This window comes from Semicossyphus pulcher, unplaced genomic scaffold (genome assembly GCF_022749685.1).
Source record: "Semicossyphus pulcher isolate SPU_LCO1_2020_fin unplaced genomic scaffold, fSemPul1.0.p SCAF_11, whole genome shotgun sequence".
NCBI lineage: Eukaryota > Metazoa > Chordata > Actinopteri > Labriformes > Labridae > Semicossyphus > Semicossyphus pulcher.
In genome coordinates, this window is record NW_027211615.1 from 21209493 (window position 1) to 21281581 (window position 72089).

A 72089-nucleotide genomic window follows, 5' to 3' on the forward strand; every position below is an offset into this window, starting at 1 on the left:
CTTCAAGAGTGAAAGAGAAGGAGACGAATAGGAATTTATGGGAATGCTGGAAGAGGTGCAGTTGAGTTGTGATCCTGCTCCTGAAACTTTTCTTACCATAGACTGTTTAAATAATAGACGTAGCCACCGTGACGTCACCCATTGGTCTCTCGAGTGCATAAATGAAGTTTGGGATGTGGCTGCAACCATGTTGTTTTGCTGGAGCCGGAATAGAGGGTGATGCTGCCGAGGAGCAAGGAGTTGGCAAACACCAAATTATCGAGTCTGTGCCAGGGGCTGATTCATTAGCTGGTGAATGAGCCAGCTTACGCTTGTGTTTCCCAGATAATGATATTTTATGTGGCATGACTGCAGGTGTATATTAACCAGACTAAAGAAGTAGTGGACTTTCACCTGGCGAGCGTGTGGCAGCCGAGTGACACGTACAGGGTGGCTTAAAAGATCCAGTCTTAATGGTGTTTTCTTGGCTTCTGAAGCCAGCCTCAAGTGGACACTTGAGGAACTGCAGTTTGTTGCACTTCAGCATTTGCTTCATTTCTCAACACCGGAGATTGCCGCTTGGTCAAGACCTTCAAGTAACTTCAAGAGTAGCTTTGTCAAAAGCCCTGCCAGTGTGGTTCAGTCTGTTTTATTGGGCTGCCCACAGCAGAGCATCAGTTCCTTGCTTCAGAATTTCACATATTTAAACGTGATTCCTTCAGCAGAGGTGGAAGACATCACATCGGTCAGGATGATGACCACAAATCATCTGCCATTACCTCCCAGGAAGCGTTGGATCATTTCTTTGACATCGTTGAAAGGATCGGTCCAAAACGAAGTCTTTCCAGTTCAGCTTTGTTGTAACGGCTCTTCTGTTTCTGTGGATGATCGTTCCTCCTCAGATGGAACCAGCTCAATATCGCCAACCAATTACATTCGTCTTAAGAGGCTGTAGCCTTGAACAGTACTACCCCCATGTGCTTCACAAAAGACAGGAAGCATCAAAGGCACTGGAGATGAAGGCCTTCCGCACTCTCACCAACACCCAAACTCGCACACAGTCTTGCATAGACTCCCTCTAAGGAAAGCTCTCATGAACACACACAAACACACGTAAATATGTAAAGACATGGAGTGTAGCACATATGCATATTCGCTTTTCTCCCCAGAGACACAGGTAGAAGAAGAAAGCAGCTATGGCGCCTAAAGCGACAAATTGGCTCATATCTGATCCCAGCTCTGTGTCTGCTGATACAAGTCCTGCTCAACAGAGGGGATAACTCCTGCTTTTGTCCAACACAATGGATGAGATAACAAAGAATGAGTCCTTTCTAGACGAACACATCGAGTCACTTACATACAGAAGTAGAAATTGAAGGGCGGTTTAGTTCTGAGAAAATTCCAGTCATCACCTGAGGAGAAAGGAGAACAATTACACTTTCAGCTTCGGTCTGAACTGATTGAGAAAAAAAAATAAATTACCAATAAATTTCATGCATTTTAATGTGAACTACTGATGAAAGCTGTGTGATGAAGCCCGGATCATAACTGTCTTTCATTAGTGAAAATCCTTATTTTTCTGTCTAAGTTGGATTAAAGTTAAAGTAAAAAAACGGGGAAATAAATACATACATATAATATAATACATACTCCCATGGATGTCATCATGATAGACAGAATGCCAATGGTATACGTGCAATGGCAACAATGGCCTATAGCTTGTTGAAGAAGCAAACTGCTGATAGGACAAATGACCTGAGAAATCTGTTGGATTTGGCCCCTCTGAGTGTCAGTGAACCTCCTCCCTGTTGGCAGAAGTCTAAACTCTGCATGAGGAGGGCGGTGAGGGTCTCCCAGGATGGCTTTTGCATTCTGAGTGGCTCTTACCTGATAAACGTGGCCAAGATTATTCAAATTAAAGACGACAATCTTCTGGTTAAGTTTAACAATATTTCCAAGCCTGCTGAGGTCGCCAAAGCAACAGATCATCTCAAAAGTTAAAATGAACTCAATACAAGATGAATAAAATATTTCTATAAGCGATCTGTTGACATTAAAACCCCTCAACTTTCTCAAGAAGAACAGCCTCTGATTGGCCTTTTTGTAGATGGCATCAGTGTTGGTGTCAAAGGTCGGCGTGTCATCAAGGATGGTACCCAAGTATGTAGACTGACTCACTGTCTCTACAGCTGTGCCACTGATGAAAGTCAGAGTTGCGACAGGTGGGTTTCTATGAAAATCACTTAGCACCTCTTAGCTACTCAGGATGTAAATATTTAAAATCAGGTCTCAAGTAAAAAAGAAGGATACATCTTTCTTTAAGCAGTTGGGCACTGTCGTTTTTAGGAAACATTCAATAAATGATTTGTTTGGGAACTATTTTCAGCTGCGGATTAATATACATTTGGAGCCCTGTTAATTTACAATAGAACAGTGTATGTTGAATGACTTAAAGTACAGTGCCCAGTTTCTTTGGTAATGACGCAACATGTCACCCGATGCAATAGACAAGAATAAAATAACTTAATAAAAGGTAACAACTTATTTGTTTCAATCATTAAAGCACTTTACACTGCATGCAACACATTCATACTGAGGGCAGGGTTCAATCATTAACACACTCATACTCATACACACTATCAGCATAACTTTCAGTAGCGAGCTGGAGGAGCCGGGGCATCCAACGGCCAGTCATCCAATTAGTGGACCCCCGTGCTCTAACTCCTGAGCCACTGTTGCCCCAGAATAAAACAGAAAAATAAAATAGGAATTATCGGAGAAGTTAATGTTGCGAAATAAAAACTAATGGAATGAGTCACCTGCAATGATGTTGTGAAAAGAAGCAGAACATTTCACTGTAATGAGTTTTACAGATTGACTGGATTATTTCACAGTTCATGATTATACGATGATTTTTTTTTTTTCAGAATATCAGAATTTAATAAGAGAAAGAGGTGAAATAAGCACGTCTTTTTCTACACAGGTCATATTTGCTAAGAGAATAAATTACTTATTGGTTTCAGTATCACTAGTTTTATCTCCTTAGACTTATTAATATAAGTATATTGTTCTCTGTGTAGAGTCTCCCTTGTGTCTCTTTTTCTTGGACATTTCAATATAAGTTTGGGAAAATATGTGTCTTAACAGAATCTTTCAACATTTTTAAAAATTGACTTTTTAGTCCCATATTTTGTCACTTACCAAAATAAGCCCCACCACATGCTGGGGTCTATCCTGTGGACTAATTCCCGGGGTCAGCCCTACATATGGGTCTGTATGTGAGTGAGTGAGTGAGTGAGTGAGTGACGGTACTTTTACAGCCGTAGAAAGAGTTGCGACATCGCAGTGGCGGATCATGGAGCATATTGGACCTCCACTGGCGCGACTCTCTGTCTTGTCACAGCCCGGCTCAGGGGAGGGACAAGAAGGAGGGGACCACACATTACTTTTAACCAAAGATTTAGTTAACCAAAGATAACTCGAACACTACCAATGTTAAACGTGTTTATCAGTAATATCAGTAATGTCCAGAGTGTTGAATGAGTGTAAATGTAGTGTGAGAAACCAAGGAAACTAAATGAGGAAACAGTCCAACCCAAACAACATATGCCCGGGAAGAGAGAGCGAGACTGGCTGAATCCAGCAGCTTATATAGCTGAGGAGCAGCAGACACAGGTGCAATGATTAGCAGATTGCACTTCCTGGTTTACGTGGCTCTGGATACTTTGTTTGGGGGAGTAGACGGGGCTGCTCATCTGCTGCTTGCCACTGAGAATCCACTGAGCCACCAGGGCAGTGAAAGTATGTAGTACAAGAGGTGGACACGGTGTCACAACCACTTGTAGAATCTGATGCAGTCCACTTTTGTGCACATACATTTCTGTTATAGTACACAGAAATCTTACAAGAACAAAGAAGTTGTGGCTTCCTAATATTCCTGAATCATGTATAAACAAGCTGAGGTGAAAGTTGGGCGGTATAGGAGAGAATAGAGCAAGGATAAGATACAAGAAAGGACAGACAGAAAGAGACAACGTAACCCTGCAAACAGAGACACAAACACATCCTGAAACACTGTGTACTTTTTATTCAGCATTTCTCTCTGGAACAGCTTGTCGATGGAATATTGACTCTCTGAGACATGTGCACTGTACGGTCTTGTGAGCTTTACAATTGTTTATATACAGCTTTATAACCTATTTTCCTGTTACTATGGTTACCCAGTGTTCAGTGGATGTATGTCAACAAGAGAGACCAAGAGAGAGAGATGAACTCGGAGAATGTATTTGCCCAAATTCAATTGAAACTGGTGATTTCGCTGAAATGAAGTAGGATTTTGATTTGCTTTGTTGTTGTCAAGGGAAAAGAAGTAAAAACACATCCATTGTAATGTTCTACATTGTTGAATCTGCCTCTCTGAAAGGTACTGAAACCCTCTGAGATTAAAACTTGGCTTGTGGTTATCATTTCAGTGCAGCATTTGAGCATGAAAACATTTGCTAATAAGCACTGAGCGCAGTAAAGATGCATTCCAGGACGTCGGGGAAATCTAAATGCCGAGTGGCTTTCGCGACACAGCTTCAAGCAGATTGGTCACTCATTGATCTAAATTGGACTGTTAGCTGCACTTTCAGGCAGATATCTGTATATAGATTACGGAACATTGTGTTCTGCATGCTTTTGCTCTCCAAGGACTATATTTCCTGCATACACCAAAGCCTGCTGATACGCATTGCTCTGACTACAAACATACTACAAACAGAAACCAACACATTCTCAAAGTCTGGTCTACATTCTACATTTTAATGTACAATAGAGATCAGTTTTGCAGGCATTTCGTAATAAATCAAAATAAAATTTGGACATCATGAGGGAGCCAGCTGGACAGTGAAGGCATCACCAAAGTTTTTAGAATTCAACCTGAAGGGAGCACGAATGTCAAAATTGTTCAACAATGTTGAAACAAGGCGAAACGTCAGAGGATCACTAAAGACACAAACACATACCCTTGGGGGACCATAAACGTGTGTACCAATGATACACTGGGTTATCTGCTTAGATTGATTACATAGAGGAACTATATCACAAGCTCAAGTGATGAAGGTGACAATAGGCAACAGACATTTTAGTCATAAACTTCTAAATTTTGCAAAGGCTGGATATAGTAACATCATTTTTTCAAGACTACAACTACATGCATGGCTGCCCTTGTGTGTGCATTACATTACAAGCTAGCAAGCGTCTTACAAACTACCAACAGAAAGGGAGCATCCTGCCAGCACCCGACCCGAGGCGTAATCCCGCCTTGAACTGGCAGCGTAAAAAGCCCTTTAGATTCCTCCCTTCATTACACTGGTTGTAATGAAATAGATGAAGCATTTTATTCATTTGTGCAAAAGTGATTATTCTTGGATATACTATAACTTCTTCCTGATAATGAATATCTTTTAGTTGAAGGTTAATCATTTACTGTAATCTGGATTGATCAGTTGTGGAGAAGCAGCAGTTCTCCACTGTTGAAGGATTTTATATAGTGCTCTATTGTTCATATTAGAGGCAAACAATAGTCCATCATGAGAGTTAAAGTCTAGCTGCAAACAAAGATTCTCCATTGGGATCCTCTTTTTGTTTCACAACTTAAATTTTTAATAGAGGCTACTGCCCTGACTCCAGTGAGAATTGCTCTTTTTCTGTCCACCCTCCACAGGGAGGTCAAAGGTCAGGCTGAGTAGAACAACTACCCTGAAGCTTCAGGAGTTGTTGTGATCCACTGTCTTGCTTTTGGGCAACTAAGCATTGTGTAAGCTTGTTGTTCCCAAGAGTTTAAATTAGGGACCTGCTTTAGAAATCTGCTATACGTGTGTGTATATGTGTGTCTACGTGTTTGTGTTCAAATCATTAGAGCCCTAGCCTAATGATGCTGATGAAAAACCAAATCAGAATGAGGTGAAGTGGCCACTTAGAGATTTAGAGGCTGTTGACAAATGGCTGTGACCTTGGCAGAAAACATGGTGATGGTGGAGTCGCCGGTACTGAAGCTGCATCGGTGTCATCACATGAAACAAGAAACAAAACAGGGACACATGAATTTAGGGAAAAAAAAGACAGAGAAAATCTGTAATTAGTGAACAGAGCTGTGTTTACAATATTTCTCCTGCTCATGAATAAACCTTATTTGAATATTCCCAATGTATTTCCATGGAAACAGATCTCATACCCACCAGAACAGTAAGTGATTACATGCTTCAGCCTCTTATATGGATTAATATATTCCATCATGTACTCCTCACAGACTTAGTTTTAGTATGCTTCAGCACATTAATCACTGTGCAAAGGAATATGGAAAGTATTCGAATTATTTTTTCATGCAAATCGAGCCTTGTGTGTCTCAAACTCTGACAGGATATAACTTAAATGAGGTAAATAGGGATTGAATCTTTCCTTTTGCTTCTAGTTGAATTTAAAATAGAATTTCTACCAAAATTTCAAGAAAATCTGCAAATTATATGCAGATTAATGTGCATTTTTACCCATCCACTACCCGAACCGCCAATGCAGAAGAACAGGGCGCAACATGGTAATGTAATTAAAAGAGTGCCAGTCAAACCTCAAACACTGGATAGCAATTTTTAAAACGTGATGGTCACATACTAAAAGTAGGTTAGGACATTTATTTAGTAGTGTTTTGTGTTTTATTTGACAATAAAACTATGCTAAGTGCAATGAAACGTATAAATTAGAAATTAGATTTAAAAAACAAGCCATGAATATGGGGTAGAAAACTGCAGACACTGGTTTAAGCCACACCACCAATATTTCAAATCTTTTGAAGGGGGTGGTATTATTCTAACTTCAAGCTTCATATTTCACTTTGTGATACCTGTGAAGTAGTTTAATTCACAGTTTAAAAAACTCTCACACTGGTGCTCAGTGCAGGCCCTCATACAGCCTCTGCCTGAAATGACTCAGTCGGCTCTGTCCCTTTAAGAAACCCTACCCCTACAAGCCTGCTTTCTTCTGATTGGCCAGCTCTCCGAAAGCCTGCTGAGGCTGCACTTTGCAACGTCACAAAATGCAGTGTGTAGAAAAAACTGTGTGAAACCCGGCGATCACAGCAGCCTGCAGACTGAGCTGAGAAGCCTAGTGATTACTCCAACATACTTTCACCTACAGATTTGAAACTTCTCCCACGTTAAGTCTGGACATTCAACATCGTAACATTATGTCTTGAAATGTGAACCAGCATAATACCCCCTCTTTAAGCATATTCACTATTGTTTCTAACATGCAAGTTGTAAAAATACATACAGCACTTATATGCTGTCTTGTTGAGAGATAGATGAAAAGATTGATAACTCTCATGCCACTAACTCTCAGAGGCTATTAGCCTAGCTAGCATAAAGCCTAAAGGTAGCAATTGGAGCTTGTCTATGGCCAAAGATAAAGTAATAACTCTACCAACACATCTAAAGCTCACCAATTCAATTCAATTCAATTTATTTCTTCTTTGTTGATGTTTTATCATTTTTGAATGAGTGAGCTACCTAGCTTCATTGGAGCTACTCTTTTACACTGCGTGAATGCTAGCGTACGCTCTGCTAGGCTCTAGCTCCATGAACATAAAAGTATGAATTCACACATCTAGCTCTCATCATGAAAACAGTTAGCATACAAAGGTGTTCTTTCAAATAAATTGAGGCTATTTCAAAGTAAATTTGAACCAAATAGTAGAGTGGCTATGTTAACTCACCCCAGCGCAGCATGTTAGCAAAATCCATTACAGGTTAGAGAAATGGTAACCCGACCGCTAATGATAATGCTTTCCTAAATGCTACCCCTCTAAATGTAGCACTTTAGTAGAGAGGATCTGAAAAAAAGTGAACTAGAAGAACATGTACGGTTTAAAAGGAAAAGAGGGTCACTGAGGGCGATAACATTAGAGGAACATGTAGAGGCAAGATGTATCGCTGTGTAAAGCAAATCACATATTCACACCCACACGCGTGCTTGAGAATGCCCAGACTCTCTCACAATTAATGACCTGTTATGGACATTTATGCACAAACATGAATGCACTATGTATGAATGCTGATTCCTCTCATTACCCACTGTTTTTACATTTTATGCAAAAGAATGTTTTCAAAGAACAATCAGTCTAAACAGTTGGCTGAAAGATGCTGCTTAAGATGAGCTGACCCCTATTAAAGTGGAAGCTTTAAAAATGTATTTGAATTAAAGGCCCACAGCCCGATAATCTCCACTGCTTCATGAAACAAGAGCAGAATGGTGAATTAATCGAACATTCATATGCAGTACAGCCGGCTATTAGTAATACTTGGCAACAAAGTCTAGTTCAAAGAAGTAAAAGCAGAATCATTTGATGTATTTAAAAAGGAATGAAGATCTTCAGTAAGAACAAGATTAGAGGCGCATACAGATAAGTGCGGACAAGGAGATCAAAACATCCTTGGGAAGCACGCAGCTTATTTGCGGCAACTTCTACAAAATCAGCCTTTACTTTAACTTAAATGAATTCATAGAGATAAATAACCATCTGCTTGTGCTTTAGTGCTGTGGGAGAGTAAGTCGCCCAGGACAGCTTGTTTGTATATTCACTTTTAAAGAACAAAAAATTAGTTTCAAAGAGGACTTATTTTGCTCCCTTTATCCTCCAGCTTTGAAGAAAAGGTTTTGTGAAACGTGTCATCTTCTTATCAAACTGCACCCCCTCACTTTTTTTAAAAAGTAAAAGATAACTAAAGGCTGAGCCTAAGTTAGCTCAACAGAACAGAGACTGTAGTTTGTTATTATGGACGAATACTGCAGCTAGAATTTATTTCTGTCAAACTTATCATATTATAGCGTAACATGGTGTAATACAAAATAGTTAAGTGCAGTGCATTATAGTTTTGTAAGGTACTCTATGCTGTGCTATACAGTTTAGTATAGACTAAGCCAGTATAGATTAGTATAGTTAAGTACAGAATTCTTTGGCAAACTATTATCTCACATCAGTGCAGGGCAGTGCTGTGCAGCCAGTCAGCAGGGGGCGATAGAGAGGTTTTGGCTTCACTTTTAGGGAGCTGTCATGTCGTCCATCTTTTTATACAGTCTATGATCCAAAGCGACGTACATCTGAGAGTTAATACAACACAAGCGACGATCAAGACAGGAGGGAACGAAGTCAGTAAGTGCCAAAACAGCTTCAAGTGCGACTGGACACTGGAGCAGACAGGCAGTGCAAAGGGTGTTTTTTTGATGTCATCATCATTAATAGCATCAATATCATTAAGGTCAGATGTCATAAAGAGCTGGGTCTTTAGCTTCTTCTTAAAGGTGAAAGGGACTCTGCGGACCGAGTGGAGTTTGGTAGCTCGTTCCACCACCGGGGGACTACAGAGGAGAAGAGTCTAGTTAGCGACTTAGGGCCCTGTTGTGATGGGAGTACCAGGCGCCTTTCATTGGCAGAGCGTAGTGGGCGGGACGGAGTGTAGACCTGGATGAGGGCGTTCAGGTAGGCAGTCATTTTTAAATCAGTACAATTTTGCTGGAAAACAATACATTGAACAATATATTTTTTTAAATCACTGATTTCAGTGTAATAAGCAGGATAACGTACAGTGAACAGGCTATTACTGCAGAAATAAACCCGGGCAGGTTGAGACATATAATGTATTGTATTTCATAATGTGCTATATGGTGGTATAAAATATAAACTGTATAATATGTTGTAATGAATGGAATTGTTTAACATAGCCTCATTCAGTATAGTATAAAGCAGAATTGTCATGGAGGGTTGACCCTGAGTGTGAAAAGAAATCAACTCTATTCCCGTTTTGTCTCAGTGTCCTGCACACGTACATTTCATTGAGCACTCTCGTGGCTTTTAACAGCCGCTTCAGCCCCTTAACAGTTGCTAGGAGAGGAGAAACACACTCCAATCAACACTAATCTTCAAATAATTGCCGGTGAAATATCAATAGTTTGCTTTGTATTATGGATTTGGTCAAGTCCATAAAATCATTCATGATGTGGCTGCAATCAGGGTGTGAGTACACGGTAAACATTCAAGTAGATTATTGCTTTCACTGGTGTATTATGTCCTCAGGTTGTTTGTATAATTTGCTTGTCTCTTTAATGACTATAATAACTCCTCCTTACTTGTAATGGACAAAATCTACTTTATATATAATCTCCAGGCTTCATGCTCTCCATTGCTCAAATACATATGACCTTTCTGCTCAATTTAGTTTACCCAATGTTATTGTACATTGACATTGTTTTCCTTTCTCTTATTCTTGACTTTATTAATGTATAAAACAGGTTCCTTTATAGGATAAAATCTCAAAGCAATATCTTTTCAATATAAAAGCTTTGACTGCTTTCACAAACAGTTGAAAGATTAGATTTATAATAAATACTCCATTTTTAAAGGACTTCCTTGCAGTCTTTTCTTGCTGTTGTCGTCACAAACACTCACGAGCAGCACTTAAAGCTAATGAGCTGCTATTCATGGGAAGGTGGTTCTTATTGCGCAACAATACTTCCAGACAAAGGACACTGAAAGTGACTTCCATTTACCATCAACACATTATGAGGAAATACAATAACAATCAACTTACTTAGCGATTAAAACAGTATTTAAATACTGACAGTTATAATAATCACCATCAGTTGTAACTGTTATGTCAGACTTAAGCTTTTTTGTAAACAACTGTACACATTTTTAAAGTTTGATGTATTATTTCTCCCAATTATGTAGATTATGCAAGAGTCTTCTGTTACAAAGCACTTTCAAATACTGCAATGACATGACATTATAATAACACAATCTGGGCTTCTGCAGAATAAAAAAGAGAACAAATTGTACCTTTTGGCTTTGTGCATCTTTTGTCAAAGTTCTTACCTAATTATTTCCAAACAGGATTCACATTACTCCAAACTTAAGCTAACCACTTGTCATGTTTTTGGTTAAACTTTTAACATTAAGACAACTTCCTAAAGTGTGACCTAGAAAGGCAGCTGCTTTGTTATGGTCGCGGACGCGTCCTCGTGTTGTTAAATTCCCAATCTTACAGAAATAGCTCTTTTGTTGTCCCTGTGATCCTGAATTATTTATCTCGAACCGTCGCTCCGTTTTGACATTTGCTCACATCGTCCCCGGGTAAGCGCAGACAGGAGCATGAATCCCTCATCAGAGCAAAATAAAGGTCAAGTGATATTGATCTCACTATGCAAACGCGCTCTATATTGTCAGGATCAAACCTCCACGGCCGGAATCAGGTCGAACATTTCCAGGCCAGTTCGGGGCTCATTATAAGATTCTGCGCTTATGACGCCTCATACATGCTGCTGGGGAAATAAGCACTGGATTTAAGCAGATCAGGTAAAGTAGACCGCGCATATAGAGTTGAATGGACAGGGGATGTAAGTTCATCCTTTTATCATAGGGAAGCCTGCGGTGCGTAAAACGCGCGCTCAGGGGTGGGGACTTCTTTGGAGAGGCTGGATTGGAGAGCAAAACAGCACGACTCTCTGCATCTACAGGTTGCTCTGCTTCTCTCTGAGCATCTTGGCAACAAAGACATAAGAGATGAACTGTGGGGTCGTTAGCTTTTGGAACGGTACGGACTTGGACTGCACTTGCAAATGCCAAATCCAATACCTGGGACAGCTCGACTAAATTCTGCATGAACAATTTAACTCCACTGCGCAGGACTTTTCCGTCGTGAAAACATCTTGTCAGCGTTTCTTCCGAGGACTGTGCGTTTTACCTGAGAGCACCATGCCACAGGTCCCCCTCTGCTGCTGCACCGCGGTGACAACAGAGACATAATGGCATGTAGGAGCGGCTGCTGCTGCGGCTCCGGACCAATAAACGAGGATAACGCGAGGTTCCTGCTGCTGGCTTTGTTCATCATCGTCTATCTCCTGTGTGGGGCTGCTGTCTTCTCCGCGCTGGAGCAGCCAAAGGAGCGAGAGGCGAAGGAGCGCTGGACGCAGAGGTTCGAGCTTTTCAGCCAGAAGTACAACCTGAGTAAGAAAGACCTGAATAACTTCCTGAGGAACTACGAGGAGGCGAACGTGGCGGGGATCCGCGTGGACACAATCAGACCTCGATGGGACTTCACCGGCGCTTTTTACTTCGTGGGAACTGTGGTGTCAACAATTGGTGAGATGGAGAAAGAGATTTTAAAACACAGGTTCCAGTGCAATATTCCCAGACAGCACGGTCGTCTTAGGGATTCTTTTACTTCCCTATAATGTAACTCAGGAAGTCAAACATAGCGTCTTGAAGAATATGTTTTGCATTGCCACACTACAAGACCAAACTCTCACATATAAGGCCAGTTACTAATCACTTTCTACGTGCAAAAATGACTAAATTTATTTTAACCTCATCTCTGTTTTTTCGGTAGGAAATGATTCGATTTAATGAAACTTTGTCAAATTGCAAATTAAACCTATTTACGAACAAATTCTATGCAAAAATGATCCTATTGCACTATTTGACTTTGCATTAAAGGTGACTCTTGTCTCGGGCTGCAACTCACGATTATTTGCATCTGCCGATTACTTTTACAATTCCTCAAATAAGCGTTTTGCCTATGTCAGAAACTGATGAACTAAGCACACCACAACTTCCCACAACCCTAGTTCACGTTTTAAATCCTTCTTTGTTTGTCAAACAGCAGCCCCAAACCCAAATTTACAATATGAGCAGCAAATCCTCGCAATCAAGAAACTGGAACCTGAAATTGTTTTAAGTTTTGCTTTAAATGCCAAATTGATAAATTAGTTATTAAAACATTTGGCTAATTAATTAATTAACGCTAAATCGTTGCAGCTCTACTCTGGTCCTACTGGCATTACATGCAGTGAGTCAGCATCCACACCTGTAAATAGCACAACTTGAGGAAATTGACAACCCCTTTTACACCTGGTGTTAAAATGCGATCTGTATCCGGATTCGTTATCCGGATGGCAAGCGACCCGGTCTTGCCTGTATTCTTATTAGTCCTGTATGCACGATGAAACCGATCTCTGTTCTCCAGGTCAGAGCAGAGTGAGGATGTAGGTCCAGATGTCAGCACATTGTTCTGATTGAATTTGAAGATCCCAACACAGTGTGAACCCGACTACCTCCAGATCAGAACAGTTGGACAGATCGGACGCATTCTGATCAACAGTGCATTATTATGTGTTTGTGTAGAGATCACACTCTAATACCAGGTGGAGTCAGGTCAAAATTCTGATCATAATCTGTGCAATAATCTTAGTCTTGACTAAGATTAGAACCAATAGGTTCAGCAAAACTAGACTTTAAATAAAGAGCAGAGCAAGATTCGTCCCTGAAGCAGCCTTCTAAGCACTCACTGTACCCATGCCTGAGAGCATTAGAGTGATCTGTGTCAGTGTGGCAGACAGAGTAAAGAAACATGTTATACAAGGTGTCAACAAACCTTTTACTGCATACCTCTGATTCATTCGTGTACACTCCAGTCTTTTCTCACTGCTTTTGTTCTCGTACCTGATAGCTGGTGCGGATCAACACCTTTGATTGGAGCGAGTCGGTTTATGGTGATTGACAGTTTGACAGGCCCTCTGATTAGATGACAAGCCTGGGGCTTTTGCCATCTAAATGAGAGTTACGCTGATCAAGGCCCAGGGTGTATCACTGAATAGCTAATCTCTTTTTCCACCTCAATCAATTTTTATGGTTGATGGATCGTGTCCCAAAATGAGGTGTCCGCTGACAATTTTCAAGATGCCTGTTTCACACAAATTGTGGTACGATCGGGCCGCCCCCCAATTTCCTGCGAGTGCTGAAAAAGACTTCATCACACGTGTCACCAAGCAGCATTCGAGTATCCTCCTGAGAGTATAGCTGCATTTTTGTTCAGTGTGACATGTCATAAGCAACACTTTAAAATGACTTGACATACAGCTCCACGATTACTGACTGTGCTACTACGACCAGGGACTGTTTGATGCCATCACTGATGTAACCTCCTGTAGAGATACTGTGACTGTGTGTAATATAGCACTTCTTACTCTCAATCTGGGAGTCTAAAGTCAACAGAAAAACGTGCAAAAGCAGTCAGTCATTAGGGTTGTCCCTTTTTTGTTTTTTACCCCACAACCCTCCCTCCCCCTGCTGTCTTCTATTAGGTATTTTGAGTATGTATAAATGTCATTGTTTTGCATCCTGAGGGAGAGACCTCTGTGCTTCAGACTTTGGATGAATACATGGAAGAGGGCAATTGAGATGTTCTTGTAATGCATGGTCACAACATATGCACATATAAGGCAAGGCAAGCAGTTCCAAGATTGCGATGTATTTGGAAAATCCATAGTCATTTTGCAACAAGTAGGGAAGTGTGTGCGTCAGAGTTTGGATGATGAAGGAGAATAATAGAGGTGATCATGAAATGCATGGTCAGAACATATGCTGTGCACAAAGAAGTCCTGAGGTAAAGATTTCCATTGACGTAGATACTTCACTGAATAGGAAAGAAATACAAAGTGAGACCGATAATATCGTTTTATCTGACGCTTATTCTTCTTGCTAGAGTTGGATGAGATGATTGTTGCCTCTTTTCTGGTAAAATAAGCTCTCCAGTTGTGAATTGGAAGGGGGTATTTTTACCTTGGTGTGAGAAGTACAAGTTCATTTACCAGCGACAGACAGTGTGAGGTGACTCACAGCTGGAGCTCTTCAACAGCTTGAATTCTCCTAGTTGAACCATAAAAAGTACAAAAGATGAAGAATGCTCAAAATATCTGCTTCTTTGATTGAAAGTCAAACGCACTATTGTTGATCTAAATGATAACTCTGCATCAATTTAAACATTTTAGCGTTAGAACTCAAAACTGTGCGTTCTTACTGGCTTCTTTGGCACAGTAACAGTGGCAAAGGATTATGGGAATTGTAGTATTTACAACAGTCAGCCATGAAAATGACAGAAAATCTGGTTTCCCTGATAATTGAATCCACTGAACAGGGAGAAACAGCTCCTCCCACAACACAGCACTTTAAAGCTACAACAGCAGCCATATAGCTTAGCTTAGCTTAGCTTAGCTTAGCGCTTAGCACAAAGACTGTAGGCAGAGAGAAACATGTATCCTAGCTCAGTACTAAGTAAATCAATGCTGCCATCTAACTAAGCAACACTTTAAAGCTACAACAGCAGCCAGATAGCTTAGCTTGACTTAGCTTAGCACAAAGACTGAGGGCAGAGAGAAACACGTATCCTAACTCAGTACAAAGGTTACAAGATTTCTCTATCAGCACCTCTGACGCTCACTAATGAATGTTACTTGTCTTTGTGCTAAGCTAAGCTAAGCTAACTAGGTACTGGCGAATTTTACAGACAGATATGCAACTAATTTACTAAGCAACAGTCAGCCATGAAAATGACAGAAAATCTGGTTCCCCTGATAATCAAGTAAAATGACTGGCGATAACATAAACCCATGGAATTGTTGCAATCTGTGGGAGTGTCTTGTTTCATTGTTGCGTAACGCTAAGGGTATTGTTTAATGAAAAAACTAATTTGAATACTGAGCATGGAAAAAACAGCTCCCCCCACTACACAACACTTTAAAGCGACAACACCAGCCAGATAGCTTAGCTTGACTTAGCTTAGCACAAAGACTGAAGGCAGAGAGAAACACATATCCTAGTTTAGTGCTAAGGTAATAAGATTTCTCTGTCGGCACCTCTGATGCACACCAAAAAAACTATTTGTCTAAATGTGTTTTGTGTTTTTGAGGTTTCATTAAGAGGAAAAAGTCAGGACTGTGCAGCACAACTCAGCACCCCAATTAACACCCATCATGTTCAAAGCTTTTATGCCAAACAGCAGGTCTGGCACAGATGCCATACTGACACAGTAGCACACTGCTTTCTCTCCTTTCCTTACACTGTGTATTTTATTAACCAGGTCAAATGACTCATCAACATCACATTTAAGCACGCTAAGAAGGAAAGCAAAACACGTCTATAAAACCCAGCTCATTCGGCTTTATGGTCGTGTTTGAAATAAAACTCCGGCCCAATTAGCACCTTGAGAACGACTCTGGATGTGAAGGCAATCAAATCCTCCACAAGAAGCCTGCCTCTGGCGCTGTGGTGTTAGTCATTCTGCACAATATGTTTTTCTAGAAATACAGTAACATTGTTTTTTGTAACGGAAAACAGCTCTTGTATTTTTTGATCGAATTTAACAGAAATCAGTTTATTTCTCCACAAAAATCTCAGTGTTCTGAATGATAACGTTACAGTGCTTGATTGAGCTTTGAGTGTTCAGTGAGGGATGAAAGGGAAACATGAGTGAAATCGGTGCAGTCGAATGAAAGGTCTCTCACTTTGACCCCGTTTACACCTGTCATTAACATGGACCGCTCAATTCACGCCAGGAATTAGAATGTGTCTCCACAAGTGACCGCTTATAAACAGATCTCACCTTTCACTCTATATGCATATAAACATCATTTTCATTATAAAAAAACATAACACTTGCAGCAGAGAGAGGGAGCGAGAGAGGGGGCTCGTGTGGACGAGAGAGAGAGGGAGCTTATGAATATGAACAGAAGAGTCAACCTGATAACCTAAAGCTTCCTTTGATTATGAAGCCTAATGTTAATCTACAGTTCTCTGTTTTATCGGTGAAGTTTATGGAAAACGCTGCAGGCTGAAAAAATGCGCTCTCTCACGTTCCTGTGCAGGGTCATGACCTATTGAAAAAAAAAGAGTCCCTTAGTGAATCAATAAGGGACGCAATTTGTCCTGTAATTTCATGCACACCCCACTCAATGCATACAATTTCACATGCTTGGAATAGCATGGCAAAGTATAATTAGACAGAGCGGATAAGGTGAATATTACTGACGTATTGTCTGTTACACAGTCTCACTGTTGTCCTAGTTACAGAGACGAAGCGGTCCTTCAATGCAGCCTTGAACTATTTAATGTACACACAGCTAAAAGACTCGGGCCTTCTAATGTGTCCTTAAAACAGCATGGGTCCGTTCACACGTGTGCTTAGAGCTGTCCACTTCTGATCACATCACTCGAAGCACACAGGTGTAAACAGGGCCAAATAACAAACTGGCACTTATCCCTCATTCTCATATCAGGCATATGTAAAAGGCATATATATAAATATACAAAAAAGACACCAATGGCCCTGCTCACACCTGTAAATCTTTGAAAGAATTACCAATAAATAGAGATTACAATATAACGTTAGAAAATCTGATTTCACTGACGTACTTAAACTGAAAACACCTGAGCCATTAAAGTGAGTTGAGTGATGAAAAAGGGCGAGAGAGAAAGCGAGAGAGAGAGAGAGAGTGTGTCACTAATGGCAACCCAGTGGATTGATGCTGTTCTTTGAGGATAATGCTCACCCACAAGAATAGATAAGTAATAAGTCATCTTTATTTATTGCTGAGAGGATGCGAGTTTGGTTTCAAAGGTTAGTCAGAGTAGCTGGAGGCAACAGCCACACTCATCTTCTCTACAAACAATCTATTCATTTACTGAGAGCACTGTTTTATTTGTAAGTGTGTGTGAGAGGTACGTCGAGTATTTCTCAAGTGAAGCTATTATGTAAAATAAGTATTTAATACAGACACACTCATGAGTGCTGGAGACAAAAAAAGGGTAATTTAATTCCAGCTACTCCACATAGAGTTCATTTGTCATAGTGCCAGTAAGTCTATTTGTTCTTATTGCATAATGTTCCCGGGTGTATTCCAGGGTTTGGGATGACCACTCCGGCCACCATTGGAGGAAAAGTCTTCCTGATGTTCTACGGCCTCCTCGGCTGCGCGGCGACCATCCTCTTCTTCAACCTCTTTCTGGAGCGGGTCATTACCGTCATCGCCGTCGTCCTCAAGTCCTGTCATGAACGACGCCACAACAAAGCCGTTCTCCCGCAGAACGGCCGTCGGGTCTCTGAGGGAAACAAAGCAGGTGTAGCGGGGGGAAGTGGAGGAGGAAAAGGAGGCGACCTGGCCGGCTGGAAGCCCTCGGTGTACTGCGTCATGCTCATTCTAGGAGTGGCAGCCATCTTGGTTTCCTGCTGTGCCTCGCTCATGTACTCGGCAGCAGAGGGCTGGGGTTACCTGGACTCGCTTTACTTCTGCTTTGTGGCCTTCAGCACCATCGGTTTTGGAGACATGGTGAGCAGCCAACGGGTCGTCTATGAGGGCCACGCAACCACGGCATACCGGCTCGGCAACTTCCTCTTCATCCTGACCGGCGTCTGCTGCATCTACTCCCTCTTCAACGTCATCTCCATCGTCATCAAGCAGGTACTCAACTGGCTGCTGAGGAGGCTGGAGGCCCCTTGCCGCTGCTGCTTCCCCAGAAGGGGTCACCACCCGCACCGGCACCCCCGACGGAACGTGGTGGCCCCGGGTCACCTGCGAGCCCGTAGAGACCCCTCCATCGAGACGGATGCCATCAATGAGAGCGAGACTGACACTGGACGCAGGATGTCTGGGGAGATGATCTCCATGAGGGACTTTCTAGCAGCCAATAAGGTGAGAGCCTCGGGGCTGGAGCAGCTTGTGAGACTTTCCACCTGTCTAATGTAATGACGTGTGTTTGTACATGCAAGATATTCACTTATCTCCAAGAGTAATTAGATTGACTGCTCACATGGGCAGCAGGAAGAACAATTGTTCAATAATCTTGTTTCCCTGAAGTCATCTCTACCGCAGTCATTAACTCCTTCTTTAATCTGTGCTCTTTCATCCCCCTCATCATAAGCTGTATTGAATCTTGAAAGCTCAGTTTCAGCTTTCCTGTACGGCTGTCAATACAGTATTCGTTATGAACCGTGACATACAGGTAATATGATTTACAGCCTGTGCGTACTTCTTGTGATTGAAAACAATGTTAAAGGCTTTAGGGTTAGGGTTAGGGTTATAGAAACAAAAACAATCACATGATATCATTGAGAGTCCCATTAAGCATCCACTTAAATATGAGTGAAAATAAACTGCTCATTCTGCTGTTGGGACCATTTCTCAGGACTGTGTGGGCATGGTCAGTCACATTTTGATTGTCATCTGCTCGGCTCTGCACGCAACAACAGCACATGTGCAGCCCTTAACAGTGTGTTTGGCTTGTCTGAGTCACAATCAGAGGAGGAAGCAGAGGCCCTGCAATCTTGAAATATTAATTTCAATTGGTCACTGAACAGTCCATCCATTTATCCGTTCTCTATACTGCTTATCCTGTTCAGGGTCACGGGGGGGCTGGAGCCTATCCAAGCTGTCATTGGGTGAGAGGCGGGGTTACACCCTGGACTGATCGCCATGTCAATCACACGGCTGACACATAGAGACAGACCAGAATCACCAATTAACCTAACGAGCATGTAGTGCTGGGTGGTATGACTAAAAATCTGAATCACGGTAATACTCTGGTGTTTTCACGGTATATCATGGTTTAATATAGATTTATAGTTGGGGTGGGCGATGTAACCTTAAATGTATATCTATTAATATATATTTTCTTTTTGGCGGTATCGCTATTATATTGCGGTATTACAAAATGAAAAGGTACTCTACTTAAAACATGATTCTAGCTCTGTTTGCTCTATTGTCAATGTAAGGGAACACATCAATGTCAATGTCAATTAACAATTCAGTCTATTTTCTATTCATGTAGCCATAGCGTTAAACAGCACCAGGACGAGGTTCCGCTAATAACGGGGAGCAATTCACTGAAAAGCCGACTCGCGTCTGACTCAATCTTTCGTCGACATCATATATGACGGCTGCAGCGTTGCGCGCATGTTTACAGGCAAGTGACACACACACTCTGCATGCAGAGCGTCAGGTCTCTGTGTGCTCTGCGGAAGAGATGCATGCTGTGATATCAGATGGACTTTTCGTATAGATATGTAATTGTAGATAAGTTATTTGTGTTTATCCCGGTATTGCAAAATCCATGTTGTGGCAGAACGTGACACCGGTGACAGTATGAAACCAGCATACCACCCACCCCTACGAGCATGTCTTTGGATTGTGGGAGGAAATCGGAGTACCCACACATGCATGGGAAGAACATGCAAACTCCACACAGAAAGGCCGCCTTCATCCAGACTGGGACTCGATCTAGAGACCGTCTAGCTGTACCCACTGCAACACCTTGCATCCCTCGCTGTATAGTGAGTCACAAGATGTTCATAGTTATCAGTTTGCAAACACAGAAAACGTTAGCTGTGATGCCCCTATTTGTTCAAAAAGCTGTAATTGCAGTGCTAAACAATGGCTGTGTAGCGTTAGCTCGTAATATATTATACTAGAGCTCCACTCCCCAGGCCAACTCTCAACACCATTAGCCAAACAGAGATAAATGTCCCGCACTGAACTCCAGCAGCCAAAAATGTTTAAATGTGGTCGACCGTCAACAACTGCCACTGTAAGAAATCTTCTGCTGCTGACAACACTGCCGTCGGACCTCGAATATTAACAGGCGAATAGCTGCTATGTGACTTTTACGATGATTGGATTGTAGAATTTATTAAGTAATTTAATTCTAAATATCATCATGCTCAATAAAAACCCAATACCAAGAAAGTTTATTGAAACTTTAGTGTCAACAATTAAATTGGATTGAAACTTAATTCTAATATTTTTTAAATGGAAATGGTAAGCGCTTTTCTAGTCTTGCGACCACTCAAAGCTGCTTTTACACACATTCGCCCTTTCACATACTGAGGGCAAAGGCTGCTACCTAAAGTGCCCAACTGTCAACTAGTACTAATCCCATTCACACACCAATGACCACGACACTGGGAGCAATTTTCGACACGTAGGCTGAGGGAGCTGGGAATCGAACCACCAACCTTCTGATTGAAAACGGCCCACTCTACCACTGTGCCACCGCATGCTTACTATTACGGAAGACCCTAAAAAAAGGCTGTTTTGGATTTGGATTTTTAGTGGCTTTAAAACTTCTTGGTTAATGTCTAAATGGAATGAAAATATGCACAATTAATAATCGTTTAACAGTGGTCACAGATATAGGGCCAACCAGTATAAGCACCAATGACTGTATATATAGATGGACGATGTGTCTCCATCTGCTCCCCTTGTACGAAAGTGATGCCGAAATAGCCCCTGTGATAGGCGCTGCCATCTTCCGATGGTGACGTCATTTGGAGCCAGAGTCTGCGCAGTAGAGAAGTAGCCACTTCTGCTAACCAAAACGCACACTTAACTTACCGAAAAAACAGCAAGGATCTTGCTCGCCGGCATGTTTAACAGCAGAGCAGCTTCTTGTGTTGGTCTGAGGTTAACGTTCACAGGCATGTAAACTTCGATGACTGTAGTGATTGTTTTCCTCCTCTACTCTGCTAATCAGGAAGTAATTGGCTGCAGGAGCCGTATTCGTCAACAGAGCTGTCAATTATCATTTGGACAGCATCAAATAACTGTTAAAAATAAACTTGTCAGATATACTGCAGCCAGTCAGCAGGGGGCGCTTGAAATGTTTTGGCTTCACTTTTAGGGAGCTGTCATGTCGTCCATCTTTTTATAGAGTCCGTGGTATGCACGTGTAAACAGCGGTGTATATTTGCTGCTGTCTTTGAGACTACACTCATATTGTGTGTAAAATTTCTCTGAATACCAATGATGTTACTCATTGCTATCATTCTTCCAACAGCCCTCGCAGCCACTCAAAGGTGTCAATTGTCCATACATCTCCATAACTGCTCCCCTAATTCTCACAGACGAGAGGAAAGAGCGTCGTGTGCCGCTGAATGACAAACCGTGCTCACTCAGCTCAGGATTTTTCTGATCCAAAACAGAATCTGAATTTTCACACCTAATTATCGTTCTGATTAAAGCGCCTGAGGGGTTCGACTGAGAAATGAGACGACTGGATGATGTGATCAAACTGATTTTAAACAGTTAAGCCCCAAACTTTAAAAACATGTATCTAGAGGCTGAATACTAAAACACTGTGAGATATCCACTTGTACTTGTGCAGAGAGAAAGAGAAAGAGATGAAGACCACAATTTCAACAAGTTTGAGTGTTTTTGCTGCACATTTTACATCAGGGACAGCTCAACATCGTGCAAACATGAACTTGTTTTGCAGCCTGTAGCGTTGCGTTGGTGTTACACTATGAAAAAGAGTCTTTGATAGCAGTGACCTCCTCCAAACACTGGCTTATCTTTAGAGATGCAGTCCAGTGTGTGGTCCAAACATGGAAGATGAGGTCAGATGGATCCCTTTACTCAGAAAAATAAAATTCTTCCACTGTTTGGACACTGTGCGGCCACATCTTTGGGTTATTAAAACATGACCTTTCTAAAATTGAAGGTAACTTGAAGCGATTTGAATCTGAATCAGTGTTAATTCATGTGAATCACTTGAGGTTCAGTGAGCAAACATTACACCCAAGAACGCATGTCCTGTTTCACTAATAACAAGACGAGGCCGAAGCCTAGTATGTGGCTTACCACATCAGGTCATTGTGTGTTACAAGGACTGTCCTTAAGAGGCCGAAGACAACGTGTTTGAAAGCAGGTGCGCGCTGCAGATGTAGGTGAGGACAGCGGATGAGCAGTGGAGGAGCAGCCCCGCCTACTCCCCGAACAAAGTATCCAGAGCCGTATAGCAAAATAACCGCCGTATTATCCAAGCAAAGTTGGATATCCGTTTACAGCGTGAAAAACCTTTAAAAGGAGATGAGTGAAGTGGAGGCACTGTCCTTATGAGGCCGATGACAACATGTTTGAAAGCAGGTGCGCGCTGCAGACTTAGGTGAGGACAGCGGATGAGCAGCCCCACCTACTCCCCAAACAAAGTATCCAGAGCCGTATAGACAGAGAGTCGCGTCAGTGGAGGTCCAATATGCTCCATGATCCGCCATTGCGATGTCACATCTCTCTCTCTCTCTATGGCTCTGTAAGTACCGTCACTCACTCACTCACATACAGACCCATGTGTTGGGCACTGCGTCACACCTCTTACCACCTGGTTTTTAGAAAGCACAAGTCAGCTCATTCAAACACGGCAACTCACACAGGAATGTGTGTTAAAGTGTTATAAAAGACTAATCAGTATGCAAATTAATTTAGCTCACTTCAGGTACAGATACAGCCCGTAGGTTATAAGGAACTCAATGAGAACATATTGCAGTTAGGCTGATGATTGATTATCACATCTGTGGGAGGACATACTTTATGATAATGGCTCATTGTTTCAGTTACATGACTATGGTGTTCAGACTGCTGGCACAAATCTGGTTTTGGCAGATTGTGTCAACACTGATTGTAATAATGATAATGATACTTATTATGGGTACTTATTTGTATAGCGCTTTAAACGGTACTCAAAGACACTTTATGTGTTAAAATAATAGCAACGACAGTATAAGAAATAAACAGCGTATAACAATCAAGGTGCAGAAATTACAGTTAAATATGTATATAAAAGAAAACAATTACAACAATAACATAATGAGGGGTCACAGATTAGAAGCAGATTTAAATAGGTGGGTTTTGAGTGCCGTTTTAAAAGAGGAGGTGTTTTGGGAGAGAGTTCAAGAGGAAGGGGGCAGCAATAGAGAAGGCTCTGTCCCCCAAAGTCCGCTGCTTGGATTGTAGAAAGTCTACGCTGGACAAAAAAATCCAAAACACGTGAAACATGATTTTTGCAAAGAAATAGATCTGGAGACACATCTGGAGATAGTTTGGAATTAAATGAATTTGGGTTGTTGGATTTTCTTGTATGAATAGGTTACATAAACATTTACTTCTTTCACTTTAAAGTAATAATCTCGAAGTTTTTCATTTAAATAAATGTCTGTTAAGTCACTATCTATTGCTGAATGAGGTAACACAATGGTTATTGAGCCTATGGCCCACTGATGAAAGCCTTTGTATTTGCAGTGTTACAGACTGGGTGTCTGAGGCAACTTTCTCGGAAAAAAATCACAGTTAGTGACGCGTTTTACATCACCCAGCAGTGGTTGGTCTGCCAGAGAGGGTAGGCGGAGCTAAGCGGCTGCTTTTCTGCTCTCTGCAAGTGTTGCGAGTAAACAGTATTCTACTATGGCTGAACAAACAAAGAAAAGATCGATGACTACAGATACAACTTCAAAAATAAGTGAAAATCCAAAGAAAAAGAAACAGCCCTTCAGCGAGGAAAATCAAGAGTTAGTCGTAACAAAGGGAGCCAAAATCTGAGATGTACATTGCTTTGGACAAAAGCGTCTGCTTAATGAAATTGTAACATTGTAACAACCGTAGACGTATGGTTATCTGGGACGTATGCGCCCGCAATTGCCTTTTGTCGCCAAATAGAACGAAACTGACAACTTCGAGATTATATCTGAGATACAACAAAGTGAAGCAACAAAGCCCCAAATGGCAAAGCATGCTAATTAGCAAGTTAGCTAACATCAGCTTGCAATTTACTGCGCCACGCCTGTGTTAGCATTACTAACCACATAGTTTAAATGGTTTTCTCTGATCCTTATTACAACTGTTATTGTAATAAATATAGTTTTTCTTGTGTACTGTAACTGTCTGAGGCTAAGCAAGGTCTGTTTACAATGTTAACTAGCTTAGTTTAGCGTGTTTGCTAATATGAACAGAACACAAAGTACATGGCTGAATATTTAGCCGGTATTTGGTCTTAAACCATGAAAGCATTGGACAGAGTTTAATGTTGACCTGAAGGTGATACCACACACGACAAATGTCTTCTAACAATCCGTCTAATATCTGTCTCGACATTTCTCTTAAAATTTTAAATGTCAATTTCTCAGTGGCGCCACAGTAAAAGTCAGGGGATCTTATTATCCATCTTGAACTTCATAGAAATCAATGCCTCATGTATTGAGATGTTTCAGATGTCTGCGGTGGACTGATGGAGACACATCCCAGAAGTCATGTCGCGAGCTGGGCTAAAAATACATGTAATTGTTCCTAAAAAACAGGACTACCAATCTGTCGTACACATTCTCTACAGATTGCTTTGTCGAGTTGGTGTGTGGGAGAGTAAATACCTGGTTCTGTCTACCACACTGATTTACTTTTTGTCGTCTTTGTTCACTTAAACCGCCACACAAAAGAAAACACCATATGGGAGCCTTTAATCGCACATGTGATGTCGCTAACACATTGTCTTAATCCTTTCACAGGTTGCACGCACCACTTCCAAACACAGACTGCAAATATTTCCTCATGTGTTTATTTCTTTGTCTCTCTTCCTGCAGGTGAATCTGGCTATTATGCAGAAGCAGCTTTCGGAGATGGCCATCGGGCACCCGCGCCAGTCCAGCTCCAGTTCACATCAGAACGGGTTCTCGGGAGGGGTGGGCGCCCTTGGCATCATGAATAACCGGCTGGCAGAGACCAGCGTGGACAGATAGGGGGCACAGCGTGAATCCTTTTTAAAGGGTACAAAAGGCTGGCAGGGTGAGGCGGGTAAAGACAAATTGACACTGAAGACTGCCTCCCCTGAAAGAGAAAGAAGATCCGGGTGGCGAACAAGACTGAATTCATGAATACATCTTTTCCATCAATGAGCTGACCCCCCCCAGCCAGAACAGACACGAACCCTCGCTGCCCACTTCCCCTGTCAAGAACATGTCTACATGAAAGATGCATGATAGTTTGCTGGAGCATCACATCTGGAGCGCGCTCAGTGTGCTGAAATGTTCCCTGTGAGGAATTCAGTTTCCATGGTGATAAAAAAAAAAAAAAGCCTGCCTAGAGCTCTTGTATCCAAGCCTTAAAGACCTGATGCACTACATGCTACTTTACAGCTAACCGCTTCACTCAACTTCCACTCGTACAAAGTACTTTACAATACCCACTACTGCTCAACCCACATCCAAACTGTGTGTGTCACTAATGAGGAGAAAATAGCTTTAATAAAATGGGTGATTCTTGGTCGTGTGTCTTACAGTAGTTATTACAATACAACTGTGTGTCATGTCGAAGAGGATACACAAAACCCACTGATAATGGCATTTTAACCTTCAATACAGAATCTAATTAGCATACAAACCTGACATTTTATATTATTCAACAACCTCTATCTTTGGTGTTGCTCTATACATCATCACAATAGATACCAGACAAGCCTGCTTCCCCCGAAAATAACCTCATTACAAGCCAGACAAACCGATCTATAGCTGATTTGGTCCTTTTCCGAGTCTTCGATGAAACCTAATCTATGAGGCTGCTGTTTGCTTTGGGCTTTGCTGCACATTATCCAGACGAGACATTTTTGCAGTCTGATAATGTCCGGGCCACTTGGAGATTGGAATCGACGATAAATGCTGTGAAACAAGTCGATGTAGGGTTTATGTTTTTCCTGTCTGGATTCACCGTGCAATAAAGATGATGAGATTTGTTCATAGCACGCCTGTGGAGTGATCGACTCCTGCGATGCCTGTACGAGAAGCTAAGGGGGAGGACAGCAGGTGGACACTATATGAAACAAAGCGAGTGCAGACATTGTTATACATACATCGGAGAGGAAATTACAGGGTGAGAATCCTCCAGGCCTGAGCTGAGCTTTGGTAGATCTCACCTGACATGTGTGTCTTGTTTCCAAGATAACGAGAGCAGCGGTACATTCTCTAGTGTTGCCTCTTTAAAAGACAACCGAGCAAAGGAATGATGTGCAATACTAATGTTCTCTTATTTGTATAGGATTGCATGATTTTTCAGGATGGTGTTCAGTGGTTGTAAGAGTACTATTTGTGTGAGTCATCTGTTGCAAAAGGAGGTGAGATCCAGATGGTATGAATAAAACATATGCAGCGTAAAGAATGGATCTGTATGAAAAGAATGAAACGCAATGCAAGCAACCAAACGGCAATTAATTTAATTATTGGAGCTGTCGCAAGCAATGAAGAGTGTTCTCCACTTGTTGAAGGCAAATGCCATTTTGTTGCCTTTTCAAAACCCAAAAAACAAAAAGTGAGAAGAATGTAATAAACAGTGTCATCTGGTCTTATAAGCCTATAACATTAGCATCTCCGCTTACATGCAGTTGTAACTCCAAGGCCTAGGAGTCAAGTCAAGCCAGTTTTATTTAAAGAGCTAATCTCGATGATTTCAGTGTTGTTCTCTTTGGCGGCACCTTTCGCGATAAACGATAATTGCAGGAGCACACTTCCCAGATATCCAGACAGTGTTGCATGTGTGACGTCCACGGTTGGCTCTGGTTGTAGCTCTTAATTTTCCTCGCTGACTGTCACTTTCCTTTTTAGTGTGCCTTCACATCAAACGCACTGTAAACTTGCGTGAGTTTGACCGCCAAATCAAAAATCGTGTTTAAATAACAGGCGAATATTCGCGTCACTGTCATTCGCGTCGCCGTCATTCGCGATGCCCCCAGACACAAATTTGCGTGTACTCGCGTCATTGCATTTACTTTGTAGCTTTTAGAGCGTCGAGTTTGTTCCTTTTTCTTTGGATTTTCACTTATTTTTGAAGTTGTATCTGTAATCATCCATCTTTTCTTTGTTTATCCAGCCATAGTATATTACTGTTTACTCGCAACACTTGCAGAGAGCGGAAAAGCAGCCGCTTAGCTCCGCCTACCCTCTCTGGCAGACCAACCACTGCTGGGTGATGGAAAACGTTTCACTAACTGGGCACTGCTTGTGATTTTTTCCGCAAAAGTCACCACCGACACTCAGTCTGTAATACTGCAAATGCAAAGGCTTTCATCAGTGGGCCATAGGCTCAATCACCATTGTGTTACCTCATTCAGCGATAGATAGTGACTTAACAGCCCCAAATCACAACCAAAATGATCTCTATAACTTAACTTATAGAGAATGTCAAGATCCTACTGTTTGTGATATTTACAAAAAGCCAACATTTCCATCATGAGCAGGCATTTAGCAGTAGCGTCAAAGGACACATTTTATTTTCACAGGCAAAAACCTCAAGCAGAACCGCTCTAGGTGGACAGCCATCTGCTTTGGAGCACAAAGCTAATGTTAGCATAAACTGACCACATTTGGGAAGCAAAAAACTGGGTATTTACAGTTTGGCAGTTATTTAATCAATAGAATATCCAGTAATTATCAGCAAAATGAAAATTTTTAATATGGTTACCTTTGACCTATAATAAACTATGATGCGGGCCGCCTGACATACTCTCCACTATCTCTTCTCCTACAATCTTTCTCCTCGGAAAAGAGGAGGGAGATACTTTCTTTCTTGCCTTCTCTTCACTTTTTGACCTCTCACCTCTGCGTTCTCCTTGTGAATGTTCCTTTTTTCCCCCCACTGTCACGTCCTTCCTCTCAAGTCTTTAATAATAAATAGTATACTATTAGATAGAATACTTTTATTCAATAAATCCCATGCTTGTCTCCTTTTTGCTTTTAATCTCATAAACACTGTTTGGAAGAATAATAAGGCAGGCTCTGGAATCATATCTTTCTCCTTCTGACTTCTACCTACCTTGGAAAGACATTGTGATGTTGTGGATTCACTTGCTCGTGTGAGTTTTCCACCAGGTAAACAGCTGGTCACCCTGCGTTAGCAGCTCTGTCCTGTGCTTTATTTGATTTGAGGAAGTTCACACTCCAGGAACCCAAACCTTTGCATGCAGCTTTAGCCTTGGTCTTTTAGCATATCATGTTTGAAGCTAGGTTGTATTATCTACACAATTTTCTGCTGTAAACATAAAAAATTCAGAGACAGAGTTTTCAAATATCTCATGGAGCTGACGTTAGCTTGGTTTACTGTTGCTAGCTAGCTGAAATCAATGATCACAAGCTAGCAGTGACAAACCTACCTTTTTTGTCTTTGTCTGAAATCAAGAACTGAAAATTACTTTCAAATTGAGAGGCAAATTTGCCTCCATTGATTGATGCAATCTGGATATGTGGTGCGTAATTGAATATGGAGCGGTGGGTAAATTGCTGCTGCTTTGACTCACCTATTCAAACGATTCTTAAGAGTCTACTTAACTGTTGTACTCTTCCAAGTTCAATGGGTTGTTAGACGCTGAGGACATGAGTTCAAGTCTGCCTCGTCTTTGTGTGTTTAAGTTAACAAATTTAGCAAGTCAGTAAATTAACAGTAGAGAGGGAGAACAAAACTCTGACATAAATAAATCTGTATTTACTGTCATCAAATATCTAAATAATAAATCTCAGCACAGTATCTTGATTCTGGCAGCCTCCGCTCTTTGCTATGGAGACAATCTCAGACAGAAGGTAGATGCACTTGCAGAGACAAGAACACACAATCCCACACTCAAGCACACACACGCAAAATAGCCTAATGCAGAATGAGAGAATATGTCAGAGAAACTGTGCCCACACTGATAATAATAGCTTTGAACAAATGCTTGCGCGTTTCCGTCTGCTAGTGTGTCGGTGCATGCACAGATCCGTGCGTGCGCGTGCTAGAAGTCGGAGAGTGTGACAGAAGCAGACATACAGAGACGCTTTGTTAAAGCTTTTTCTCTGAGTAATGACAACGCCCAGAGAGTTACTGACACCGCTGTGGTGTCCACTGAGATGGAGACTATTTGAAATACCGGCTAATGGAACACCCATGTGGGATTTGACAATGTGGTTGATTCTGCTCCGCTGCAGATGTGGCCTCAGTGTCACCCCACCGCCATGGTTCAGTGGGAATAAACTTAATAGGTGGGTATTTTATTATTATGTTAACAAAAGGTGTAAAAACTCTGTGTACCCGAGTGAGGAAATGATGAATGTTTAACTACACTGTCAGCAATTTTGAGAATTAATAAAAGGGGATGTATTTTCCAAATTGCAACTATGACAATTATTTCTTGGGGGGGAAGGGGTGGTATGATTTATATAACACACATATTTAACAGTATGTTGTATGCAATCCATTGAAGAGCTAACATTAGACAGTTGGTACACAGATACTGAATCAGACCAGAGGGATAAGCTACAAAAATAGTGACAGCCCTCCATAATAAGCTAAATACCTTAATGACTTAATTAGGATGGCTGGCATGCAGTGTTAATTTTGTTAGCATAATTGTTGATTTATCATGTGCATGGGTGTGATGATGAAGGGTAAACAGTCTATTTGAAAACCAAGGCTGTAAGATCCATGTGCCACATGATGCTTGTCAAACAAACGCAATGTGAAGAATGCCTTAGTCACATTATTTTTTACAGGTCTTTTCAATCGTCTTTACGATTGAGCACACAGAGCACACAGGTCAACATTTTGTGCAGAATGAGGATGCTGTCCTGGAAGTGTCCTTCACTCAAGTGTCAACATTTTCTACACAGCTTTAACTGCATTTGTTATTTTGTTCATCTCCGAGACACACCACAAACTAACTTTGTCTTTTTGAAAAGACAGGAATGAGCCGACAGTTTGCTTCTATGCTACCCACCTGATGAATTGTCTACAATGTGCAATAATGTGCAAGTTACCATGACAACGCATGTAATGTGATTTTCCATATAAAATGAGTTTAATAAAGTGCAGGGGAGAGCCTTCATTAAACCAACATACAGTGTGCTATTGTAATGAGATAAGACTGTAACGTGCAGAGGCTAAACTGGAAATCATAGACTTGAAGGTATTTATTGTAAGTTCTATTAGGAATAACCCCTTGAGACGCACCATCTTGTTTTAAAGGGGGTCCTAAACACAAAAGTACAGTACAGACTCATTTAAAACAAACAAAACATAACAACAAGATCATTAAAACTTTATGAATGTGACAAACTAACAGGAGACGAAACAGTAAGAAAATAATAGGAGAAGGAGAGAAAAAAACAATCATACAACGTCAAGTCAGTATGTAGGTGTGTAGGTCAGTGACAGAATAGCAAGTTACATAACAGAAACATAAGAAACTTAAAGAAAGAAAAAGAGTGTTGATTATGGACATGCAGTTGATACTATAAGATGACAGGGCAGTTTTGAGTAAACAGAAAAATACAATACAGATCGAATAACTACAGGTAAATTATTCCAATCAGAGGGAGCTTTGAACAGAAAAGGTATGATGGTATAAATTATACTTTATTGTTGAAAATTGTACCACCATACAGTCCAGTGGAGCAGCAGATTTTGTGTTTTGTATGCAAGTTTCAAACCATTCTTTTTCCTTTTCACTATCCATGATTAAATTAACTAAAAGTGCTTAATCAAAAGTTGCAATTGAATATAATTGAATATATTGCTATGTCAAAATAAAAGGAGGAAAGCACTCTTTTATGGGGGTGCCACAGCGGAATGTTCCAGCGTCAGGACAGTTTTTTTGTAATGCTTTTTGTCCCATCAAGCACCCGTACCCGCTGACGTCAATTCAGAGCGACAACTAACAATGGTAAGTGAGCAAGCAATTTTCTCTTCGGCTCGTATGTTTATTTTTCTAAAACGTATAATTTACAAATAAAACAGTCACCATTTAGCTTGAAACGCTAACATTCGCACTGTAATCTAGATTCAGACAGTTGTATGTGTTGTTTGTTAAGTTAAAGCAGAATTATAAGTAGGTGAAGCCTGCTAGCAGAAGGCTAGCGGCATTAGCTTTTTTCTCCGTTGGCAACAGCGCTATCCTAACTCTAATTAGCAAAGTCATTCATACTTGTAGATTAAGCCTTTTCCTTATTTTGATGATATAATGTTTCTTAGGTGATGCCATTGGTATCACAGAGTATGCCTCTCCATTAATACAAGCTTACGTGTTAAATTTAGCTATCCCGGGAGGTAACGGCGACAAAAGCTAACTTTACTGTACACAGCCAATTAGCTATTTAGGAAAGGGAACTGTCTATAACGGTCAGACTGCACGTGTCGATACGGTTTCTTTTAGATCTTTATTCAGATATGTTTGATGTTATTTTAGGGTCAAAGCCAGAGTGGAGGCCACGGTCCAGGCGGAGGAAAGAAGGATGACAAGGTGAGATGACACAGCTTCTCTTTTGAGTGGCCTCTTAATAAATATCTCGTTCCTGAGTGTTGCTATGAAAGCCTAAATTGCTTACTAGGATGTAGTTCTTGACATTTCTGAATGCGTTTACCACGTGTGATATATTTAAGTTATTTTCTGTGAATTGCTAAAATGTTTTGAATGTTAAGCTCTATTCTTTTCACTATCTGTCTAGTAAGCCACACCAGCCTCTTGATAAACATTTGTCTCCAGCAGATTTTATTTAATCCCAATATGTAAAGTGTAAAATAAGCTTCTGTATTATATATAGTAGTATTTGTATTTGGCTTTTGTTGACTGAAACATTGATGTTTTGTTACATGTTGGAGGGTTTGTATTTAATGTGTTTCTGGGTTTTACCTTTACTCCATGTGTCATGCTGCTTTTTGCCACCTGAAGGATAAGAAAAAGAAGTATGAGCCTCCAATTCCCACCAGAGTTGGCAAGAAAAAGAAGAAGACTAAGGGACCGGATGCTGCCAGCAAACTACCATTGGGTAAGGAACTGTAAAAGGCAAAAGTTGTGAAGTTGTGATGTATCTGTCTTGAAGCCTGATTCAGTTGTTGTCATTTATGTAAACTCTTATTTGAGCTCACCTGAGAAAATGTTTTACATTGAGTTGTCTTGATACCAGTATCAGAAATGCCTCTGATACGCTAAAATCCTCAATTAGGTATCTGCAAGTGTGCCAGTGTTTTCAGCAATCCAATACCATAACTTATTAGCCCTGAATAAAATGTGTTGTTTTACTGAAAATTAATTGATTTCACCAGAAAGCCTGCAGAGCAAGCAGGTTTGTACTGCCACTGTTTAAGATCAGCAAAGATGAACTGAATTAGGCTAACTATTACCAACAACAATGCAGAGCTAGCTGAGAATGTTCGTTAAAACATTTGTCAGAGCTACACTGATGCTTTGGCAGCCACAGTGAAAGTGATCTGCTTGCTTTAAGGTTAGGATTCCTCCATTTTTGGTCATTCCTGAGGTTTTTTACAGGAGCCGTATTATCCGCAGAGATCTCCTCCTCCTCCAAAACAAAACAACCCCGTAATTAAAATCGGAAAACCTTCTGAATAAAACAGCTTCAGTTAAAAAATGAATGTCAGTCAGAGAAATGTGTCAAACAAATCCTCCCCATACTTAATCATTTATTCCTGGATTTATTTATTGATGTTCTTTCTCAGTTCTGACTGACTGTCAAACTAGATAATAAAATAAAGGTCTCTGGCTCTCCTTCGCTGTATGTTTTTGTTTGTTTTGAAAGGGTTCAACCTGAGTGGGCAATACAAAAAAACCAAACCGATAATGTGGCATCCCTAAAAGCTTAGTAGTGAACAGCTGTTAAGTCTTACACTGGTATCAGATCTATACCTGGTATAGGCCCCTTAGAAAATTCAGATATTGCAGTGGGTATCTGAAAGGAAAAAGTGCTATCGGAACATTGTTTTGCAGTTAATCCCTGACATCCCCGGTAGAATGATGTGATATTAATGAAACTCCTTATATAGCAGTATAGAATAAAGAGTGTATGTGCAAGAGATCTGACATTAATAAAGTGGTGAGAAAGCACAATAGTGATGGCCTTTACAATTGTATAAATTTAAATAGAGCTGATGTTTACAAACTTAATTTTATACAAAAGCTTTACATGCGCTTTCCTGTGTTTGCCTTTCAGTCACCCCTCACACTCAGTGCCGTCTGAAGCTGCTAAAACAGGAGCGGATCAAAGACTACCTACTCATGGAGGAGGAGTTCATCAGGAATCAGGAGCAGATGAAGCCTCTGGAGGAGAAACAGGAGGTCAGCCCGTGTTGAAATTTAACCTCACTTGTTGTTGCGCTGCACATTATTTAGATTCTAAACTGTTTCATGTGTTTTTTCGTATTTTACCCCACATTGAAGCTTCTAATACACTTTTGCGAAAAAATAAATAACCCTGTTTTAATCCTTTTTGTACAGGAGGAGAGGTCAAAGGTGGACGACCTGCGCGGGACCCCCATGTCTGTGGGCACTCTGGAGGAAATCATTGATGACAACCACGCCATCGTTTCCACCTCGGTGGGATCAGAGCACTACGTCAGCATACTGTCATTCGTGGATAAAGATCTGCTAGAGCCCGGCTGCTCTGTCCTGCTCAACCACAAGGTAATATTCAGAGAGAACCTTTCTCGATAGGGTTTCTTATTTAACTATGCCACTTAGCAAGCGTCTTACAGTTCTTTGAAACACTCTAATGTGAGTGTTTTTTTTTTTTTTTAATCGAATAAATTCTCACGAATTGTCCTGTTTTTGTGTGTCACTTTTAGGTTCATGCTGTGATCGGGGTGTTGATGGACGACACTGATCCCTTGGTGACAGTGATGAAAGTGGAGAAGGCTCCACAAGAAACCTACGCTGACATTGGAGGACTGGACAATCAGATCCAGGAGATCAAGGTATGACACGAATGCACTTTAACAGAGCCCAAACTGTCATCGTGGACCTGTTATCTGTTTTCAATGATATTACTAAAGAGAGTTGGGAAACTGGGTTAGGAGAGGGGTAATGTGTGTATAGTCTAGTAATTGACTGCTCATTTAACACCTGATGAAAATCATGCCATTAATCTGCCGTCAAAGTTATTCAACACCCAGAATCTCTCCACAAATGTGCCGTTGAACAGTTCCTTTGGTTGCTTGCTCTAGTTAATTTTCTTTACATCAAAGCTAACTGCATTTTCTTTTTGTTTTACACAGGAGTCTGTGGAGTTGCCTCTCACACATCCAGAGTATTATGAAGAGATGGGCATCAAGCCCCCCAAAGGTGTCATCTTATATGGACCACCTGGCACAGGTAGGTGCTTCCAATAAACATTTTACCCTCAGCAGTTTTCAAACTCTGAAACTTTAGCAGGAAATTGTTACTTTTAGGGGCTACATGCCTCGGACCTGTCGGAAAAAAAGCTTGTTACTATGCTTGAAATGTTCTCTGAATGGTTAATGGTTGATAAAGAATAAATTGGCACTATTCTCAGCACTGAACAGTGAAAGGAAATGTTACATTTTGTTTTCCAAATTAGGACGCAATAAATTCGGTTTTATATCAAGGAAATTCTATCTTAAATTATATTTGTCGAGGTCTTAAAAAGCACTGAATTTGATTTTTAAAATGGTGCAAGAACCCCGTTAGCGTCTCTTATCTATGTTGTTGAAAAACAGGAAGGCTGTACAAATGTAAGTAATCAATCCATGCTCTGATCATCTGTAATGACATTATGTAGATATTCTCCCAGCACATGGTACCACATTTTATACACTGACCCTATGCCTTGATTTTCTAGCTCAGTCACATTAGCATTTGGTATTTTTTAAATGAAATCTAGAGATAAAGATGTTGCAGTCCCAGTTTGACATCACTTGCAAATTGCATTTGGCCATTAGGGACCTTTTGTAAAGGGCACAGCGACGGGGAAGGTGACAGACAGTCACTAACCTCCTGCGGCCTCTCGGTACTGCCGCAGATAAAAGTCAGTGTTAGAACTGTTGTAATGAGTTAAAGCAACAAAATAAAACCTTCCCTACAGTTGTATATTTGCTAAGTTAACTCACCTTATTGTGATCTGAATAGTTTCATCAAATCAGTATGACTAGCCACAAGCTGCTGTGATTAATAGACATTTGTCATACCACATTCGAAATAGTAATTCTATAAATGTACAAATCAAAGCTCAACAAGATCTCATTATAAAAGAAGAATGGAGTGCACTTGACTTTAACTTGGCCATAAATTTAATACCATCAATGTGACCTTCAGAGAGCTTTTTTAAGAACCGCACTTTATCACTTACAAATAAAGCAGAAATAAGGTTTCATTTCTTCTTCAAGGCAGCCGGGAAGCATTTTTCAGATTAACTCTTTGTGGATGTAAACGGTCCTATATTTTTTATAATGTTTAAAACACAATGCTCCAGGGCAGCACATTTAGAGTCTGTAACTGCTTTGGATATATTGATACATTTTTCTGTGATAAACCGATCCCACCACTGATTTAGACCTGGCAATATTATTGCCTGCCTCGTTTTATTATCACCATCAATTATTGACACATATTGATATTGCCTGATGATTTCCACTGTTTTGGAAAAAAGTACATAAGACAGTTAAATGAGAGAAAAAGTGTTCCATATATTACTTAACTGTAGGGATGGTATTAATAACTTCTGTCTTAATGTTATGTGCAGAGTAGAGTAAACAAAGGAGATATGATGTCACAACCATGTGTATCTGTGACCTTTTTTAACAGCTCTCAGATGCACCGGACAGTGTGTGAGATTTTTTAGTTCACAAGAGTCCATAAAGTATATGAAATGATAGAACTAGGTGAAAAGTAATAAGAATACCAGGTGAAATGAGACAAAGCTATGAAAGAAAATGTCGTGGGAACCTGCCTTAGCTTTTGAAAATCAAATGGCTGCAGGTCTTTCTTAAAGTGTCAGGAAGTGACATTTTGCTCATAAGCTCATCTTCATTGCTTTTTACTGAAAATGTCTTCAAATGAATACAGCACAGATCATTTAAGTTATGTCTTCTTCACCAGGGTTTAGGCAGCTTGAATGAAACAGTCGTGAAAGAAGTCTTCCCTGTTATGCATCGACAGTGATGACTTCATTATTTTCCTCATGCTAGAGGTGTTCATTAAAATGTGACAAAGTGTGACCGAGCTGTTCTGCATGTTCCAGGTAAGACGCTGCTCGCCAAGGCCGTAGCCAATCAGACCTCAGCCACCTTCCTGCGCGTGGTGGGCTCAGAGCTGATCCAAAAGTACCTGGGAGACGGGCCCAAGCTGGTCCGAGAGCTGTTCAGGGTGGCAGAGGAGCACGCGCCCTCCATCGTCTTCATCGATGAGATCGATGCCATCGGCACAAAGAGGTAAACAGTCGTCAACATGAATCTATTTCACCAAGAATGTGAGAGAAGCGTCAGAGCAGCGATAATGTATCGCCTGCAGTGTGGAGGAGTCGGGAGTGAATGACAACGTGTTGCTTTAGTAAGTGTGACAATTGGCTCTGCCTAAAGATGTAGCTGCTTTATTTTTAATCAATAATTAACAGCACATTAACAGTTACGCTTTATTAACCTTCGTCATCATCGAGCTGAAAGTGTTTCTGCACGAGAAATCTTACGATGATGTCATTCCAGTGGTGATAACACACTTTGCAAGTTTGTATCTCAGGTTCGCCTGATGTAAAGCCACAGATGTAGCTTTTCCTCTTTCATGGAAAAAGATGGCAGATACAGAGAACCAGAACCGGAGGCCACAGACAGTGTGGAACATACAAAATCAAAAGATTTATTTATCGATTTATCATCCCTGTTTCGCAATAACACGGTTAAAATCAAAGATGTTTAAAGTAAAATAAAATGGTTTTCATCTACATAGGTCAAAACCAGAGGCAGAGCATTGCAGCATCCTGTTTGTCGTTTTTTAAAACCTCTTCATGCTCTCCTTGTAGTCCATCAATGGCCACCTTGCAACACACATCCACAGGTGCCTTGCCTTTAATCCGTTATACAGGGGTGTGTCAACCTAAAAAAAACAACAACAAACCATGCATAAGGAACGTTTGTATTGTTCTGATACAGACATAAAAAGTATAGTTTCTCTATTTTACAATTTTCAGTGGATTAATAAAAAGTGTTAAAACTGTGTAAGCATCTTTTTTTTGCATACACTTCTAATGACTTGGAAGCTAGATCCCCTCGCCTTGATGCCTTGTCCTGCACGCTGACCCGCGCCACCACCGCAGTAATATATTTTAACTGCCAGTAATGATCAGATGATGTCTGCAATGTTTCACTCGCCTCTTTAATTCTCCTCCTAACAAACTCGCTTAGAAAAGTAATTGCTTATTTTGATTTTGAAAACATTACACTAGTCGGATGTTACATTAATAAGAAACTGGATGTGCTTAGATGCTAAAGAAACACAAAATATCAAAGCATTGCCTAACCTGTAGCTAAAAAACATAGATGCCGCCACCCCATCGGCGTAAAGCCGTAATTGCAGTTAGAAATGTAAAGTATTGTTCTGAAAAAACATCGTTCTTCATAAAAACATCCGGCTGTATGAAAGTTGACGGAGGCGGCTGCCTCGTAATTTTATATACAGGAAAAACCCTTTATATACTGGCTGTCCTTGACTTTATTTGGACACTCACTCGCAGTATTAGTTTAAGAGCTTGTAGACGTACTTCAGAGTTTTAAGACTGCAGACAACTCAGGTAAAGGTCTGAGTCACAAGAAAACTCCAGGATGGGCTACCGCCATGTCCTCAGAGTCAGGATGTAGGGAGACGTATTGCTAATGGATAAGATAAATGTTTCCTCTGCGTGTGTGTGTTCGAAGGTATGACTCTAACTCTGGCGGTGAGAGGGAGATCCAGAGGACCATGCTGGAGCTGCTCAACCAGCTGGACGGCTTCGACTCGCGGGGAGACGTTAAAGTTATCATGGCCACCAACAGGATAGAAACCCTGGACCCGGCCCTCATCAGACCTGGTCAGTAGAAGTCTGCTTGGGTCTTTTGTAACTAAATATTGATGTTTTTGTCTTTGTCAACTTCTCTTAAGAAAATAGTTCAAGAAAAAGGTGGTTACTTTAAACCAGAAATAAAACCATCATACATACATACTCAACAAGTAGCAAATTATTATTCCCAAAGGAGTGAGTGCTTGAGTTTTTCACTTGATTAAAACATGTTTTTGCTAATTTCAAAAATCTATTAACCACTTGACCTTGGTAGTCATTTTTTATTAATTAAATTAGACTTGCACTGACTGTGCACTCAAACATTTTGTACCAAGCAGCATGATCCATGATCAGATCTGCTCTTTAAATGCTACAAGATAAATAGTGTGAAGTGTAGGAAGAATCATAAGAATCCTCATATGCAAAAGATCGGTGTTTGATCAGCACTCTGTTTACAATCAAATTGTTTTTGAGTTATTGGCAAACAGTAAAACATTTAAGATTGGCAAAGCATTCAGAAGCTATTTACAGCAGCACTCTGCAGGCCGTTCACACCGTCTCTTCTTTTCGTCAACTCAGGGAGAATTGACCGTAAGATTGAGTTTCCTCTGCCGGATGAGAAAACCAAGAGGAGGATCTTCCAGATCCACACCAGCCGCATGACAGTAGCAGATGATGTCACCCTTGATGACCTCATCCTGGCTAAGGACGACCTATCAGGAGCAGACATTAAGGTAAGAGTGAGACTGCCCCTGAGTTTATCTGGACTGGAATGTATCCCTTCATGGTTGTGTCCCAGTGTCCCTTCTTTTGTACAACTTCCTCGCTCCCATCATGTAATAGTATTTTTGGGAGCACACTGCCTTAACATAAGAGTGGATTCAGCAGCATGGTCGGCTCTGTGTCCAATCGAACTGCATCTTTACTCCGTCTGTTTTCTTAATTTGCTCCAGGCTGGTTCTCTGACTCCAGCCGTTTATTGATTGTGTGATGGGTTGGCAGCGAGCCAGTTCACACTATGGCTCAGCAGAAACAGGAAAACGGTATAAAGTTGTCTGAAGGGGAGTCACAGGGGCTATTTCCCCCATTATTGTAGCATCAACGCTTATTTAATTGTGTTATGTCCTCCATCCAAAGTGTTTACTGTACATTTACATCTTTAGCTCTCAGTAACTCAACTCTGCTGCCCTCATGTGGACGCTGACAGAATGACACTTAGAGTGGTTTTCTACCTCTCTGTGATGCTTAAAACGTTACGTTTATTGTAAATGCAATGTCTTAAACATCATCTTCATGATTATATAAATGATGTCAACTGCTAAGGCCAGTATTTAATGACTAATCTTTTGAATGTAAAACACATCTTGTGTAAAATAACACGTCAACAGTTCACTTTATCGTAATGTTTCATGATACTGTATTGTCAAAAACACTTTCTGGAGTAGGTAACATGCAAAGCTACTTTTTTATTGACACACTAGAAACTTGAGATGAATGGAGTTGGAGGTGTGATAAGACGTCTACTACCAGATTATCAGCTGCACTTAACGTAAAATCTGCAGTCTGTTTTGGGGGGTATCGCAGCGGGAAGAAGGTTTTCTATAGCTACTTATGAAATTAAACATGTAAACAAGTTATTTCAACACTATTTCAATTTATTTTCATTTAAAACACACAAATTACAGCCTACCATGCCGACTTTGCAATCTACGTATCCTACGGTAACATCGTTTGTTGTGAGGGTGGCGGCCGCAATGCCGATAATGACAGTGCACGTCCGTGACGAAGCGTTAGCAACAATCAAGTTAGTTTAGGAAAACACAAAACAGCACTGCGGCATGTTGTAAATAAGAGACGCAAAGCGCTTAATGCGGAGACGTAACGTCACCACTTCAATCAGAGTCTGTGTTTATTGCCAAGTAGGTTTACACACACAAGGAATTTGCTAACAACCGGATAGCGCCGCTGTCTGGGTAAAATACTGTTACGCAATAACATACATCTCTGTTATATATACTGGTATATTGATCTCACTGGTATATAGGACACGACCCACTTTTTAGAAAAAAAAAAGGATTAAAAGTGCGTCTTATACACCAAATTTTACGGTATATGCAGATGTCTGTTTGCAGAGATAAATAGAATTCAAAACTGTCGTTAGACAGCAACTGAAGAGTTAAGGGACTGCATTTCAGCTGGTTTTCCATAATACAACCAAAGCCCACTGAAACGCCTGTTGACAATAGTTGCACTACAAAAAGTAACCAAAATGACTCGACACAAACTCTTGTCCCCTGCCTGCAGATTTATCTTTCTTATGCCGATCTCTGTGTGCTGGATTAAGTTTATCCTGTAGGATGAACTGATGTTAGCTTAGATTATGTCTCTTAGAATAAATTTTAAGTTGTTATAATGGAGTGAAAGTAACATCAGAGCGCCAACAGTCTATCTCTTAATACAGCAACAGCAAATAAAGTAATTATAGTGTCTCTGGTTATACCTGCAAATCAGCTGTTTACCTCGCTGTTGTTTTTTCCTTTCCACATGAGTTTCTCGTTCGCCCTGTTAAGCAGGAAGCTAAACACACAGTCGCATTGAATTTCCAAACAAAACAGATCATTGTTACGGCTGCTTCTTGTTCCCGTCACATTACAATGAGCTTCCACAATCATTCTAAAGCCCGTCGACCTCATGTGCATCTCTTCTTTTACAGAAACCTTTGAAAGCTCGTCCCTTGTTATTTATCTGCTCTGCTCTCCCTGTGTCCTCCAGGCCATCTGCACGGAAGCCGGCCTCATGGCTTTGAGGGAGCGCCGCATGAAAGTCACCAACGAGGACTTCAAGAAGTCCAAGGAAAACGTCCTGTACAAGAAGCAGGAGGGCACACCGGAGGGGCTTTACCTCTAACCTTCAAACTTTTACAGATCTCTCACTCTCACCCCCCCCCTCGCCCTTTCTCTATCTATCGCAGTGTGAACGAGAGGAGGCAGCAGATGAGTCGTCTGCCTCCCCAGAGAGAGTTTTGATATATTTTGTGCATGTTATGTCCAGCTTCTCCCACTCTCCTGTTACCGATATGTGTAAAGACAATAAATAAAAGGACAAAAAAGCAGCGGTTCACAATGTGTTTGTTCTCTAAATAAATGGCATTAGTGTGTAAGTCATCTTTTTTTATCCATCTTTATTTGCTGGAGTGTTTTTGCTCGCGGCAGCACCCTCTCAAATCTTGTTTGCACCCAGGCAGCATCTGTTGACGTCTGCTGCTTATTAGATTGCAGTGTATTGAGTTCATTGCTGCTCTGTAATATCTTGAGATAATTAATCACATGAATTATTCAATTAGTTCAGTCTCTGTGTAGCTGCCCTCAGTGTCACAAACGGAATCAATCGTATCAATATGCAAAGTCACGTTTTTTCCTCTCACTCGTGTCCTCCTGGCTCACTTTGTGAAGATGCTACCTGGCATTTAAGGACCTGAGAAGAAAGAAAAAAGGCCTCAAGGAGCTGCCCATCCCCTCCTTTAAAGACGCATTCTCTAATTACTAGAATATGACTCCCACACGCTCGACGAGTGCAGATGCACATAATTAAATCTCAGGGTTACAGAACAACATAAAACATCCTGACTGCAGCATTTTACTCGGACTTTGCCCCCAGGAGCAGCGTGTCATTGCACTAATGCTTCACTCTGAAGTCTTTTAAGAGACTGTTCCTTAGCAATAAAGAAAAGTTAACTTTTAGCATGTTTTGCATTAATGGCGCATGGTGTATTTGGCAGGGGGATGAGTGCACTCTGATTTTATTTAGCTGTCTTCTATTCAGAAATCAGCCTTTGCGTTATTACAGCACAGTTAAGTAAATCCAGCTAAGCTGCCCGCTCTGCAGTCTGACATGGAGGGGAGGGGGGGGGGGGATAGCAGAGTTGATTTAATTCCTCTTGATGTGGAGCCATGTGTAACTCAGTGCTCAGCAGAAAGTGGCCCCATGCAGCAGGCATCGAACCACTTTACAGGGCCATCTCTGGGCTCTTGAGTGAGAACGGAGCTACTGCTGCAGCCCCCCTCCTCGGAAACACTCTCCTTATTAAATCAGTCACGCATTTCAACCGCAGCTCATACATCGCAGCGCATTCAGCAAATGGGAGAAGGAAAAAAAAAACATTTAAATCAAGCGTGGCGTGTCGGGCCAGAGAGGCTGGGAGGGCTACAAGAAAAGGGGTGTGCGTTCTAATGAGGCGTTTGCCCTGTCAGCTCAAGGAAAACTCTGGGTCGGGTTTTGTAAACCGCCCCCGTGAGAGCTCGGATACTGATGGGGGAAGCTACAGCAGGGCTGAACATGGTGTTGGCATTCTCTGAAATGTCACTTCCACATTACTGTTACTTCATGATGTGTACAGATTGTGCTTCTAGATAAAAAGCCTCGTTTTTCAGTTCTCAAACACTTTAAGGGATGAAGGCCTTCCCAAAGAAAATCCTCCTCATATTTGCTTAATAATACGGCCGTGCAATATTTTAGATACACATTTAATGTTGACTTGTACTTGTAATAATATACATACAGAGATAAACTAGGGATCCATGTAATTTAAAGTGTAAAGTAGCTCAGGCCCTCTTTTAATCTGCTGCTCAAAAGGGTTATAAGAGGCTTAAGGTGATAAAACCAAAGTATTGCCATTTCCAAAGCCCAGAAAATGTAGCTACCGGAGAATAAACAATAATGCTCCTTTCCTCAGCAAGTCCTCCTCACCTCCCATCATTGGCTGGTTAAACAGGGCACATCCTCAGTGTGACTGCAGAGTGAAGAAAAATGTGTCTGTGCCTGTGTGAGTGATTTAGAAACGGAGAGACGCAAAGCAGCGAGACAAATGTATGTCTGCTTACGTAATAGCCATTTCTCCTGTTAAACAGGGCAAAACACTGAACAAATTCAGTAAGAAGTCCTGATTAGTTCCAGTAGATTAACACGTGAAAAAGCTCAACTTGAGTTAGAGTTACGTGACCGGACGAGGGGGCCGCAAACAGCCAGGATTCGGACTGAGCTGCAGAGATTTGCTTTGTTGTGCTTAAATGTTCATTAAAGATCTTTAACAAGTTAATATGAAAAATAAACAACAGTTTGTTTGGATCCAAACCAGCAGCACAAAGTGTGACAGCTTGCCTTCCTGGGGTTCATACGATGAGATGATTGATGACATGCATCCTGGTATGCACATTTTCCCCCTGGGGATTAATAAAGTATTTCTGATTCTGACACATAATTATAACGACTTAAAACAGGAAATTAAACACAGCTAGGAACAGTGCCAGTTAGCAGAACTGCAGAGTACAGACTACCATTAAGTATGCTGTCCACACACACATTAAAGAACTATACTCCCTTTGTGTTGTTTTAAAAATAATCTTTCTAAACCCTGAATCAGTCTAAACAACCATGAGTCCAAATATGACTCATTACAAATCACTTAAACTGTTTTTAAAGTAACGTCATCCGGGGATTTTGCGGATAAATAATGCTAAAATATTCGACTGACTGGCTGCACTGTGCCAAACCGTTCTCTTTAAAGCATTGTTTCTGGCCTGTGGGACAGTCATCGCATTATCCATTGTCACTTGTCTAGTTTCAGTGTCGGGGACAGTGATTCAAACAAACCTTTTACAGCCTTGAATATGTATGTGAAACACATTGTGAGGATTTGTCACTCCGTGTAAAGGTTGTCTGTGCTCTGGATCTAAAAAGAAACAAAACAATGAGTAGGGAATATTTTCAGCAACCCACATACTGAACTTACAAGCACATTTGAGTTGAATTGAAGACTTGTAAAGACAGTTGCGCTGTGTAGGGCCCATACCTAGCCTATTATGTCATGCATTTTGTGTGTTCTTATTAATTTTGATGTATCTTCCTTCCGTGTTGCTGCCTGTCAAAAACTGTTCCTGATTCCTACTTTGTCCACTAGGTGGTGCTTTGGTCAGATTACACTGCACACACTCAAACAGGCAGGAGGAGGACTACTGTGTGTGTAGATTATGACAACAGCGATACTATCTGCATTTCCAAATTCTGCGTCGTCATTCTTCCTCGAGTTTAGTGCGTTATATTCAGGAGTTATATATACCTTCGCTTGAGTAAATTAAACAACAAGCTTGTCTCTTCCATTAACTGCAGCCCGGTTTTACACCGTTTAAATAAGTAGGCAGCAGCCCTGCCATGCTTCATTGTTAATTTCACGTTGGCCTACCACACTTTGTAGTAGCCAATAGTAAGTCTGCGCACTTCCCATATCGAGCCTATCAAACATTTACCCCGCACCAATGAAAACCTGTCGCATTTTCCTTCCGTCTCGACCAAACAAATCAAAATTATTATCCACATTAATAACGCTGTGGAAAGACGGCGCTGAACGGTGCTTTGGTTTTTAAGTTTGCTGTATTTATATTTATTATATTTCCATCAAGTGCCACTGCCTGGTGCAATGCAGGTCCCGTGTAGCCAATCAATGAAGCCGACACATGGAGTATAATATTGCAGGTCTGCAGCGGCCAATCAGAAACGCGATCACACACCGGCACAGCAAATTCTCCAGTGTCACCCAGGCTGCTTCCTACACTAGCGGTATCCTTCCGCGGCTGCGAAATAGTTCCCTGTGTGGGGAGATTCTAGCTGTCTTTTTGGAGTAATGACCAGATGGATGGATGGAAGCTTTATAATGCGCCACTCGGGATTTTATATTATTATATGTAAAGTCAAACAATAGATATACTCATTGATATTAACAGGTGTTGTAACCTGCTTCAATTTAAAGGCACAGTCCGCATTTTCTCCAAGCGTAAATTTGGAGAAAAAGGCTTCTCTAGTCTCTGAACTATATTTGTGATACAGTGATTGCCAGGTGCCCAGCCTCTTCCACATCAGTAACTTTAAGTTGTTAATTTTCATTTCACCAAAGGATTACACTTACATTATGAAATCTGGTGAAATCAGGGGGAAATAGTTTGAATTTCACAGATAAGAAAGTCCTTTTGTCTATCAAGATAAGCAAAAATGATACAAATCCAGACAAACAAGTTTGTGGGACTGTGCCCGTTTACATATGAGACTATATTCTTTGCTAGGACAGTGGCAATGGTTAGGAGGAGATCAGCTTGTTTCTGCTTCTTACGTTCATTAGGGTCTTTATGTAAAGAATAATGCCAAAATAACTGTCAGGGCTAAACTTTATTTGTTGCTTTATTGCTCTTGTGTCTTAGATGGCCTAAAGCTTCCCAAGGGAACAACCTAACAAACTCCAAAAATACTGCATCCTGTAAGTTATGTGTCTAGCACACAATGTACAAAACAAAGAAACAGGATTGAATTAAGTGGGGGTAAAATTGCCTCCTTGTGATTTTTATGTAAAACAAAGATCCATGTGAATAAAATGCACAGGAGTACCTAAAAACTTCCATTCAGGGTTTCCTTAAAGGACCCTTACCTTACATGACTTTGGCAATGCTTCCTGTCATGGAGGCCTATAGTTAAGTTAACCTAGCAGTACAACAACATATTAACTGTAGGTGGTTTGACCCTAATGTGTACTCTATATAATCATATGTATGTATCTTTAATGTAACCATTGATGTCATGACAACCTTAATGTACATTTTGAATGTACATGTATTAAGCAATCATTACATTAATAACTACTGCATTCTCAGTCATGTAGTTAAATATGTGTGTAAGGATGCTCTCCTTGCACTGCAGGCGTTTTAGCCCCGGTGATTGGCATGTCTTCTGCTGGAGGCTTGTGCTGCTGCAGCAGCCCTGAATTGAAATAAGGAAGTGAGTGATCAGTGCTAGTGTGGCGGAGGGATACACAGGCAATCCCCATTCTGGCCACGGCCAATATACACACTCCTAACCCGCTAGTGGAACTCCATCTAAGGAACGACCACACTCCTAGTCTGCCTCCACAGACCAACAAGCACACAACCCATCCGACATGGTATGTATTGTCATTCATTCTGCGTAAAGGGGAAAAGGCGTTTTAATTGTAGTTAAGCCCGGTTACTATAAGTGTTAACCTAGTGTAGCTTAATGTGTTTCCGTTCCTGTAGGCTATTTGCTCTTCAGTCATTGATTCCTCTTATGAGCTGTATGCGCAGAGGAGACGGAAAACGCCCGCAAAGCGCATTTGATATGTTGTAGCCAATGCATGGGATACTTTTAAAGCTTATTATGGAGTGTGTTTGTTCGTCTTTGTGGATTTATGTCTGAAATTATGTTCACCTTCAAAATGGGACCGTATTTCCTCGTAACTGCGCAATTCATACAGTTTTATTGGCTATTTGGCTGTATGGGGTCAAGTAGCTTAATCACGGCTGCATAGTGCAGATCAAATTAATTTTTGGACTTAATATAGTGGTATCGCAATAACTTACAAGCTATTCTGGGTCATTACAGCATAATTCTGCAGCCATAAATGCATTAGGGTAGATTTTACAATCCGCCTTTGGAGCGCAGGCGTGTTGGGAAGCCTGCCTCCCGTTATAAGAGGAGGTATACTCTGATATTATACCATCATAGTTAACGTTTTCAAGACATGTTAGAGAAATAGTCATCCTCCATTACCTGTGAGTGCTATTCACACGCTTTACAATGTTACTTTGAACGCGGTGAACCCGAGAATGACGCTCCCCTGGTTATGAGGAAAAGGAGCTGCTGCGTTTGGCTTCCCCTTTTTCTACGTTGCACCATCTTGCCGCTCGAGTCGAGCCGTGCCTTGATGGGGAATGACACAGTTGTATCTCGTCAGTGTTCCGCAACGGAAACGGACCATATTCTGTAATTGCAAGGTTATAAAGCTTTGTATCGCCTGGTCTTCACCGGGAGAGAGAGAGAAAAAAAAAAGGATATCAGACGCAGTTCCGCCTTCACTGCAGGCCCTGAGGGTTTATCTTAGGCTGTGTGTTATCTATTTGTGTTATGTCGGCTGATTTGGTTGCCTCTTTGCAAATTTTCGATGTTATGCAAATGTGGCACCCATATGAGTTGTCCAAGAAGCTCTGCCTGGCACTGGCCACCAAAAAACATCAACAGCTCCGAAGTTAAGTCGACTTTTTTTCAAACCAACAAATTACCAAATGTAATTTTTCAGCACTAGCATGCCTCCCTGCAGCTTGAATGTTTTTTAAAAAGAAATCACAACGCTGCTAGAGGCCGTAGTGACTTGCAAAATATATTGACGTGCGACTACAACGCCTTTGTAACCAATTTCACCAGATGTTGGAGACGCACACTAAAGCACACACTGACATCTGCAGCCGGCTAATGAAACAGAGCCCCTCCACTGGCTGCGTCAAGTAAGGGGAAGTCACAAAGTGGAAATGATCTGGACGTAGAAAAGAGGCCTTCAAGCTATTCCATTGATTATCCAGCTTGATAGTTCATTAATGGCTGTAGAGCTGTAGACCTCTTATCCCCCCCTCTGCTGTGATCAAATATCCCATATATGGTATCGAGCTGCAATGCAGTTTCACGTTGCAACGCGGCGCCGTAATTGGAGTGTAAAGCAGAATTGTTGTGGAGTTAGCCTGCGTATCAGCGTCTCTGAAAAGTTGAATCCACAGGCGTAAGCCCCTTGTCCGCATCAATATGCCCGCTGAAGTGGAAACAGCCTCCCCCATTGAGGTGGAAGTATCGAATAAGTAGTGGAACCATGCTAGGGCCCTATCCTGTTCCTGTTACGCTCTTGTTTGCTGATGCATGTTTAGTAACTCGAAGGACATCTGATCCGCTATGATGAATAATTTATATGCTTGGCGGCAACACCTAGCCATGTCCCATGTTCCCAATGTCTAGGAGCGATAAAGTGCTCACTGTGGTGCGGAGGAGTGCCCAGCCACCTACCACCACCAGGCCATATGGTGGACCGGCCTTGTCCGCGGGGTGTATGGAGGCTGGTGTTGTTTACACCCACCCTCTCTCCCTCCTCCCCTCCAGACACAGCCCGGCCCCGAGGCCTCACTGTCTTTTGTCCGGCCTGAAAGAGAAGAGGCGTTCAGCGCTCTGTGGAGCTCAGTGCTCCTATAGAAAGGGAGTGTGTGTGTCACACTGACTCTTTGTGTTTGTGCTTGGGTTAGGGTGAATGGAAGTGTGTATGTGAGAGCTTGTGTGTGTCACACCCATCTGTCAGAGTGACAGCTGGTTTTGCACCTTTTACTGGGTGAATATAGAGAAGCTGCGTTAGGAAATGTTAAAGCATTTCGCGGTGAGTAATCAGCAAGTTGAAACCTGCGTACAGCGTTTCTAAAGAAGAAGAAAATTGCTGGTTAATGGTCTTAATAGCATTTTGCATCCCCTTTCATCTTTCATGTGAACAAGAAAGGATGCAGCGTGTTTGTTTGAGGCTGATTCCACGTTGGCCCAGTGAACTGTCTCCTGTCCCCCACAGTTCTGTTTGGAGAGCATTGCTGGGGCTGGCTGCCCAGGCAACAGTGGGGGTGGTTGACCCACTCGTGCCAACGAACACCCCCCCAAACACTGACACACTCCTATTCCTCTACAAGCTGTTATTGAGACAGGAAGCCTGGCAGTGAACAGCCCTGTCCATAAGACACTGTGGATGGTGAATCACAGGGAGTTTCCTCCTGACAGTATGTGGCATATAGAGAGCGCACAGAGAGAGGGGAAAGGTCTGGAGAAGGAGGAGTTGTTGCTATTGGCTTGAGTTCAAGTGTTGGGGAAAGAAGAAGGAGGGAAAAAAAGGAGAGAAGGAAGGGATGGGCTGGTAGTGGGCCTGGTGGTGCAGCAGCACCATGAGGCCCCAACAGCTTGGGCTTAAGCCAGGGGAGGTTTCATAGCACTGAGTCACCAAACCCCACACCCAGTCCACTTAGGGAGACAGCAGGGGGACAGCAAAGATACAGCTACACATCACATCTTGAAAAGAGGGAGAGATACGAGCAACAGAGAAATTAACACAAGGAAAAAACATGACGGGTGACACATACAGGGGAGGATGGCTCCGGAAAACAGACGGGACCGAGTAAAATTGGCCGAGCTGGGCGGCATGTTAGCGTCGGCAGGGCTGTTTTGTTTCTTGACATTTCTCACAGATGGAAACGGAGACAGGAAGAGGCTGCAGAGAGGGATGGAGAAGAAAAGCGCGCGCTGTTGTGTGTGCGGAGCAAGGTTATTGAATCACGTCAGCTAATCGCATGAGCGCTGCTGAAGTTGTCCATGCAGCCCTTCGCCGGCTAAATCAATCCACCCTGCTGCTGCTGCTGCTGCTACTCGAGCCATGAGGAGAGGCCTTGTGTTTTTGAAAAAGTTAAAGGTCAGGTAGCAATGTGTCATGAGGTGATCTGCTAAATCTTATCCAGCCTAACCAAATCAAGTCAGATTCGATTTGCTGACTTTGTTAACAACATAAAGTACCCGCTCCTCTAAACGTGTACTTACCGAGGCTCGGATTTGCTTGGCTGTGCTCAAATTTAGATTGCTTATACAAACACATAAACACACCGACGGGCTGCAGGAATTTGCTTTGAGGCAGAACTGGCTGCTCTGACTAATTCACAGGAAACATGGGAACGGAAAGTATTGGTGTCGAGAAGGAATGCCATTAAGTGGGACTGCGTGTTTGCAAGTGCACACATGCCTGCGTATGTGCACGTCTGTATGTGTGTGCTCCTTCTTTGCTGCTAAACACAATGATGTCAGTGTGGCCTGCTAACAATAAAGATAAAAAAAAAACTTTGTTCTCTTCTCAAGCGGGGATGGGAGAGCTACCGTGGGTGTTATTTGCACCACAAGCTCTGTATTCACACTTTTACTGCTGAGGGTGTTTGTTTGAAATCAGTGGCTGTTACACAAAGAAGCCTGATCCATCCATGTAAAAGGCCTGGCAGTGGATGCACGCTCACCATTTAAAGCATGTGTGAGTCACTATCAGCCATTAGAGCCGAGCTCGAGCTAGCGAAAGGGAACAGGCTGGGAGGGGGAACCGGAGCGCGCCAACCCAGCAGGCCATTTTTCCTGTCCTGGTAGGACCGTGGAAAACACTCCCATGCTGCTGTGTCCTGAAACAACCCCGCCTAAACATTTGCTCCTGGTCTGGAGACAGCACTTCATCCATTTTATTACACTATCTTGTTGCCCGGCAGTCCCTCTTGTGTGGACCACCAGGGTGTAGCCTAGCATGGTGAGAGTCAACCCCATGGAGATGCCCATCAGCTGGAAATTTAAAGCTGTGCGGTTACTTTGTAGGGATTATGTGGTGGCTTTCTAGCAGTCTATTGAACAAATACACCTTTAAAAAACATCTTGACAAGCAACTGCTATTCGTGTGTGTTGGATAACCTGGTTTCAGTTTCAATTTAATGCCCCCAATTGGTATTAAACTATTACCGGGACGTAACAAAATGCCTTTTAGAAAAGAACTGTACTCCTCAATCCGGTTCATACACATCCCCTATGCATCGTTTGCTAGCTAATGGGGCTAACAGTTCATTTGTAGTATCATCATTGGTATTTCTTGGCAGCCCCGAGAGCAGATTCTTGCAGAGGCCGCTGGCGATGGCCTCACGCAGACCCCCTGAACACTGCGGCCAGTGTTGAGCCGTGTGTGTGGGGATGACGAGGAATGTAATGACGGAACAGATTGCTATGTAAAATCAGGGCCTTGTTGAGTAACTTCATTGTTTGTAACTCTCTCCGCCCTTCTCTTTTTTTCCAACCACAGGCTGACCAACTAACAGAGGAGCAGATCGCAGGTAGGAACAGAAACATTTTTATCCCTCACAGTCCTTTCTCTCTACGTATTTACCGGCCGCTGTGTTATTCAATGAAGTAACACCATTTCACGAGTTTATCTCATGAGCCGCTGCGGTTGCTTTCACGTCACTGCTGGAGAACATGAAATGAATCTGAACATTGAATGAGCTGGCACTCCCTTGGTAGATCATTAGCTTCTAAGAATGAACAGGAAGAAGTTTTACAGCATGCCATGACTCAGGAATAAGAGCCGTGAAGCCACAGTGAATAGACAGTTTTCCAGGCAAGATTCAATCACCTCAGCGCCTTGATGTTCATTAATAATAAATGATATGTCCTTTGTACTAAAACTGGAGGCTAGACAGTTTCTTCCCAGTCAAGCCCCCTCAGTGGCTAATTAGCTTGTGCTAAGGCTCCAAGGCTAAAGCTAACTGTTGTCTGCAGTTCCCTCGATGTGTTTTTATGGCCCGTAGTTTCCTGCTCGCATAAAGATAAAACTTGTGCAGAAGTTGAGCAGTCAGACCTCTGAACTTTTTTTCTTTTTGTTCAGCACAGTTAAGAGATAAGATCCCTGTGTGGTTTCAGTGCTCAGCACAACGTCGTTCAATACTACCACCATACAGACAAGCCTGAACTTAGTTAACATCACAGCCTGTGTAGTTACAAGGGAGGGATTAACCTTCATAACCTGACTGCAGGGCCCTAACATAAACCAGTTCTGTAACTGCAAGTAGAGACAGTGATCTAACCTCCGACTCTTCCCTCCGCCCCCGCAGAGTTCAAGGAGGCTTTCTCCTTATTCGACAAGGATGGTGACGGCACCATCACCACCAAAGAGCTCGGCACCGTCATGAGGTCGCTGGGCCAGAATCCCACAGAGGCCGAACTGCAGGACATGATCAACGAGGTGGACGCTGACGGTCAGTATACAAACTGGATTTATCCATGAAAATAACTGCGAGTTGCTCGCTGCTGATGTTTAAGTAATGTCTAACCCCTTTCCCAGTGGTCAAAAAACCTGCTTACACCCGGCTTTTTTGCTTAGTGGGAAAGGAAACAATCAGCATTCAGACCCGGGTCAAATTAATTATCGCTTTAGCTCCGATCGGCAATGATGGGAGCACAAAACCCGGGCCGACAAGGCCTACAAGTTGCACCCGTCTCCGTCCAAGCAGCACTCAGGCATCATTCCAAATCTGATTTTGATAGTTTGATAAATAGACTGAATGAGTAATAGATACGGTTAAGACCACCGTAACATCTCCACTGGCCTCCGTGCTGCTCCATGTAAGTGCTTTGTGCGTACTGTTGTTTACTAACCCTGTTTCCGGCGTGTTTGTGATGTCAGACGGTGACGCAGCAGAAAAGACGTCAAAAGGAGTATACTATAAAGAGACAATCGTCATTTATTAGCGGGTCTTCCCGGGTCTGAAATAACTGCGTCAACGTGCTAATTTTGGTGGGATCTTAAAGAGGTCGTATCAGGTGCTAAATAAGAAAATAGAGATGCTACATTTCTCTTGATTGGTCCACAATGAAAAGATATTTTGAAGTACCTTTGTTCCATAAACATACAGTTTAAAACAATGCATTTCACATTACAGACATGTTAATTCTTTAGATGGGACTGATCACACATTATTACCGCTAAATCCTAAACAGAGGAGGAGGCTCAATCATTACTGGGAGATAAAAATGTCTTGCATTACAAAGACCGCTGGATTCTATTCTGAGATATATTTCCCATATGTGTCCACTTCTGGCTTAATTTATTGGGGAAATTAATTAAAGTTTGTTAATTTTCTCACATTTGACAAAGTCCAACATAAGGGAGAAGGAGGCGTTTTAATATTTAGGTTAATAAGGTCATACAGTTCCTCTCCTTTCAGCAATTAAACTAATCCCTTCCTGCTCACACCCCCATTTTTAATCAGCAAAATGACTTGCAAATGTCTGCAAAAACATTTTGGGGGAATCATTTCATAACTTCCTATCACCGTTCTGTTGCATGACTGTGATAAAACCTCATCTGGGATTATATAGAGCGTCCATTACTGCCCCATCTCCGAAGACATCCGTGGTGTGGTTGCCCACCTCCCTCCCTTTTTCTACCAACTGTCAACCAACTGTCCGAGCCAACTGTCCGGCCGGCTTTATTTTCAGATGACGTGTCCCTCTGTGTCAGCAGTTTAGTCACTGCGTGTTCGGCTCCATCGCGGTTGACAATGCGAGAGCGCGGGAGGTGCTTTCAGTGCTGGAGAGTGGAGCAGGCCAAGTGTCAAAAGACTGTCAGTGTTAGCGCCCCGTGCTGGGTGCCACAATTCAGACAGAGGTTCAACGAGTCTTTATCCTCCCCTGCAGTGTCTCCCAAAGCAGCGGCAGAGAGAAAGAGGGACAGAAAGATAGATAGAGAGAGAGAGAGAGAGAGAGAGAAGTTGGCCAGTAGCTCCACAGCTGGCCGTCCTTGGGCGGTGTAGTGGAGGATGTGAGCTGTCAGTGAGGCTTTTACCCCACTGCTGCTCTGTCAGCTTATAGGATTTTGTAAATGGGACCGCATTGATCAGGAGAAATCAATTGCACCGCACTCCCTTTATTGAAACGTCCTCCCACCATCCTCAGAGCCCTCCCCCCTCCGTTACACCCAAGAGCGAGCGCACACATACGCACACACACCATCACTAACATCCCCTTGTTCTGCCTCTGCCTCCCTTGGCTGATGCAATCTAGGTCAGACAGCAATGAAGCTAGTAATGGAAAATAAAAGTGGTTACATAAGGCCTCTCTGCGCTCTGCACATCCAGTACCCACATCGGCAGCCATGGGATGTCAGCCGGCCCATTGAAAATCAGCTTTATTTACCAAACAAGGAGGCCGTGGCAAAGAATTACGATGAATGGAGGAGAGGATGGACGGCTTTAACTAGACAAGAGAGCCGTTAACAGAAACGTCTTCTGGCTATTGGATTGTAAAAAAGCCGAGCTGCAGTTTACGAACAGTTGTGATTACAGTATGAAATGGAAATGCGGCTGTTTATCCTACAGCCTCACAGACGGGGCGAACGAGCCAACCGCACCTGTTTGAAATGACACAGGAGCTTTAATAATCCCGGCGCGTAACGACCCTGCGAGGCTACGATATGTAAAAGACGTTACATCATCTTTGACACAAGATTAAGCTTTTTAATTACGCATGAAAGAACTGTATGACAAACATATTAGCTTTGGTCCCAGCACACCGCTCGCCGTCATTACACAACACAGCAGCCTGCCTTCTTATCTCAGGGAAGGGAAGTTGGCTTTATGATGCAGGGAAAAACGATGACCACACACGCGAGTGCGCTGAGATGCCTCAGCCTTCTATAGTTTGCGTCAGCACCTCTTATGTGTAATCGCACCATCTCCCACTCGGTTCACTCCTTATATTCTCTCCTCTTCACATCTCCCTCATCTCCATCTCCCTCTCTGCCGCCCACTCCCTCCCTCCCTCCCTCCCTCTCTATTTTCTCTCTCTCTCCCTCCCACCATTTTCTCTCTTCCCGCCTGCCTTCCTTCCGATCTTCATCCCTCCTTGCTTCCCTCCCTCCCTCCGCTGCAGCAGCTGGCTCGAGGTGCACTTGAGCAGATATAACTCGAGGGCTGCATTGCTTCTCTAGTCATTGCCCCCTCCCCTTCCTCCCCCCCCCGTCCTCCTCCAGATGATGGTTTTCCAGTTGCAGTTCTGGGACAGCACCTAACCCCCTCCACAGCCTCCATCCCAACCCCCAGTGGCGGCATGTGTTCCCTCGGTGCTGCCGGCTGTCTCTGTGTGTTAGATAACAGGTCCTTAGATTGTTACCCCCGGCCATGAGATCACCATCTGCCCCATCACATTACTGCATCCCTTTTTCGTTCCACAAACACACACACACACACATTCACTCTGCCTCTCCGTTCTCTTATTCTCTCTTTATCTCGCTCTCCGAGGCGTGCTCTGTCATTGGTTAATCTGCGTACAATCTCCCCCGCCCCAACTGTCCCACCCCATGGCTAATCCTCCTGGGTACTTTACCCTCGGTGTCCCTGACCTTCACTTCAATCCCCTGACTATTTTGTTGTCGTTGTCAGTTTTCAATTATAAGTCGCCGCCAATCTCCCGAAATCTCCAGGTCCGCACAAAAGTCTTTTCCACAGCCCGTTCGATTCACCGCCGACGCTCCCAGCCTCCCTCCTGTGGTCGCAGTTGGTGAGCCGCTGAGCTCCTCATAGATCCTTCCCCTGTCAGGAGGGTCTGATCCTCTGCTAATCCTGTCTTGACAACGGCAACATGATATTGATCCTGTTGCACGCATACATGCGCCACCAGCACAGCAGCTGCCATTAGCACCACCATAAAAACCAAACCAGCGGTTCCCTTACGACCCGCGAACATTTGAAATTTCAGGATTTTAAAAGGGATGAAAAAGAGACTTTGGGATTGATAAATGTGGATATTAAACATCTGGATCGAAGCTCCCCGCCCTCCTCTCGTCGTGTCCCCTTCCCCTCCAGCTGGGGTTTCTGACAGCCGCACTGCCTTTGATTTATCCAGGCTCTTTGAAGGCTATGCTGCACAGTATACTATATGTCTACATTATGGATGACTGGCCACGTGTTCCCCCCTGCGTTCCTGCTGCGCTGTGTATAAAATACGCAACATCTTCCCAGGGCTTCCCTGAGGAAGAAAGGGAAACACACACACACACACACACACACACACACACACACGCGTAGATCCCCCTCCTTCTCTCAGCCTGCGGTAGCGGTGTTTATCACTGGAAGGAAGGTGTACTAAAACGATTTGAGGATTGCTCGGCTCCCTGCGATTACTCATGTCTGATGTTGCGCCGTCGCTGCCAGAAATGTATCTGAAGTTCAGACTGGTAGGATAATGCAAACTGTCACACGCGCGGAACAACAGAGGACTAATATTTTCAGTCGGGTGCATTTCATCAGCTAAATGCTGGCTTATATTTTCTCTGCTTATCTGAGTTTGCTTTTAAGTAATTGCAATTTTTGCTGATTGAATGTGTGCCTCATTGATCACCCATTCCAGGTAATGGAACCATCGACTTCCCGGAGTTCCTGACCATGATGGCCAGAAAAATGAAGGACACAGACAGCGAGGAGGAGATCCGCGAGGCTTTCCGGGTATTCGACAAGGTAAATAAGAGATGAGTAAAAGCAGAAGAAGTTTTTCCATGTTCGGCAAGTTTAAGTTTCATGCTTATTTAAAGAGGAGCAAGAAGTGAAGTCATCTGACGATCTTTATAAATAAGCGCGATGACTCACAGGTTAGATAATAAAGCTTAAGTTTTGCCAGGTCGGTCTTTGTAATGAGTAAAGTTTACCTAATGAAATAAAAGTCATCAGTTTGGACTTCCTCCACGCTTAACACCTTGCTCAACATGTCTGCTCATTAATCGAGCTGGTGGGAATTTTAGAAGCCTGTGGGATGTCACACATTTGATCCCACGCTGCATGTTTCCAGGACGGAAACGGCTACATCAGCGCTGCAGAGCTCCGTCACGTCATGACGAACCTGGGAGAGAAGCTAACGGACGAGGAGGTGGACGAGATGATCAGAGAAGCAGACATTGACGGAGACGGACAGGTCAACTACGAAGGTAACAGATATTACGGTGCACAAATAGCTTTAGTTTCTAGGTTTTTATTTCTCTGAGGAAGGCTGTGAGACAAGCCAGCCACACATAATATAAGTTATTAGATAGGGGGTATAGATGCTGAAACACAGATAGGAGAAAGCCTTCCTTCTGAATCATCATCAGTGTGCCAGAAGCCTTTCCACTCTTTAGTTCTTACTGCCTCTCTTCCTCTCTCTGCACCCCTCCCCTACTGTCGGTCCCTCGGCACATTACACGAGAGACCGCGCTCATTTTCTAGGAGGGTGTTGATATATTATGAACAGTCCATAAGTCCTGGCTGAAAAGTGTCCTACTTCTACACTCCCATTGTTACAACAGACAGAATGTGTACTCTACAGACAGTAGCCTTATTTTATTTATATACGCTTCATAATGGATGAGCGCACGTATCGGCAACTGTAAGCACAACGCAAGCGCTTTTTAATCAAATGGGTTTAATGAGATGAACATGGAAGCCGTTTGGAAATGGGACACTAATTAGGATGTGTGTTCTGAACCCGCTCAACTTGATTAAAAAATTAATAAAGCATTTAACAATTTAGCAGGTGAGTGCGCTCGCTGGCAACAGGCTGAGCCAAAGCCCACGAACCTGATGTCCTTATTGTCTCTTGTCCTCTCTCCTTGTCTCTCCGCAGAGTTTGTACAGATGATGACCGCAAAGTGAAGCTTGCCTGCCCCGTCCTGTCCCCTCTTAGAAGAAAAAAAAAAGAAAAAAAAAAATCAAAATGTTTTACTTACCTCTTGGAAAAAAAAATGTTCATTTATTCATACTGTTTCTGTATAGAAAATAATTGAATGTTGAAATAAAATATCCTTCTGTCCACACAGGAAAAATATAAAAATATACAAAAAATATCTGCATGAAAATGATGGTTAGTGATCCTGTCCCCTCCCCCCGGAGATCAGTTTAGCATCAGTACTTAACAAGTAAAAATAATAACAACAAACCCTGTAACTACTACCTTCAGACTAAAGCTAAAGCATTTGGCGAACTCCTTCCAGTTCCATTTGCTAGTGGTAAATGTCTGGGCTGGCCATCTCTTCTTTCTCTCTCTGTTTTCTGTTCTTCATGCATGCAGCTTGAGACCGGAGCACTAACCCCCCGCCCCCCCATCCCTCCTCCGGGCTACCAGAGCGTGCTGATTCCACTATAAGCTGTCCTCTTGTTGGTTTGGTACAGTTTTTTTGTATTTGGAGAGGAACCCTGTACTGTTAAGATGAGAGAATATACCAGGTTCTAACTCAAGCGTTAAAGTGGAATGGGACTTAATTGTATGCTAGATAAAACGAGAAAAAACAATGTACAAAAAATACATTTTCAAATGTTTGGCATGTTCTTTTTGTTTTTGTTATGTTATTTGGACAGCCATCTTAGTAGTTGTGCGTCCTGCCCTTTAAAGGAGGGGGGACATAAAGAGTCTTACGGTGAGCTTTCTATTTTTTTTCTTTTTCTTTTCTTTTTTTTTTGCTGAGATGGAGTGTCTGTCCTCTTTTCTTGCAAGAGAGAATCACTGGCCTTCACTTTTTCTTTTTCTTCTTCTGTTTCTCGACTCAGACTCGAGCATAGTGAGGGGTGTACTGTGTTCGCAGCGCGTGCTGTTAGGAGTGTCAGTGCACCTGCTTCGCAACTGTTCATCTGAGTTCAGTTTACATTCATTCCAAGTTGTACATGCTAGTCTTTATTTTTTTTTTCAAATAAAAGACCATGAACTTTATCATGTCTTATGTCATTTTTGTCATGCTTGATTGTTACAATGAACTATAAAGACGGTATAACAAGTCTGTACGTTTCCAACGAGAGAAATGTGTCAATAATAAATGATTGAAAGCCCCGTTCTCTCCATGTGCGGTGTCATTGGGTGGTGCTGAGCAGAGGCAGGACAGAGGTGCTCCATTACACGGCAGAGAGGCTGCGGAGAGAGTGAGCTGCTCACTGGGGAGGGAGAGGCAGCAGAGAGTGTTTGCTCTTGCGCTCAGCCTTGGATATACATACACATCTATGACGCCTCTTTTCTCTCTCAAGACCCAGCCGGTTGCCAGGCAACAGGAACATGCTGTAACTGGGATGTTGGGGGTTTTTGAAAAGGCAAGTGGGAGTTTGAATAAACCCTCCTGCTTCTGCTGATGACTCCATGTTGGCTTGTCCTAGTAAGGCAAACCAGGCCACAACACTACTGCCGTGTGCGCTTTTGAAACAGCACACGCACACATGCACACACAGGAGTACAGGACAGGAAGGTCTCAGCCGTGCCTGACACGATACTACCTGAATGTCTAAAAAGTCAAGAGCTGCATTGTTTTACTATATTTGGACTGAAATTTGACCATGTTTGGAAAGAGGCAAAGATAGGCTGAGACAGCCCTCCACCCACCTACAGCATGCAGTGAGCACTTAACCTAATCATACCCCTGTACATTGGCATTCACACACCTTGTTCTTTTTACACAGAGATGGGGCGGGGTTCGGCTTTCAAGGGAAAAAACACTGATTGCTCACTACATCCTTCGTATACTGATTATACCATTTACAGTGGAATGAGCCTGGCCGGCAGTAATCAGATAAAGTGAGGTTCAGAGAGGGGAAGGGTGGGTCAGGAGAAACAGGATGAGAAAACCCTGCCCAAATGCTGCATGTTACTGGGAAGTATGTCTATCATCCCCCTAATTACAGCCTGTTGTTTTATTTTGAAGAAAACCAGGCACGCTCATGCACTCAGTCTTTTCCTCTCCCCTCCCTGCAGCACCAGCTGAGCCAATAGGAAACGCTGTGAGGTTGACTGACAGCTGGGAATGAAGCTCTGCTGTTCTAGGGCAACTCAAACAGGCAGATTCTCAAAATGCTTGACATTTACATCGGATGGAGTCCTTTTTCTCTAACACCACTGTTTGACATTAAAAAATGTGACATTATCAAAGTCATATACGTATATACAGCATATATACAGTCAAAGATTATCATAGAAATAAAGTTATATTGATAAATTAACCAATAATTTGAAAATTGCTTTTCAAACCTAATTGATTATCATTGTGTTGTGACCCTCTAATGGCAGGTATAGTTCAGTTTTATGTGAGTTCATTTTCACTCACTTCAATCACATGCCTCCAGCTTCCCTTAGCAGGCTCACCCACTGCCACCTACAGCAATGAAGCTAGCTAGCTATCTAGCTTAATAGCTAGCTGCTGTTGGCTCTATCAAGCCCTCTAGCTACCAAGCTCTGTCTTATAACTGTTTACAGTGTTGTTTGTCTTCCTGTGATGAACATTCAAAACCAGTTGAATGTGCCAGCTTATTCCACCTGTTAGCATTGTATCTCCACTTTGTTGCCATGTATTAGCTCACTACGCAACCTAGTTAGCTAGCTAGTTCGTCCAGAAACATGAGTCGCCTGATCAAAAAAAGCTTAATTTTCATTCCTTGTGTCTTGTACTGTGTTTATTTTTTAGCAGCAGCTAGTTGGTTCATTTTGAATAATGTTGCCTTGCTAACAAGGGCTAGCTAGCTGGTCAAAATGTGGTAGCATCAGTTGTTGTCCTGTGCTAAGAGAGGAGGGGGGCATGTGATTGAATTAAAGGTGAGGGGCACAGAAGACTCCTGCATGAAAAGTGACATTATATAAAGTCTCACTCATTAACTTTATATTAAGGTCTATATTCAAGTTTGCAGATGCGGCTTTGCAAATATTTATTGCACGTACCACCTCTTAACTACAGCATTAACCTTTATACACACTCTGACAGGTATACAGTATAAATACATACTAGCTTTACAAGCACACAAACAGAACAGGTGGGCCACAAAACAGATGACAAGCCCACCAGGATACAACTGTGCTGGTAGGTTTGTGCTGCCGCTCTGCGTGCCAGCTAACCAATGAGGCAAAACTAAACATAGTCTGTCAACCAATCCCAGGACGGAAAGGGCGTGGTGTCGCGTTGCGGCTGCAGGTTCTCTGGAAAAGGCCTCCCCTCCTCTCGGGGGAGGAAGGGACACTTGAGCACCCTGGGGGTTAAATTAAGAACATCAATATTTCACGTGTAAATGAAGCAGCACACTGCGGAGGCAGTAATGCGAGAAGGATTGACTGGGCAGAGGTATCACATGTCAGCGCCCCTGGAAAGAACAGGCACACTTAGGAGACAGGCCCATGACATGCAGCAGGAGTGTGCATGTTGGTGTACGTGTGTACTGTATGCATGTGGGTGGGTGCAGACGGGATGTGTGCAGCGACATGGAGCCCTGTTTGTTGGTGTAGTGTCCAGCTGCATTAGCAAGTTAAGGAAGTGGATGAGGTGAGCTGAACCAGGCGCAACATCAATATGGGGAAGCTTCTGGCACTTTCTACCATGCACGCACACATACACGGTAGCAGAAGTCCATTAGGGGACATCTTAATGTGTTTTGAATGTTGTTTTATTGAGCTAAACAAGCATATTTCTCCTCCTGGTGGTTGTAAAGGTGCCAACGTTTTAGAGGAATGGACCAATTCTCTCTTAAGTTTTAAGTACAGTGTCAAGAGTGCTGTAATAAAGAACAGCAGAGATGACCTTTTATAAAAGCTTGATCTTTACACTGTCGCACTCACACTGTGCATGTGCGCACACACCTGAGCTCTCACATGCACCCTGATCTACTTGAAAGCTTCTCTGTAGTGGACCTCACCTTGGGCAACACAACAGCTCCTATTTTATCCTTTTTTCTTTTAAAGCCGTCCTTTTCTTTGCCTTTATTTCACAGTTTTATTCATGCCAAAAAAGCAGACACCTACAGTAATTAGCTTGTATGGATTTAGCCATAATGTTTTTGCAGCCTCACTGCTTATTATGGGCCTTGGAGGGTCGTTCGCACCGTGTTGTGCTAATGACGACTGTAGAGGTGCTGGAGCAAAGCGCCGCAGGGGGTTTGGCTGTTCTTGCTCCTCGTACTCTGCAATGCAGCGTGCCCCCCCCCCCCCCCCTCCGCTCCCCTCCACCCTCCACCACCACCACCACCACCACCACCACGCCAACAAACCCAGCTAAGCTTCCCTCTAAATCAGTCCCGGTGCCTTTTCAATTACTGGGAGCAGCGTGGGTCTCTCACTAACTCTTTCTCTCAACCTCTAATAGCCCCATCTCTCGCTTTTTTATCCTCCTCACTCTGTCATCCCCTCTGTCTTGATTTCTCGCTCTGTCTCCCACTCTTGTCCTCTCCCTCTCTCTTTCCCCTTCATTTACCTTGCTCTCTCGTCTCTGCCTGCTCCATTTGTCTTACAGTGCATTTTCATTTTTATGGACTCCAATCACTCTTTTGGGTTTTTTTTCTCCTTCCTCCGTCCTCCTGCCTCTCTCCACGGCCCCGTTTACAGTGCGTCAGTGTCACCGTCACCGTCTTTGGGCTTTTCCTCACTGGCGACAGGCCTCCCTCTATTTACCTAGAAGAATAGGCTCATCCATCTTTGATTGTGAAATATTACGGCAGTGTCACGACAACCAAGCCTCCCTGAACCTCATGCAATATTCAGAGGCGATGATATAAGATTCCTGCTAATGAAAAAAACAGCAGGCAATACAAACAGCGCTTTAATAACGGCCTGGCAGAACAGCCTGCTCCCTATTCAGGAGTGCAGTCGGCTGGCCGAGGCGGAGACCCTGTACATCAGTGCAGGGTCCCCTGGGTGAAGGCACCTGCACCCATGGACCTGTTTGCTACACGGGGGAGTTAACTGCACCCTTGGGGCTTATCCAAATAAAAGCCACCATCATCAGCATATAGGGACATCCCTGGTATGAGAGTTCACATCCAGTCATGCAAACCTTTCATGTATACTGTACAGGCAAGGACGAGGAATGGGGCCAAAGAGAGAGGGCCCGTACAGCTTTAAATTTCCCCTGCGTGTGCTCCGGATATCCCTCGCCTTCTGATGCACACACAACACATTTAAAATGCAGAACAAATGCAAATACACCCGCTCACATGTATGAGCCCACCCCACATATACACATGGGCACGCGTTGGACTCAGTGGCAGTGGATTGCATCAGAAGCTCTACCAATGGGGATAGCCCCCCTCCCCCTCCCCTGGACAAAAAAAAAAAAAGAAATAGCAAGAAAGATCAATGCAGAGGAACCAATCCGAAGAGACAGGAAAGAGATGCAGGAGAGGGAATGAGGGAAAAGGGGGGAGGGAGGGAAAAGCGAGGCAGAGGGGATGGAAGGAGGAGGATGTCAGAGAGAAACGCTGAGCTGGGATCCTCCTGCAAGGGATTTCCTCCCTCTGATGTATTCCCCCCCAACCCCCCGACCCATCTTTTTTTTTTTACCGCAACGTAATCTTTCCTGGGCTCATTGCATATTCCTTGCCAATACCCAAATGCTGCACATCACTACCTTTACTTCAAACACTACTACTACTGCTGCTGCAGACCTACTGAGCCATGCCCTGCCCCGTCTGCACAACAGCTCCCTGCCAAGCCTCTGCTGATTGGCACCAACCTGACATTGGAGAGAGGGATGACAAGAGTGTGGGGGGTAAAGAAGGGCAAAAGAAAGAAGAGGGGGGGGTTGAAATGGGGACCAGTCTTGCAGAGGCTATGCAGAGGCAATACGATGCAAATGCAACATAATGCAGTGGTGCTGGGGGAGGCATTGCAGATGAGACAGGGCAAGGACGTCCAAGGGAAGGCTGTTACGCAAAACCCCATGGGCATGAGGGTGGATGCTTGAAATGCTCCCATAACCTTGGTGGATGTATACTATAAATTTATAAATGACAAATTAGAACTAAATGGAAATGTGCAACAGTAGCTGCACATGAAAGTGAGAATTGCCAGCGCTTTTCCCGCGTTCCCAGACGACAGATTTCTTTGATTTGGTATCAAATCCACCTTCTAACTCTCCCTGCACTAAGCAAGCACATAAACATTCATCGACTCATGCACACACTTCTAAAACATTATACACACACGTGCCCAACTGTTCAAATATTCATTACCAATATACGCACCGTCTGAGCAAAACACAAATGGCTCGAATGTAACCCGACACAAAAGAAGTCATTACGGCAAAATTACAGGCTGTGGTTTAGGTAATGTAGACATGGCAATCTATGCTGACGTAGTCCGGAGTAATACAATTTTCAGAGGTAATCTTGTTTCAAGTCTTGTTAGGCTGCGTACAGTCAGAGACTCCATTCCCTCTTCCCTCAGCGAACAAGTCTGGAGAATGTTGCCTTAAATGTGAATGTCCTTCTTTTGTGATTTAATAATTCAATGAAGCTAAGCTTAAAATGGTCTGCGCTCTCTCAGGGCTGCCAGGAACAATTCAATTAGCCAGACTATGTGTTGTGACAGCCTGGTTTGTGCTTGGATCCTTTATTTGTTCGCTGTGTTTGCGTAACCCCTCGGTCCCAACCACCTCTCTGTCCTCCTCTCTCCCTCTCTTGTTCTGTCACTTCTTCCTGCATTGACAGTATATCAGGATGCCAAGAAAGCTGAGGCAACTAGCCGACTCAGACTTTTTTTTTTTTTTTTTTGTCCTGCTGTGACGAGCCGCCGGCCACATTTTGTGCTGTGGGGGTAAAAAGAAAGAAAAAACACTGCTGTCAAGGGTTAGTTGAAGGAGACAGCAGGGAGAAATGTGATGGGAATGGAGAGGCTCTGCATTTGTATAATATTGTATGTGAAAGGTGCTGACAGGCGACAGTGAGGGAAGGGCAGAGCATTCGTTCCCAGGATGGGTCGGTCAACCAACCGTCAGCGCAGGCTAATCCAGAGCAGTGTTGACTGACAGAGGGCTGACTGTCAGCAAGTGAAAAAGCCTTGTTCTCAACACCTCGCTAAGGCCATCCTGCACAATAGCATCAGCCTACGAGCACACGTGTCACATATAAAACCTCTGGCCTGAAGCACAGATGGTAGATGAGTGTGTGCAGGGTAGGATATTGCTAAGACCTTTAATGACCCTGTTCAGCAATCAATACTCAAGGCTCAATCTCTGAATGATGTTTTAAATATTTAATGCAAATGCAACCAATTTAATAGTTTTTTTTAATCCAGAAATACAACAGGGAGCACCAGAGGACAGGAGCTTGGAGGCGTCAGTATAGTTATTAACATTTCATTATATTAAGTGAGAGTTTAACATTTAACAGTTAGCATAATGCATCATAAACCCCTTCTTTCTTTAGTCAACAACAGTCATGGGGCGCTGGTTTAGCTCAGTTGGTAGTGCAGGTGCCCCATGCACAGAGTCCTCGACGTACTAATCGCAGGTTTGACTCCCGGTCTGCCGATCATTTGGTGAATGTCAGCCCCGACTCTCTTCTCCCCACACTTCCTGTCTCTCTTCAGCTGTCCTATCAAATAAAGGCAAACCCCCCCCAAAAAGATAATCTTAACGGGACTAGTTATGTCAGCATCCCTGTGAGTTTGTATAGGCACAGTAGTGCTTTTCAAGGTAATGTTACCCATGTTTAACATTTCATTTTAGCATGTTAGCATTTAAAACCACCTATAAAATATATAGAGCTGAGAACCAGCTCTTCGAATGTAGGGTTAAAGCAGGCTGTTGTAGTGAATCACATGTTTACCCAATAAAGTGGCACATCTGTATAGTGAAGGCCAGACACCCTAAGTTCTAGTATCTATTCTGTAGTACTAAGTAGTAAGTAGGTATGATAGCTGGAGAATTATTGGTAAATTTAAAGACAATAATGATCAAAATATAAATGTTTGATACAGCAGTAAGCGACATGGGTCACTTTACTGTCTTCCAACTGGTTTTCATGTCTATCAGTCATAGCTTTACAGCTCAACGGTTTACTAATTTCATTAACTTGGTTTCCATCTAAAAGCAAAAGCAAATGTTTTCTCTAAAAACCCTTCATTGACTGCACGACTTCACAGCAGACAAAGTAAGCAAAAGATGGCAAACACAGTGAAACATTTGGCAGCTTAAGACAAAGTTATTTCCCTCAGGAGTTGGTGGAGACCAAAAACAGAGCTAGAAAGAGAGCCAGGTGGGCGAGAAATAGCTCTAAACAAATGCTAACATTATTCCATGCCTGCTGGATAGCTTAATATGGTAGGCAAACCTTTTTCTAATGTTGCCAAAACAACTATATGGTGACAAATTAATATGCAAATGTGTTAACCGTCAATCAATTATTTTAATAGATTAAAGAAGATGTAAGTGACCCTGTTAATTCTTAACTGTGTGTATAACATCTCTAATTCTACAATTGCACAAAGAATCTATGATTCTGAAAAATAAACACGTACACCAGTGCGGCTGTGGCTCAGCGGTAGAGTCAGTCGTCTCTCAATCGGAAGGTTGGGGGTTTGATCCCTGACGGCTACAGTCGCGTGTCAAAGTGTCCTTGGGCAAGACACTGAACCCCGAATTGCTCCCGGTGTAATAGCCATCAGGTATGAATGCATAGATCCTGATTCAGCCATCAGTGTGTGAATGGATGAATGTGACGTGTAGTGTACAAGCAGCTTTGAGTGGTTGCAAGACTAGAAAAGCGCTACATAAGTACAGTCCATTTAGCATTTACCATTACAAACGAACAAATTTCGAATAATCTGTCAAAATCAACTGGAAATATCTTGATAAATGACTTGCCAAATTTCAGCATGGCTGCTACAGAGCAAATGTGTTACATTATCTCAGAAGGATTAGCAGGCCCACTTATTTTCTTTAATTGGCATTGAACTGTATCAAGGCCTTATGCATATGAAAGTGTGCCTGTGTGTCTGTACATGCAACCACAGAGACAAGGCAGGAAAGCAGCAGTGTCCTCTCCGCCGTGTCCACCCACACAGAGGCCTAGTCACCAGGTGGGCGGCTGGCAGTCCACTCTCATTGGCCAGCTGAGGCCGCCTGTCCACTGGAAACAGCGAGAGCACGGTTTTCCCAGCCAAAAGACGATCATTTCCATCTCCTCAACTCCCCACACCAACGTACCCCTGCTGCAGTGATGAGCCGCGGCTGATTCAGAACAGAGAATTACCTTGATATAAATAGTTATGCCATCATCCTGCTTAGATGAGCCTTCGCCGGGGATTTAAAGTGATGGTTGCGAATTTCGATAAATGTATGTGAGTCACTGTGAGCTTGGGAGGCCTGTCAGACCTTGGCTCATTCTTACATGGAAACAGAAGCAGTTAATGTAAATGGAAGTCAATGGGGTTAAAAACAATCACGCAAGGCAGCATTAAAACACTTTCCTAAGTGGCTCACATCATATTAAGTAAGTGCTGTTTTGTTTGGACAAAAGTGATTAATTACCACCCTGAGTACTGCCCTGAAAGCTTACAAAGCATAAGTGAAGAAGTGAAAATGAGAGAAGCATTCTTGTATTTATGGTAATAAAACCACACATGGTCTCTACAGCTCTGAATTCTCTATTTGTTCTTCAATTCATAACCAGTGTTGGGTAACGTTACTTTTAAAAGTTACTTGTTACATTACTGTGTTACCAAATTTAAAACCCCCTTTGCGACACGTTACGCATGTCGGCTATATTGTCAGGACGGCGTGTAGCCTACTGTACCGTCTATCTCTGAATGTATTGACTCTACCATCATTGCATAGCCTCATTTACAGTCCATAATCTGTAACTCCGCAGCCTAATAACAGGAATGACAGACGCACTATAACCTTTACAGCTCTTTATTATGCTAACAATCTGACGGCAAACTGGGCAGAGGCATACAGTATTAGGCAAAGCTGTTTCAATGAAAACAATACAACACAGGCTCTTAGTCCCACCAGTGTTGTGGAGCTCTGTTTAGCTGCAGATGCTTCTTCACATTTGAAGTCGAGCTCTTCACAGCTGACGAGCACTTACGCTCCAGACACAACTTACATTTCACCATGATGCTGTTCTTGTCCCTTTCGCCCAGAAATTTAAGTAATGGGAATATTTCCACGAAATAAATGCCGCCCTCTCTGCCATCTCACTAGTTGAATTAGCTAGCTACACATGCGCACTGACACAACTGTTTACCTGCCAAGAAGTAGGAGTGAAACAGAAACAGTGTTTTGTGAATTTCCTGTTTTTGTGGCGACAAATGGAAAAGACAAATATAGCAATTTTTTTCCCCAGTAACAAATAACCTTCCATGAAAAAGTAACAAAATAAAGGATTACTTGGACTGCAGAAGTAACACGTTAAGCTACTCAGTACAACACAAAACTAAGTAATCTGCTGGCTGCTTGAGTAAGACATTTTTTTATTCTCTGCATCTTCTGAAATACCTTATTTAATAATTTCCATGTATTATGAAATAATTCATGTGCTGCTGTTTAAGTAGCTTACTGAAGTCCTTGGGTGGAGTGCTTCTTTAGGTTTTACTGTAAGGAAACCAAACACTCTCTAGACATAGCTATTTATTCAGGTCTTTCAATCTCTTATATTTTTTAAGTCTCAGTGGTATTATATATTTTATTTGCCATTCCTAGTGAAAAAGATTACATCAACATGCTGGTGAAACAGTAAATTTTTAGGTCAATTTGGCACCACAGATTACACCTTCCTTGCTAATTTAGCAACTGGTCAAACAGTCCTTATTAAACCCTCACTGATGTACAGTACCAAGTCAGTCACTTTTTCATCCCTTTCCTCGCTCTCTTGCTCTCTCTCTCTCCCCTCCTTTATTCTCACTAATTACTGCCTAGCAAACTAATGAGGAGGATTCTTTGTTAAATACAAACAGCAGACTGGCCCTTAATTAGCAGCCTCTGTGGCTTGTTTTTTGAAAACACTGTGGAGGAGAGTAGAGCATCGAACAAAGGCTCGGTTCGAGCTGACATTGAGACAATTAAAGGGCCGTGCCACCAACATTATAATGGTGGGGGAAATCATGGAATACGGGTTGGGTGTGTTTATCTGTATAATATATGTTTGGAAATGTGAGCTGAACTTGCTCTGCAGTCTGTACAGTCCATCAAAGAGACAGAGTTAAAGCAGTAGCTGCTGGTTCCAGGTAAACAAATGAGCTGGAACCTTCAAGGACGTTTCAATTCTTTTATATTTATGTTTTTATTCATGAGTTTTGGACATTATTCTTAATCCATATGATAAGACAGTACAAAAAGTCATTCTTTTGATGAGGACACAGCACCTATGCCACAAACAGAGGTCTGACAAGGGCTACTTTGGGATATCTGGACAGGTTGAATACAAGGTATGTGGTAGGTCAAAGTTGAACCAGAAAGTTGTGATGGATGTTTACAAAAACAATTTTATGGTTTGTTTAATTTCCTGTTCTTTTTTTCCCCCCTATTTTTTGCCTTTATTGACAGGATAGTGGATAGAATCGGATATGAGGGAAGAGAGAGAGTGGGTGACCTGCTGCAAAGGGCCGAAGGTCAGAGTTGAACCCGGCACGGCTGCATCAATCTCAATACATGAACAACTGAGCTAAACCAGTGCCCCTTGCAATTTTAGCACTCATTTGGAGCAACGTTCCTCTCAACCTGACAAATTTTTCAATATTCATTCTTTTATTAGCTATGTTTTGAGTCTCAACCAACTCCTTCAGGAAATAACTTCTTTGGCTGCCAAATACTCACTAAGTTCTCCCGCTAGATTTGAAAGTGATCTGTCTGTGTTTTGGTGGCATGCAGGTAGCATACAGTGGGTTATCAGAGTTTTGGGGGCTTGTTTAAAGCAGTGTTAAAATATGTTGTACACATTTCAGGGCAGTGGATACTTGTCACCTTAGTCTATAGTTGATACGGCTAACACATTAGCAAACAGTTGCCTATTTACGCATTCAGCAGACATGGAGCAACTCTCGCATTCATTTGAAGCCATGTTTCTGTCAACCTGGAAAATGTTCAATATTCAATCTCCTTTCAGTTTTGTTTTGGGTCTCCACCAAATCCAAGAAATAACTTTCTCTAGCTGCTTAATGCTCCACTATATTCCCAAGTTAGTTGCTTAATCAACCTGTCGACCACATGAAAGTGGCGCACAGTCAGTTTATAAGATTTTTAATAAAAGAAAAACATTTGTGAGAGTTGACACATGATTCAAACAGTGATGTTGTTGGGCAAAAGTTAAAAGATAAAACAATGCTGCCTGAAGAGACCTGAAGAAAACTGTAGGGTTGGTTTGTTACTATGGGCAACCGATTTTACAGACATGATGACATGATGAGTGCGGCTTTAAAACCTTGACATTCCTTGCCCTATCTGACTGACTGTGAGCCATCACCTCATTCACAGATCTCAGCAGTTAACTTAAGCATATCTGAGGCCTAATCAGTAGAGCAAAGGGAGAGAATGAGAACATAAAGCAGGAAGAGGGTGGAAGTGGCAATTACTTAATCAAAACCATTTCGCTTTAGAATTGTTTGTTCGTAAGATGATTTTGTTTACTTTTGCGTTCATCAAGAGATTTTTCAGTCTCAGTTCTTCATATAGCGTTTTGCTATTTTCTTAACCAACGTCTTGTCAATGACTAACACTTTGACTTTTCTTTACACACAAGAGGCTATACAACAGCATCAAAAAATGCTTAAGGGAAGCCTGAGTGGTAATGGATCCGCTGTATTTATAGCTGAGAGCCCAATCTAATTGGACAAAGGTCTGACCCAATGAGTCCAGTCCAGTTCAATTGGAGGCTCAAAGGTTAAGCACGAAGAGGCATGGCTTGTTGAACTGCACGTCCTGTTATTCTACATTCTTCTGGATTAATATAGAATGACATTTTAAGTAGACAACTTACTAATCTCTCACACCATTCGTGATCTTCCTCTAGTCAGCATGCCTGTGCATGATGCCACTGAGCACATGAGTGCCTAGTGCCTAGGATATTTGGGGGCGGGGGGGTTACTTCATCCACGGTTGCCAAGGACACCTACAGGGGACTTTGAGATGAAAACCTGAATCTGAGACGACAGAAGTGGCCCACTGAAACTTGCCACCACTGTGGCGTCTTCAGTTTCCTCCGAGGCACCTGCAGTCAGTCTCTCCAATGAGGACCAACGACAACGGCTCAGCGGCGGCAGCTGGCAAATGACAGACAGTCAAGGATCAATCGGTTGGGTGAGGGCAGCCGTTGGTGGCCCGCTGAAGTCACAAAAGCAATATTTGAGGAAGCTCAATGGACCGCTAATGAGACATCGGATCCGAAATGATAACGGAGTGTTTATGAGAGGTCACCTGAGACGGCTGTTGAATAATAGAGGGGCTGTACCCTGGTGTGAGCAGGTGCACTCACCAGACTGTGGTTAGAGCTCAGCTCAGGGCCGGAGCAGCTGCCGGCCAACATTTAGAGGCTCACGCTTAGCCTCACGAGAGGGGCAACAACTGAGAGGGGCAAACAAAGGCCAACGGGCACAGAGCCCGGGCCAGAACAAGGCACTGAGGAGGAACAGGGTCACTGTGATAATGAGACCCAACAGTTAAGTGAGCAGCAACTCCAGTAAATGACAGATGTAGCACTGGGTTTGACCCTCAATACTTTGTGCTCCCCCCATCCATCCAACCATCCATTCATCCATCCATCTCTGCCCATCTGGGATATGGTCACTCTGGCAGCACGCTTGACAAGGTATTGTGAACGTCCTTGTCCCTGGAAACATTTTCCAGCTCCTTCTGGGGGATCGTAAGGTGTTCCTCGGCCATATGAGATGTTTAATCCCTCCAGCGGGTTGACCCAGGACTCCAAGTTGGACAACTGCAAAAATCCTCCAAAAGGATGGGTGCCTCCTAATCAGATATCTGAACTACCCACTCCAAGCTCCTCACCCTATCTCTAATGCTGAGTCCAACAACCCTATTGAGGGAACTTGTATTCTTTCTGTCAGTACCCAAAGGTCAGGACCATAGGTGAGGAATGCAATGTAGAACGATAAATCAAGAGCCTTGCCTTCTGGCTCAACTCCCTCTTTGATTCCTTCTTTGACATAATGGTATTCCAACAAATTCTTCTGCACAACGGTACAACACTGCCTGTATATCTGCTCCATTTTAACTCCACTCTTCATCCCTGTTTACATCCTCTTATATGTGAATCTTTAATGGTTTTCTTAGTCCTCCATTAGTCCTCAACACAGTAAATATCTTTGGGTTTTGTCCTCACGGACAGGCAAAACAAGCAGTTTTAAAATAGGTCATCTGTTAAGGGAGACGAACCAAATGCTTCCCTCATTAGTCATCATATTAATAAATAATGAAGTTATCAAAAGTTGCAGCCTCTTTTATTCTGTTTG

General features: G+C 42.6%; 3 protein-coding genes across 3 annotated transcripts; all 3 read left to right on the forward strand.

The window, feature by feature from the left end:
- The first annotated feature begins 11814 nt into the window (after positions 1 to 11814).
- Positions 11815 to 25875, forward strand: LOC138585262 (potassium channel subfamily K member 13-like). Its single transcript, XM_069657550.1, has 4 exons — positions 11815 to 12151; positions 17747 to 17962; positions 17996 to 18534; positions 25242 to 25875. Exons 1-4 carry the CDS (start codon positions 11815 to 11817, stop codon positions 25395 to 25397), a joined length of 1248 nt encoding a protein of 415 aa, XP_069513651.1. The 3' UTR covers positions 25398 to 25875.
- A 5439-nt stretch (positions 25876 to 31314) lies between these two features.
- Positions 31315 to 41607, forward strand: LOC138613397 (26S proteasome regulatory subunit 4). Its single transcript, XM_069687067.1, has 11 exons — positions 31315 to 31336; positions 31859 to 31912; positions 32342 to 32438; positions 33618 to 33742; positions 33902 to 34087; positions 34249 to 34377; positions 34678 to 34774; positions 36660 to 36849; positions 38326 to 38477; positions 39027 to 39181; positions 41220 to 41607. Exons 1-11 carry the CDS (start codon positions 31334 to 31336, stop codon positions 41352 to 41354), a joined length of 1323 nt encoding a protein of 440 aa, XP_069543168.1. The 5' UTR covers positions 31315 to 31333; the 3' UTR covers positions 41355 to 41607.
- A 4713-nt stretch (positions 41608 to 46320) lies between these two features.
- LOC138585003 (calmodulin-1) lies at positions 46321 to 58595 on the forward strand. Its single transcript, XM_069657216.1, has 6 exons — positions 46321 to 46428; positions 51169 to 51199; positions 51977 to 52120; positions 56271 to 56377; positions 56706 to 56841; positions 57516 to 58595. The coding sequence occupies exons 1-6, from the start codon at positions 46426 to 46428 to the stop codon at positions 57542 to 57544; spliced, it is 450 nt and encodes a 149-aa protein (XP_069513317.1). The 5' UTR covers positions 46321 to 46425; the 3' UTR covers positions 57545 to 58595.
- Positions 58596 to 72089: the final 13494 nt, after the last annotated feature.

Coding starts and splice junctions, on each gene's coding strand:
- LOC138585262 (XM_069657550.1), top strand. CDS start 11,815: ATGGCATGTAGGAGCGGCTGCTGCTGCGGCTCCGGACCAATAAACGAG. Junction 12,152..17,746: donor AACTGTGGTGTCAACAATTG/GTGAGATGGAGA, acceptor GGTGTATTCCAG/GGTTTGGGATGACCACTCCG. Junction 18,535..25,241: donor ACTTTCTAGCAGCCAATAAG/GTGAGAGCCTCG, acceptor CTCTTCCTGCAG/GTGAATCTGGCTATTATGCA.
- LOC138613397 (XM_069687067.1), top strand. Junction 34,088..34,248: donor CTGTCCTGCTCAACCACAAG/GTAATATTCAGA, acceptor TGTCACTTTTAG/GTTCATGCTGTGATCGGGGT. Junction 34,378..34,677: donor ATCAGATCCAGGAGATCAAG/GTATGACACGAA, acceptor TGTTTTACACAG/GAGTCTGTGGAGTTGCCTCT.
- LOC138585003 (XM_069657216.1), top strand. Junction 51,200..51,976: donor AACAGAGGAGCAGATCGCAG/GTAGGAACAGAA, acceptor CCGCCCCCGCAG/AGTTCAAGGAGGCTTTCTCC. Junction 52,121..56,270: donor CAACGAGGTGGACGCTGACG/GTCAGTATACAA, acceptor CACCCATTCCAG/GTAATGGAACCATCGACTTC.